The sequence below is a fragment of the Lolium perenne genome, chromosome 4 (genome assembly GCF_019359855.2).
Source record: "Lolium perenne isolate Kyuss_39 chromosome 4, Kyuss_2.0, whole genome shotgun sequence".
In the NCBI taxonomy this organism is placed as follows: domain Eukaryota; kingdom Viridiplantae; phylum Streptophyta; class Magnoliopsida; order Poales; family Poaceae; genus Lolium; species Lolium perenne.
This window is the reverse complement of record NC_067247.2, coordinates 34,667,794-34,739,882: the sequence shown is the minus strand read 5'-3', so window position 1 is coordinate 34,739,882 and position 72,089 is coordinate 34,667,794. Positions and strand designations below refer to the sequence as shown.

At 40.2% G+C, this 72,089-nt stretch overlaps 1 protein-coding gene and 1 long non-coding RNA gene across 2 annotated transcripts; both read right to left on the bottom strand.

Annotated features, from left to right (window-relative positions):
- Positions 1–55,691: 55,691 nt before the first annotated feature.
- LOC127319680 (uncharacterized) lies at positions 55,692–60,602 on the bottom strand. Its single transcript, XM_071828920.1, has 11 exons — positions 60,514–60,602; positions 59,554–59,748; positions 59,185–59,450; positions 58,891–59,094; positions 58,703–58,795; positions 58,505–58,609; positions 58,117–58,424; positions 57,993–58,032; positions 57,828–57,890; positions 55,922–56,158; positions 55,692–55,827 (listed from the first exon to the last, which is right to left on the bottom strand). Exons 2-11 carry the CDS (start codon positions 59,744–59,746, stop codon positions 55,810–55,812), a joined length of 1,527 nt encoding a protein of 508 aa, XP_071685021.1. The 5' UTR covers positions 59,747–59,748; positions 60,514–60,602; the 3' UTR covers positions 55,692–55,809.
- LOC127319636 (uncharacterized) lies at positions 56,259–57,571 on the bottom strand. The gene is made up of 6 exons (XR_007862589.2): positions 57,491–57,571; positions 57,268–57,327; positions 57,128–57,184; positions 56,913–56,978; positions 56,391–56,426; positions 56,259–56,298 (listed from the first exon to the last, which is right to left on the bottom strand). It is a non-coding gene; the product is annotated as an uncharacterized lncRNA (long non-coding RNA).
- Positions 60,603–72,089: the final 11,487 nt, after the last annotated feature.

Below are 72,089 nucleotides of genomic sequence, written 5' to 3'. Positions count from 1 at the left end.
GTTCATGTAAAGACAAAAAATTTAATTTACTGATTGTCCATTATCATCTCTTGGGATGAAAATATTGAGTTTTTATTATCTGAGCTCCATATCCCCTCTCATCCCCAAAACAAAGTAACTAGAGATTGTGGGGAGGATGTGGGGAAATTAGGGGAAATTAGGGGAAAAATGGGGATTGGGTGAAAGGAGGGGTTTCACCCAATCCCCTCTCATCCCCAAACCCCTAGGGGATGAAAATACCTGAGGAGTAAACAAGGCCTAAACCTTAAACCCTAAACCCTAACCCTAGACCCTAAACCCTAATTAAACAATAAACCCCAAACCCCAAACCCTAAACCATAAACCCTAGACCCTAAACCCTAATTAATTAACCTTAACCCTAACCCTAATCCTAAAACCCTAGCTAGCTAATCCTAAACCCTAAACCCTAATTAAACTCTGAAACCCTAATCCCTAATTATACCCTAAACTTACACCCTAAACACCCTAAACACTAAACCCTAAACCCTAAACCCTAAACCCTAAACCCTAACCCTATACCCTAAACCCTAATTAAACACTAAACCCCAAACCCCAAACCCTAAACCCTAAACCCTAGACCCTAAACCCTAATTAATTAACCTTAACCCTAACCCTAACCCTAAAACCCTAGCTAGCTAATCCTAAACCCTAAACCCTAATTAAACCCTACATATATATAGGCCAACGACAGTAAATTGCGCATCAACCAGGCGACCAACTAATTAGCGCTAATAAATTAATTAACTTGTTGAATCTTGACAAGTTCTCTCGAATGAAAACACATTTGATTAAGTTGCCTCATAATATATATACAATTAGTGTGCATGCGCGCATGGCATACCTTGCACATATGATCATTCGTGCATATACTTCAATATATATCTGAACATATTCTTGGGGATAAATATATATATTTCAATCTTTCTCTCTCGATCTATATATATATCGTAGGTGGCCAAAAAACACACTTATATAAACGCATGCACTTTATGCTCAAAGGCACGGGTGCCTCTAATAATGTGTGTGTGTGGACTCGATCGATGATCCCTAAACCTTAAACCCTAAAACCATAATCCCTAAACCTTAAACCCTAAACCTTAAACCCTAAACCCTAACCCTAGACCCTAAACCCTAATTAAACACTAAACCCCAAACCCAAAACCCTAAACCATAAACCCTAGACCCTAAACCCTAATTAATTAACCTTAACCCTAACCCTAATCCTAAAACCCTAGCTAGCTAATCCTAAACCCTAAACCCTAATTAAACTCAACATATATATAGGCCAACGACACTAAATTGCGCATCAAGCAGGCGACCAACTAATTAGAGCTAATAAATTAATTAACTTGTTGAATCTTGACAAGTTCTCGCGAATGAAAACACATTTGATTAAGTTGCCTCGTAATATATATACAATTAGTGTGCATGCGCGCATGGCATACCTTGCACATATGATCATTCGTGCATATATTTCAATATATATCTGAACATATTCTTGGGGATAAATATATATATTTCAATCTTTCTCTCTCGATCTATATATATATATATCGTTGGTGGCCAAAAAACACACTTATATATACGCATGCACTTTATGCGCAAAGGCGCGGGTGCCTCTAATAATGTGTGTGTGCACTCGGTCGATGATCCCTAAACCTTAAACCCTAAAACCCTAATCCCTAATTATACCCTAAACGTACACCCTAAACACCCTAAACACTAGACCCTAAACCCTAAACACTACACCCTAAACCCTAAACCCTAAACCCTAAACCCTAACCCTATACCCTAAACCCTAATTAAACACTAAACCCCAAACCCCAAACCCTAAACCCTAAACCCTAGACCCTAAACCCTAATTAATTAACCTTAACCCTAACCCTAACCCTAAAACCCTAGCTAGCTAATCCTAAACCCTAAACCCTAATTAAACCCTACGTATTGATGACCCACAAGTATAGGGGGTGTATCGTAGTATTTTTGATAAGTAAGAATGTCGATCCCAACGAGGAGCAGAAGGTGTTGACAAGCAGTTTCGATGAAGGATTCAGTGTAAATGCTCACAGACAAGTATTCAGGGGGTTTTGATGTAACAGTTGAATAAAGTACGAGTAAGTAAAGTGCGAGAGTAACAATTGCAGCGAGTGGCCCAATCCTTTTTAGCACAAAGGACAAGCCGGTTTGTTTACTTATAATTACCAAACGTTCTCGAGGACACACGGGATTTTAGTCTAGTGCTTTCGCTTCATACGGCTAAATAATCTTCATTGTTATGATAAGTGTTGTGTGGGTGAACCTATGCTAATGTACCGCCCTTCCTAGGACTAATACATACTTGTGATTATACCCCTTGCAAGCATCCGCAACTACAAGAAAGTAATTAAGAATAAATCTAACCACAGCCTTAAACTCTGAGATCCTGCGATCCCTCCTGCATCGATATACCAACGGGGGTTTAGGTTTCTGTCACTCCGGCAACCCCGCAATTGGCAAACGAATACAAGATGCATTCCCCTAGGCCCATAAATGGTGAAGTGTCATGTAGTCGATGTTCACATGACACCACTAGAAGAATAACACCACAACTTAAATATCACACCATTGAATATTACTCAACCATAGTTCACTACTAACATTTAGACTTCACCCATGTCCTCAAGAACTAAACGAACTACTCACGAGACATCATATGGAACATGATCAGAGGTGATATGATGATGAATAACAATCTGAACATAAACTTGGTTCAATGGTTTCACTCAATAGCATCAACAACAAGTAGAGATCGATACCGGGAGAGTTTCCCCTATCAAACAATCAAGATCAAACCCAAATTGCTACGGCGGTGACGGTGTCCAGCGGTGATGACGGCGGTGATGATGGTGGAGATGATGATGATGGTGATGGCGATGATGTCCAGCTCGATGACGGTGACGATGGCGTCGATTTCCCCCTCCCGGAGGGAGGAATTTCCCCGGATTCCTGCCCGCCGGAGAGCTCTTTCTCTCTGGTGTTCTCCGCCCCGCAGAGGCGGTCAGTAACTCGTCGCGAGGTACCCGCTGTGGCTTAGGTCTTCGGGACGAAGGGTTTGGCGAAGAAAAGGAGGCGAAAGGGGCCGTGGGCCCTCCACACCACATGGCGGCGCGGCCAGGGCCTGGGCCGCGCCGCCCTAGGGTGTGGGCCCACCCTGGCTCCTCCTGGCTCCTCCTTCTGGCTTCCTTCGTCATCTTGAAAAATAGGATTTTTGGTATAATTTCCTCCCACAGTTGATCTTCCGAAATATTGCGTTCTGACGGTGCTTTTTCCAGCAGAATCCTGGCTCCGGTGCTTGATCCTCCAATAATGATGAAACATGCAAAATAGATGAAATAACATAAGTATTGTGTCCCAATATGAAATATATCAATGAATAACAGCAAATTATGATATAAAATAGTGATGCAAATTGGACGTATCAACTCCCCCCAAGCTTAGACTTCGCTTGTCCCCAAGCGAAACTGAACTTGATAGACATGACCACATGTTTATGGAGTGAAGAGTCGATAAATAAAATACGGACAAGAAGCATCATATTCATTCACACAGGACATTATAGTAGACAACCTCTTATAACTCACATTGAAACAAGTATAAGGTAACCACAAGTAAAGGTGCATGAGAAATCAAGATTGGTGATGGCAAACTTCGCTCTTGGTCAGAAAACAATTAACAGATTATATTTATCTCATTGAGCAGCGCTCCCATGTTAAAGTTTATAAGGCACAACTTGCATACTCAATCATAATGGTTTTCTCATGATCATTGATAACTTGCAAAGCTATATTCATTCAGATAAAACTTGTACTAAACAAAGAAGAATAAAAGTCATGATGTAGCAAATCACAATATAATGGTTTGATCACAACTACTCAAATGCTTGCTTGAGATGGAGGGAAATAGGTTTACTGACTCAACATAAAGTAAAAGACAGGCCCTTCGCAGAGGGAAGCAGGGATTAAATCATGTGCTAGAGCTTTTTCAGTTTTGCAATCATATAAAGAGAATAAAAGTAACATTTTGAGAGGTGTTTGTTGTTGTCAATGACTGGTAGCGGGTACTCTAACCCCCTTGCCAGACAACCTCCTAAGAGCGGCTCCCATATTATTTTCATTTTGCGTGGCACTCCTTCCAACCTTTCTTTCACAAACCATGGCTAACCGAATCCTCGGGTGCCTGCCAACAATCTCATGCCATGAAGGAGTGCCTTTTTATTTTAGCTTTATTATGATGATGACACTCCCCCCAACCTTTGCTTACACAAGCCATGGCTAACCGAATCCTTCGGGTGCCGTCCATCAATCACATACCATGGGGGAGTGTCTATTTAGTTTAATTAATTTGGGACTGGGAATCCCATTGCCAGCTCTTTTTGCAAAATTATTGGATAAGCGGATGAAGCCACTAGTCCATTGGTGGAAGTTGCCCAACAAGATTGAAAGATAAAACACCACATACTTCCTCATGAGCTATGAAACATTGACACAAATATGAGATACTAAGTTTTGAATTGTTTAAAGGTAGCACATGAAGTATTTACTTGGAATGGCAGAAAAATACCATGTAGTAGGTAGGTATGGTGGACACAAATGGCATAGGTTTGGGTTAAGGTTTGGATGCACGAGAAGTATTCCCTCTCAGTACAGGTCTTTGGCTAGCAAGGTTAATTAGCAAGCATAAGAGTCGAGAGAAACAAACAAATATACATATGATAGAAACAATCATGCATCTTCCTTGTAAGCACAAACAATTTTAACTTCAGAATAATAAGCTATGAGCTAACAAGAAAGACAATGAAACATCTACATGTATTTCTCTTTTCTATTTAAACCTCAAAGTGTTGTTGCTATTGACCAATGCTAAGTTTGCCAAAACCAAATAGATTTATTCAATGCTCCCAAAGTGATACCAATACTAACAACAAGGTGAATCATATAGTAGAGATTGCAAACTAAATAAGATGTGCAATATGTAAATGATAAGACTTCTCATTAATATTCCATAACGATAACTCACACCAAGGGATACATAGATAACCAACTAAAGGAGAGATACTTCCAAACGCAACCCATCTTATATGATAACTTCCCTACTCATGATATGACACTACTTGACAATAAAAGTAAAAGGTAGTGATGATGTGATACCGCGGCACTCCCCCAAGCTTGGAACAAACCAAGGGGATGCCAATACCGATGATGAATTACTCCTTTGGTGATGGTGGTGATGAATTCCTGACAAGCTTCTCAATAAGCTCCTGAAGCTCGTCAATCCTGTATATGATATTGCGAATCATCTCTGAATTGTGCTCGACGCGGTTAAAGAGTCTGTCTGACGGCGAGTCCCAGCTCTTGGAGTTATTTCTCCACTCTTCAGTCTCAGGCTCCTTCTCTCCTGCAGTGTTAGAGCGATCTATATCCCACGGGCTAGGCAATGCTGCCTTGGGAGTCCCTTCAATTTGATTATTGAAAATTAGATTGTGGAAGGGGTGATGAGTGCCTGATGGAGATGTTTTCGGAGCTAGGTAATGACGTGGAACCCCTCCTCCAGTGCGAATTCTTGCGCTCTTGTTTGCACTAAAAGGGTTGTCCACCACCTTGATGCTTGCGATAGTAGCACGCGGGTGTGCGCGCGAATCTTCTTCCACCTCTTCTTCATCCTCTTCCTTGACGTCCTTGTCTTCCTCTTTCCACCCAAGATCTCGATCATCTTCATCCGGAAACTCCTTGCCCTTGTTCTTGGAAACCATGGTGCTTCTAAACTGAAAACAGATCCTGGCAGAAACAGCTCGAAACAAAACACGTCGAGAAAACGATATACAGACCTCCAGGGGTCCGGGGGATTATATAGCAAAATTTTTCACGACAAACGGAAAGTACCAGATCAAACCAGAGTCGGAAAGGGGCGACGAGGCGGCCAAACCATAGGCCAGCGCGGGCCCAGGTCAGGCCGCGCCGCCCTATGGTGGCACCCCCTCGTGCGTCCTTTCCACTCCGTTTCGAACTCGTAATTTCTCATATTTTCCAAAAACAGTAAAAATATTGTTCGAAAAGTAAATTGCGTACTTTTCATTACCAGTACTGTTACCTATTCAAAGTCGAATTCTGGCGGGCTGTCAATTTGCCCTTTGATGAAAGCCTCCGGTGTTTCCACTTGAATAATATCAACATCAACATTATAGGAATCACCCGAGATATAATGCTTGAGTCTTTGTCCATTCACCACTTGCGTAGCATTGCCTTGGAGAGAGCTAATTTTGATTGCTCCTGAACGATACACCTCCTCGACAACATATGGTCCTTCCCATTTCGAGAGTAATTTCCACAAAGAATGCGAGACGAGACCGATACAATAGGACTTTATCCCCAATATTAAATTCTCTTTTGATAATCCTCCTATCATGCCATTTTTTAACTTTCTCTTTAAAGAGTTTAGCATTTTCATAAGCTTCACTTCTCCACTCATCTAGAGAACTCAATTGCAACAACCTCTTATCACCGGCAAGTTTAGGATCTTTATTTAATTCTCTAACAGCCCAATAAGCTTTGTGCTCTAGTTCTAAAGGTAAATGACAAGCTTTCCCATAAACCATTTTATAAGGTGACATTCCCATGGGATTTTTATAAGCAGTTCTATAAGCCCAAAGTGCATCCTTCAATTTACTAGCCCAATTCTTTCTTGTTTTATTAACAGTCTTTCCCAAAATAGATTTAATCTCTCTATTTGATAATTCTACTTGACCACTAGTTTGAGGATGATAAGCGGAAGCAATTCTATGATTAATACCATACTTAGCAAGAGTTTTTCTAAAACCTCCATGAATAAAGTGAGAACCTCCATCAGTCATAATATATCTAAGTACTCCAAATCTAGGAAAAATAATATCTAAAAGCATTCTTAAGGAGGTCTCACCATCAGCACTTTTTGTAGGTATAGCTTCCACCCATTTAGTAACATAATCAACAGCAACAAGTATATGAGTGTTACCTTCCGAAGACGGAAAAGGTCCCATGAAGTCAAATCCCCAACAATCAAACGGTTCAATAACAAGAGTATAATTCATTGGCATTTCATTGCGTCTGGAGATATTACCAACCCTTTGGCATTCATCACAAGATAAAATAAACTTTCTCGCATCCTTGAAGAGAGTTGGCCAATAAAAACCTGATTGTAGAACTTTTTGCGCGGTTCTTTCTCCGGCGTGATGTCCTCCATAAGCACTACCATGACATTTACTCAATATCTCCTGTTGTTCATATTCGGGGACACATCTTCGCATAATACCATCCACTCCTTCTTTATATAAGTGTGGGTCATCCCAGAAATAATGCCTCAAATCATAAAAGAATTTCCTCCTTTGCTGAGCTGAAAAGGTTGGAGGCAAGTACTTGGAAACAATAAAGTTAGCATAATCAGCATACCAAGGACTGTCTCGCGAGCTCACCTTTATTACAGCCAATTGTTCATTTGGAAAACTATCATTAACAGGAACAGGATCATAAGCAATATTTTCCAATCTAGACAAATTATCAGCAACAGGATTATCAGCACCTTTCCTATCTACAATATGTAAATCAAATTCTTGCAAAAGAAGTACCCATCTAATAAGCCTCGGCTTAGCATCTTTCTTTGTCATAAGGTATCTAATTGCAGCATGATCAGTATGAATAGTAACTTTTGAATCAACAATATAAGATCTAAATTTATCACAAGCAAAGACTACAGCTAATAATTCTTTTTCAGTTGTAGCATAATTTCTTTGAGCAGCATCAAGAGTTTTACTAGCATAATGAATAACATTCAGTTTTTTATCTACTCGCTGTCCAAGAACAGCGCCTACAGCAAAATCACGAGCATCTCACATAATTTCACTGGGTACGTTCCAATCAGGAGGTTCAACTATAGGAGCAGTTGTTAAGGCTTTCTTAAGAGTTTCAAAAGCTTCCTTACAATCATCATCAAAAACAAATGGTACATCTTTTTGAAGAAGATTAGTAAGAGGCTTTGAAATCTTGGAGAAATCTTTAATAAATCTCCTATAAAATCCAGCATGACCAAGAACACTACGAATACCTTTTACATCCCTCGGATAGGGCATCTTCTCAATTGCTTCAACTTTAGCTCTATCAACTTCAATACCTCTCTCAGAAATTTTATGTCCCAATACAATTCCTTCATTAACCATAAAGTGGCATTTCTCCCAATTAAGAACAAGGTTAGTTTCTTCACATCTCTGCAAAACTTTATCAAGATTTCGCAAGCAACTATCAAAAGAATTCCCATAGACGGAAAAATCATCCATGAATACCTCTACAATACTTTCACAAAAACCATGAAAAATAGCAGACATGCATCTTTGAAAAGTAGCAGGAGCATTACATAAACCAAAAGGCATGCGTCTATAAGCATAAGTTCCATAGGGACAAGTAAAAGTGGTTTTCTCTTGATCTTTAGCTTTAACAGCAATTTGTGAAAACCCAGAATAACCATCAAGAAAACAAAAATGAGTATTTTTAGACAATCTTTCTAGCATTTGGTCAATAAATGGTAAAGGGTAATGATCTTTCTTAGTAACTTTATTAACTTTTCGAAAATCAATGCACATTCTATACCCTACAACTACTCTTTGAGGGATGAGCTCATCATTATCATTAGGCACAACAGTCATTCCTCCTTTCTTGGGAACACAATGCACATGACTAACCCATCTACTATCAGCAATAGGATATTTAATACCAGCAAGAAGTCTTAATACCTCATTCCTTACCACTTCCTTCATCTTCGGAATTAGACGACGCTGATGTTCAACAACAGGCTTTGCATCATCTTCCATATTAATAGCATGTTGGCAAATAGAAGGAGAAATCCCTTTCAAATCATCAAGAGTGTAACCAATAGCTCCTCGGTGCTTCTTCAATATTTCCAATAACCTTTCTTCCTCAATCTCTGAAAGCTTAGAGCTAATAATAACAGGATACATTTTCTTATCATCAATATGAGCATATTTAAGATTATCAGGCAAAGGCTTTAAATCAAAAACAGGATCTTCCTTTGGTGGCGGTGTTGTACCCAAGTCTTCCACCGGTAAATCATGCTTGAGAATAGGTTGGCGAAGAAAAATTTTCTCGAGCTCATCTCTTTCTTTCCTAAAAACTTCACTCTCGCTATCCTCCAAATGTTGCTGCAAAGGATTATTAGGAACAAGAACAATAGATGCACACTGTTCCATTTTAAAATCATTACTAGGAAAATCAGCTTTATAAGGAGTTTTGGTAAATTTAGAGAAGTTAAACTCATAAGATTCACCAGCAAATTTAGTCAAAATTTTCTCTTTCTTGCAATCTATAATAGCTCCACAAGTATTTAGAAAAGGTCTACCAAAAATAATAGGACAATAATCACTAGCAGCAGAACCAAGTACCAAAAAGTCAGCAGGATATTTAATCTTACCGCATAAAACTTCCACATCTCGAACAATACCAATTGGAGAAATAGTTTCTCTATTAGCCAGCTGAATAACCACATCAATATCTTCAAGTTCACAAGAATCAATTTCGTGCATAATCTCCGTGTAAAGCTCATACGGAATAGCACTAACACTTGCACCAATATCACATAATCCATAATAGCAATGATCACCAATTTTAACAGATAGCATAGGAACACTAGCTTGTTTGGGTTTATTAGGATGTGAAACAATATTAGAAGCATCTTCACAGAAAATAATATGACCATCCTCCACATTTTCAGTCACAAGATCTTTAACTATTGCAACAGCAGGTTCAACTTTTATTTGTTCTTCAGGTTCTACAGGTTTCTTTTCACTTTTATGAACCGCACTATTTATAACAGAGTACTCTTTCATTTTAGCAGGGAAAGGAGTTTTTTCAATATAAGCTTCAGGAATAACATGATCAGCAGTTTCAACTACAATGCATTTATTAATAGATGAATCAATTTTATCTTTATACGGTTCATGATACTTATCAAAATTCTTCTTTGGCAATTCATAATGAGAGGCAAAAGCTTTATAAAGATTTACAGCAACTTGAGAATCAAGACCATATGTAGCACTCATATTACGAAATTTATCAGTATCCATAAAAGCTTCAATGCATTTATAATCATAAATTATACCTGATTCTCGATCTTTGTCGTTCTCCCAACCTTCAGTATTTTCTTGGATCCGATCAAGAAGGTCCCTTTTAAACTCTTCTTTGTTGCGTGTAAATGATCCAGAACAAGAAGTATCCAGCAAGGTCTTGTCTTGAAAAGAAAGTCTTGCATAGAAATTATCAATAATAACATTACCAGAAGCTCATGAATGGGGCATTTGAGCATTAAAGACTTCAATCTCCCCCAAGCTTGGGCAATACTCTCTCCATCATGAGGCCAAAAATTATATATGCGATTCGATCCTTATGAATTTCACTTGGAGGATAGAACTTAGAATAAAACCGGGGCACAATATCATTCCATTCAAGAGAATCCCCATTATCCAGTAATTTATACCAATGCGCCGCCTTACCGGACAGCGATAAAGAGAATAGTTTCTTCCTCACTTCATCCATAGCAATACCTGCACATTTAAATAACCCGCATAATTCATGCAAAAACAGTAAATGATCACCGGGATGGACAGTTCCATCCCCTTCATAGCGGTTATCCATAACACGTTCAATAATTTTCATAGGTATTTTATATGGTATTACTTCCTCACCTGGCGCTTCATCCACTACCGTTGCAGTAGTAGTAGATTTCCCAAATAGAAATTGAAGAGAAGATCTCTCCATAATGACTTATAGCAGCAGGCAGAAATAAAATCAGAACAACAGTAAAGGTTTTCCTTACCAATTCCACTTACCAATAGAGCTTCACTCGCCGGCAACGGCGCGGAAAATAGTCTTGATGACCCACAAGTATAGGGGGTGTATCGTAGTATTTTCGATAAGTAAGAATGTCGATCCCAACGAGGAGCGAAGGTGTTGACAAGCAGTTTCGATGAAGGATTCACTTTGTAAATGCTCACGGACAAGTATTCAGGGGGTTTTGATGTAACAGTTGAATAAAGTACGAGTAAGTAAAGTGCGAGAGTAACAATTGCAGCGAGTGGCCCAATCCTTTTTAGCACAAAGGACAAGCCGGTTTGTTTACTTATAATTACCAAACGTTCTCGAGGACACACGGGATTTTAGTCTAGTGCTTTCGCTTCATACGGCTAAATAATCTTCATTGTTATGATAAGTGTTGTGTGGGTGAACCTATGCTAATGTACCGCCCTTCCTAGGACTAATACATACTTGTGATTATACCCCTTGCAAGCATCCGCAACTACAAGAAAGTAATTAAGAATAAATCTAACCACAGCCTTAAACTCTGAGATCCTGCGATCCCTCCTGCATCGATATACCAACGGGGGTTTAGGTTTCTGTCACTCCGGCAACCCCGCAATTGGCAAACGAATACAAGATGCATTCCCCTAGGCCCATAAATGGTGAAGTGTCATGTAGTCGACGTTCACATGACACCACTAGAAGAATAACACCACAACTTAAATATCACACCATTGAATATTACTCAACCATAGTTCACTACTAACATTTAGACTTCACCCATGTCCTCAAGAACTAAACGAACTACTCACGAGACATCATATGGAACATGATCAGATGTGATATGATGATGAATAACAATCTGAACATAAACTTGGTTCAATGGTTTCACTCAATAGCATCAACAACAAGTAGAGATCGATACCGGGAGAGTTTCCCCTATCAAACAATCAAGATCAAACCCAAATTGCTATGGCGGTGACGGTGTCCAGCGGTGATGACGGCAGTGATGATGGTGGAGATGATGATGATGGTGATGGCGATAATGTCCAGCTCGATGACGGTGACGATGGCGTCGATTTCCCCCTCCCGGAGGGAATTTCCCCGGCGGATTCCTGCCCGCCGGAGAGCTCTTTTCTCTCTGGTGTTCTCCGCCCCGCAGAGGCGGCTGTAACTCTTCGCGAGGTACCCTCTGTGGCTTAGGTCTTCGGGACGAAGGGTTTGGCGAAGAAAAGGAGGCGAAAGGGGCCGTGGGCCCTCCACACCACATGGCGGCGCGGCCAGGGCCTGGGCCGCGCCACCCTAGGGTGTGGGCCCACCCTGGCTCCTCCTGGCTCCTCCTTCTGGCTTCCTTCGTCATCTTGAAAAATAGGATTTTTGGTATAATTTCCTCCCACAGTTGATCTTCCGAAATATTGCGTTCTGACGGTGCTTTTTCCAGCAGAATCCTGGCTCCGGTGCTTGATCCTCCAATAATGATGAAACACGCAAAATAGATGAAATAACATAAGTATTGTGTCCCAATATGAAATATATCAATGAACAACAGCAAATTATGATATAAAATAGTGATGCAAATTGGACGTATCACGTATATATAGGCCAACGACACTAAATTGCGCATCAACCAGGCGACCAACTAATTAGCGCTAATAAATTAATTAACTTGTTGAATCTTGACAAGTTCTCTCGAATGAAAACACATTTGATTAAGTTGCCTCATAATATATATACAATTAGTGTGCATGCGCGCATGGCATACCTTGCACATATCATTTGTGCATATATTTCAATATATATCTGAACATATTCTTGGGGATAAATATATATATTTCAATCTTTCTCTCTCGATCTATATATATATCGTTGGTGGCCAAAAAACACACTTATATATACGCATGCACTTTATGCGCAAAGGCGCGGGTGCCTCTAATAATGTGTGTGTGCACTCGATCGATGATCCCTAAACCTTAAACCCCGAAACCCTAATCCCTAATTATACCCTAAACATACACCCTAAACACCCTAAACACTAAACCCTAAACCCTAGACCCTAAACCCTAAACACTACACCCTAAACCCTAAACCCTAACCCTAGACCCTAAACCCTAATTAAACACTAAACCCCAAACCCCAAACCCTAAACCCTAAACCCTAGACCCTAAACCCTAATTAATTAACCTTAACCCTAACCCTAACCCTAAAACCCTAGCTAGTTAATCCTAAACCCTAAACCCTAATTAAACCCTACATATATATATAGGCCAACGACACTAAATTGCGCATCAAGCAGGCGACCAACTAATTAGCGCTAATAAATTAATTAACTTTGTTGAATCTTGACAAGTTCTCTCGAATGAAAACACATTTGATTAAGTTGCCTCGTAATATATATACAATTAGTGTGCATGCGCGCATGGCATACCTTGCACATATCATTCGTGCATATATTTCAATATATATCTGAACGTATTCTTGGGGATAAATATATATATTTCAATCTTTCTCTCTCGATCTATATATATATCGTTGGTGGCCAAAAAACACACTTATATATACGCATGCACTTTATGCGCAAAGGCGCGGGTGCCTCTAATAATGTGTGTGTGCACTCGATCGATGATCCCTAAACCCTAAACCCTAAAACCCTAATCCCTAATTATACCCTAAACGTACACCCTAAACCCTAAATGCTACACCCTAAACCCTAGACCCTAAACCCTAAACACTACACCCTAAACCCTAAACCCTAACCCTAGACCCTAAACCCTAATTAAAGACTAAACCCCAAACCCCAAACCCTAAACCCTAAACCCTAGACCCTAAACCCTAATTAATTAACCTTAACCCTAACCCTAACCCTAAAACCCTAGCTAGCTAATCCTAAACCCTAAACCCTAATTAAACCCTATATATATATAGGCCAACGACACTAAATTGCGCATCAAGCAGGCGACCAACTAATTAGCGCTAATAAATTAATTAACTTGTTGAATCTTGACAAGTTCTCTCGAATGAAAACACATTTGATTAAGTTGCCTCATAATATATATACAATTAGTGTGCATGCGCGCATGGCATACCTTGCACATATCATTCGTGCATATATTTCAATATATATCTGAACATATTCTTGGGGATAAATATATATATTTCAATCTTTCTCTCTCGATCTATATATATATCGTTGGTGGCCAAAAAACACACTTATATATACGCATGCACTTTATGCGCAAAGGCGCGGGTGCCTCTAATAATGTGTGTGTGCACTCGATCGATGATCCCTAAACCTTAAACCCTAAAACCCTAATTCCTAATTATACCCTAAACGTACACCCTAAACACCCTAAACACTAGACCCTAAACCCTAAACACTACACCCTAAACCCTAAACCCTAACCCTATACCCTAAACCCTAATTAAACACTAAACCCCAAACCCCAAACCCTAAACCCTAAACCCTAGACCCTAAACCCTAATTAATTAACCTTAACCCTAACCCTAACCCTAAAACCCTAGCTAGCTAATCCTAAACCCTAAACCCTAATTAAACCCTACATATATATAGGCCAACGACACTAAATTGCGCATCAACCAGGCGACCAACTAATTAGCGCTAATAAATTAATTAACTTGTTGAATCTTGACAAGTTCTCTCGAATGAAAACACATTTGATTAAGTTGCCTCATAATATATATACAATTAGTGTGCATGCGCGCATGGCATACCTTGCACATATGATCATTCGTGCATATACTTCAATATATATCTGAACATATTCTTGGGGATAAATATATATATTTCAATCTTTCTCTCTCGATCTATATATATATCGTAGGTGGCCAAAAAACACACTTAATAATGTGTGTGTGGACTCGATCGATGATCCCTAAACCTTAAACCCTAAAACCCTAATCCCTAAACCTTAAACCCTAAACCTTAAACCCTAAACCCTAACCCTAGACCCTAAACCCTAATTAAACACTAAACCCCAAACCCCAAACCATAAACCATAAACCCTAGACCCTAAACCCTAATTAATTAACCTTAACCCGAACCCTAACCCTAAAACGCTAGCTAGCTAATCCTAAACCCTAAACCCTAATTAAACTCTACATATATATATAGGCCAACGACACTAAATTGCGCATCAAGCAGGCGACCAACTAATTAGCGCTAATAAATTAATTAACTTGTTGAATCTTGACAAGTTCTCGCGAATGAAAACACATTTGATTAAGTTGCCTCGTAATATATATACAATTAGTGTGCATGCGCGCATGGCATACCTTGCACATATGATCATTCGTGCATATATTTCAATATATATCTGAACATATTCTTGGGGATAAATATATATATTTCAAACTTTCTCTCTCGATCTATATATATATCGTTGGTGGCCAAAAAACACACTTATATATACGCATGCACTTTATGCGCAAAGGCGCGGGTGCCTCTAATAATGTGTGTGTGCACTCGGTCGATGATCCCTAAACCTTAAACCCTAAAACCCTAATCCCTAATTATACCCTAAACGTACACCCTAAACACCCTAAACACTAGACCCTAAACCCTAAACACTACACCCTAAACCCTAAACCCTAACCCTATACCCTAAACCCTAATTAAACACTAAACCCCAAACCCCAAACCCTAAACCCTAAACCCTAGACCCTAAACCCTAATTAATTAACCTTAACCCTAACACTAACCCTAAAACCCTAGCTAGCTAATCCTAAACCCTAAACCCTAATTAAACCCTACATATATATAGGCCAACGACACTAAATTGCGCATCAACCAGGCGACCAACTAATTAGCGCTAATAAATTAATTAACTTGTTGAATCTTGACAAGTTCTCTCGAATGAAAACACATTTGATTAAGTTGCCTCATAATATATATACAATTAGTGTGCATGCGCGCATGGCATACCTTGCACATATGATCATTCGTGCATATATTTCAATATATATCTGAACATATTCTTGGGGATAAATATATATATTTCAATCTTTCTCTCTCGATCTATATATATATCGTAGGTGGCCAAAAAACACACTTATATATACGCATGCACTTTATGCGCAAAGGCGCGGGTGCCTCTAATAATGTGTGTGTGCACTCGATCGATGATCCCTAATCCTTAAACTCTGAAACCCTAATCCCTAATTATACCCTAAACTTACACCCTAAACACCCTAAACACTAAACCCTAAACCCTAGACCCTAAACCCTAAACACTACACCCTAAACCCTAAACCCTAACCCTAGACCCTAAACCCTAATTAAACAATAAACCCCAAACCCCAAACCCTAAACCCTAAACCCTAGACCCTAAACCCTAATTAATTAACCTTAACCCTAACCCTAACCCTAAAACCCTAGCTAGTTAATCCTAAACCCTAAACCCTAATTAAACCCTACATATATATAGGCCAACGACACTAAATTGCCCATCAAGCAGGCGACCAACTAATTAGCGCTAATAAATTAATTAACTTTGTTGAATCTTGACAAGTTCTCTCGAATGAAAACACATTTGATTAAGTTGCCTCGTAATATATATACAATTAGTGTGCATGCGCGCATGGCATACCTTGCACATATCATTTGTGCATATATTTCAATATATATCTGAACATATTATTGGGGATAAATATATATATTTCAATCTTTCTCTCTCGATCTATATATATATCGTTGGTGGCCAAAAACACACTTATATATACGCATGCACTTTATGCGCAAAGGCGCGGGTGCCTCTAATAATGTGTGTGTGCACTCGATCGATGATCCCTAAACCTTAAACCCTAAAACCCTAATCCCTAATCCCTAATCCCTAATCCCTAATTATACCCTAAACGTACACCCTAAACACCCTAAACCCTAAACACTACACCCTAAACCCTAGACCCTAAACCCTAAACACTACACCCTAAACCCTAAACCCTAACCCTAGACCCTAAACCCTAATTAAACACTAAACCCCAAACCCTAGACCCTAAACCCTAATTAATTAACCTTAACCCTAACCCTAACCCTAAAACCCTAGCTAGCTAATCCTAAACCCTAAACCGTAATTAAAGCCTATATATATATAGGCCAACGACACTAAATTGCGCATCAAGCAGGCAACCAACTAATTAGCGCTAATAAATTAATTAACTTGTTGAATCTTGACAAGTTCTCTCGAATGAAAACACATTTGATTAAGTTGCCTCATAATATATATATACAATTAGTGTGCATGCGCGCATGGCATACCTTGCACATATCATTCGTGCATATATTTCAATATATATCTGAACATATTCTTGGGGATAAATATATATACTTCAATCTTTCTCTCTCGATCTATATATATATCGTTGGTGGCCAAAAAACACACTTATATATACGCATGCACTTTATGCGCAAAGGCGCGGGTGCCTCTAATAATGTGTGTGTGCACTCGATCGATGATCCCTAAACCTTAAACCCTAAAACCCTAATTCCTAATTATACCCTAAACGTACACCCTAAACACCCTAAACACTAGACCCTAAACCCTAAACACTACACCCTAAACCCTAAACCCTAACCCTATACCCTAAACCCTAATTAAACACTAAACCCCAAACCCCAAACCCTAAACCCTAAACCCTAAACCCTAAACCCTAACCCTATACCCTAAACCCTAATTAAACACTAAACCCCAAACCCCAAACCCTAAACCCTAAACCCTAGAATCTAAACCCTAATTAATTAACCTTAACCCTAACCCTAACCCTAAAACCCTGGCTAGCTAATCCTAAACCCTAAACCCTAATTAAACCCTGCATATATATAGGCCAACGACACTAAATTGCGCATCAACCAGGCGACCAACTAATTAGCGCTAATAAATTAATTAACTTGTTGAATCTTGACAAGTTCTCTCGAATGAAAACACATGTGATTAAGTTGCCTCATAATATATATACAATTAGTGTGCATGCGCGCATGGCATACCTTGCACATATGATCATTCGTGCATATATTTCAATATATATCTGAACATATTCTTGGGGATAAATATATATATTTCAATCTTTCTCTCTCGATCTATATATATATCGTAGGTGGCCAAAAAACACACTTATATAAACGCATGCACTTTATGCTCAAAGGCACGGGTGCCTCTAATAATGTGTGTGTGGACTCGATCGATGATCCCTAAACCTTAAACCCTAAACCTTAAACCCTAAACCCTAACCCTAGACCCTAAACCCTAATTAAACACTAAACCCCAAACCCCAAACCCTAAACCATAAACCCTAGACCCTAAACCTAATTAATTAACCTTAACCCTAACCCTAAAACCCTAGCTAGCTAATCCTAAACCCTAAACCCTAATTAAACTCTACATATATATAGGCCAACGACACTAAATTGCGCATCAAGCAGGCGACCAACTAATTAGCGCTAATAAATTAATTAACTTGTTGAATCTTGACAAGTTCTCGCGAATGAAAACACATTTGATTAAGTTGCCTCGTAATATATATACAATTACTATGCATGCGCGCATGGCATACCTTGCACATATGATCATTCTTGCATATATTTCAATATATATCTGAACATATTCTTGGGGATAAATATATATTTCAATCTTTCTCTCTCGATCTATATATATATCGTTGGTGGCCAAAAAACACACTTATATATACGCATGCACTTTATGCGCAAAGGCGCGGGTGCCTCTAATAATGTGTGTGTCCACTCGATCGATGATCCCTAAACCTTAAACACTAAAACCCTAATCCCTAATCCCTAATTATACCCTAAACGTACACCCTAAATTAACACCCTAAACACTAAACCCTAAACCTAGACCCTAAACCCTAAACACTACACCCTAAACCCTAAACCCTAAACCCTAACCCTAAACCCCAACCCCAAACCCTGCTAAACCCTAAACCCTAGGCCCTAAACCCTAATTAATTAACCTTAACCCTAACCCTAAAACCCTATGTAGCTAACCCTAAATCCTAAACCCTAATTAAACCCTACATATATATATATAGGCCAACGACACTTAATTAATTGCGCCTCAAGCAGGCGACCAACTAATTAGCTAGTGCGCTGATAAATTAATTAACTTGAATCTTGACAAGTTCTCTCGAATGAAAACACATTTGATTAAGTTGCCTCATAATATATATACAATTAGTGTGCATACGCGCATGGCATACGTACCTTGCACATATCATTTGTGCATATATTTCAATATATATCTGAACATCTTTCTTTGGGATAAATATATATATTTCAATCTTTCTCTCTCGATCTATATATATATCGTTGGTGGCCAAAAAACACACTTATATATATACGCATGCACTTTATGCGCAAAGGCGCGGGTGCCTCTAATAATGTGTGTGTGCACTCGATCGATGATCCCTAAACCTTAAACCCTAAAACCCTAATCCCTAATCCCTAATTATACCCTAAACGTACACCCTAAATTAACACCCTAAACACTAAACCCTAAACCCTAAACCCTAAACCCTACACCCTAAACCCTAAACCCTAAACCCTAACCCTAGACCCTAAAACCTAAACACTAAACCCCAAACCCTAAACCCTAAACCCTAGACCCTAAACCCTAATTAATTAACCTTAACCCTAACCCTAACCCTAACCCTAAAACCCTAGCTAGCTAATCCGAAACCCTAAACCCTAATTAAACCGTACATATATATATAGGCCAACGACACTTAATTGCGCATCAAGCAAGCGACCAACTAATTAGTGCTGATAAATTAATTAACTTGAATCTTGATAAGTTCTCTCGAATGAAAATACATTTGATTAAGTTGCCTCATAATATATATATAATTAGTGTGCATGAGCGCATGGCATACCTTGCACATATCATTCGTGCATATATTTCAATATATATCTGAACAAATTCTTGGGGATAAATATATATAGTTCAATCTCTTTCTCTCTCGATCTATATATATATCATTGGTGGCCAAAAAACACACTTATATATACGCATGCACTTTATGCACAAAGGCGCGGGTGCCTCCCTAATAATGTGTGTGTGCACTCGATCGATGATCCCTAAATCTTAAACCCTAAAACCCTAATCCCTAATCCCTAATTATACCCTAAACATACACCCCCTAAACAACCTAAACACTAAACCCTAAACCCTAAAGCCCTAAACCCTAAACCCTAAACACTAAACCCTAAACCCTAAACCCTTACCCTAACCCTAACCCTAACCCCTAGCTAACCCTAAACCCTAAACCCTACATATATAGGCCAACGACACTTAATTGCGCATCAAGCAGGCGACCAACTAATTAGCGCTGATAAATTAATTAACTTGATTCATGCATATATTTCAATATATTTTTGAACATATTCTTGGGGATATATATATATATTTAAATCTCTCTGTTATCTCGATCTATATATCGTTGGTGGCCAAGAAACACACTTATATATATACGCATGCACTTTATGCGCAAAGGCGCGGGTGCCTCTAATAATGTGTGTGTGCACTCCATCGTTGATCCCTAAACCTTAAACCCTAAAACCCTAATCCCTAATCCCTAATTATACCCTAAACGTACACCCTAAACACCCTAAACACTAGACCCTAAACCCTAGACCATAAACCCTAAATGTACACCCTAAACACCCTAAACACTAAACCCTAAACCCTAAACCCTAGACCGTAAACCCTAACCCTAAAACCCTAGCTAGCTAACCCTAAACCCTAAACCCTAATTAAACCCTACATATATATATAGGCCAACGACACTTAATTGCTCATCAAGTAGGCGACTAATTAACTAATTAGCACTGATAAATTAATTAACTTGATCTTTGACAAGTTCTCGATCTCCAATGAAAACACATTTGATTAAGTTGTCTCATAATATATATAATTAGTGTGCATGTGCGCATGGCATACCTTGCATATCATTCGTGCATATATTTCAATACATGTTTGAAGATATTCTTGGGGATATATATATTTCAATCTCTCTCTCGATCTATATATCGTTGGTGGCCAAGAAACACACTTATATATATACACATGTACTTTAATTTATTTGCCTCACAATATATATAATAAATATGCATGCATGGCCTAACCATGTATGCTTATATATGTGTTTAATTTGGAGATTTCAATCGCTCTCTCACCGCTCTCTCGTTGGTGGCCAACAACACACACATGCACTTTGTGCGCAAAGGCATGTGCCTCTAATAATGTGTGCGCAGTCGATCGGTCTAGTTTTGATTAATCATAGCACACAAATATAGAAGTTGTATTTGAATCCACACAACCCTAATCTAAAACACATAGCCCCTAACATGGCCTAATTAACTGACCCCTTCTCTCTAGCTAATTAGTGGAAATTGCACAAAATCAAAAGGGGTCCCTCACTAATTATACATATATATCTAGATTGTGATAAACTTTTGCCCCATATTTGGTGGATGGGTGCATCTTGGCATGTAAAACAATTAATGTTTGCAAATGGCGTTGTCAAAATTTATGTACAAATGATTTCTTTCCATCCAAAGTGCATAAAATGGGAGTTTTAATGAAGAAGGTACAAATAAAACAGCTCAACATGCCTCCACACCCCGATTTTCACAGGAAGTAGAGCATATTTAAAGGATAATTCCAGAGTTTTACTATTTTTCAAGCAACTTTGCTAATTTCCACCCACTCACATGACTTTATGTCGATTTAATGAAAATAGGGCGAATTTAAAGTACATGGGCGGGATAGTTTGAATTGTGCGCGCGGCAAAGGGAACCGCCTATTCCTCAACCTTGTGCACGGCAAATTACACACGCAACTCCATTAAACACCACCTACCGGGCGGCCCGGCCGCATGACCCCCCACCCACCGCTACACAACTTATCCCCGTCCGTGCGAAGAGCTTCCCCTCCCTGTCCCGTCCGTGCGAAGAAGAAGCTTCCCCTCCCCGTCGTTCTTCTCGAGACGCACCGGCGGTCAAGTTGATCCACGGTAGGGTTGCTATCTCTAGCTCAATCATGCATCGGGCAAGACGGCCTAACGATTTATATTTTCTTGATGCTGCTAAAAAAATCGTCAGTATGCTCGAACTAATTGGCACTTTATAGTTTTCCGCTCGATTTGTCCTCGATCAATTTGTTCATTTGCGTGGGCATATAGAGTCAGTTTTGCACTCGATCCGTTAATTTGCTGAAATGCCATGGCAGAGATTTGTACACGATATGTTTGCTAAAATGTCGATGGGCATTTTTTGTTTTGTACTCGACATGATTGCTGAAATGCATAATCATGTACTAGTATAGTTTTGTACTCGATGGATATACATTTCCTACTTCGCCTTAAATTAATCACCAACCATTGTATCTCATAATTAAACAGATGGACAGAACTTGGATACTGCATGGACACTTATGTTCCCCTTCATATATAAATGGTGTTCAACCCTTTATGGGGTTTATTAGAGCTCATGAAGGTCACGACCTGGACGTGTATTGCCCGCGCTGCACATGTATGAATGGTGAGAAGAGGCCTCACCATGTAGTGGAAGATCATTTACACATTTTTGGGATGGACCGCACATATGTTAGGTGGGTTTATCATGGTGAACCACATAATGATCCTTCAGCGGGAGAAGCAGATCTTGCTCACACTGTATGTGTCTTGGCATATGTAGTTAATTATTTATATTGATCTGCCGCGTTTCAATCAATAGTTTGCATTGCTGTGCAAGTTACGTACTCAAATTTAACTTGTTGCAGATGGATGGACGGGAAGGAGAGAAAAAGCGCTTGCTTCGGGAACGGGTTTCAGCTACGGGACATGTCTTGTGCCAGATGAGAAGGTAAATATGTAAAACGGCATTTGTTCAGGTTGCATCCCTTAGATGTTTGTCTAATCTGTTGATGTACTAATTGCAGAAGCATAGAGTTGAAGAGGTCTCTCAGTTTGATGGGAGATTTGAAGATGAATCTCAGTTTGATGCACTGTGGATGGTGCGATGACGGGCCTTTCATAGACGAAGGTCCTGCACCTGAGATTATCCAGCCTACAGAAGGAGGCCGTGGACCGAGTACACAGCTTTGCGTTGAAGTGGATGCACGTCCAGAGATCATCAGTTGCGTCCGGGTAGTCTCAAGACCACCCAGCCCTGATGCACCTGTGGATGGTACTGATGACGAGCCTTTCATAGACGAAGGTCCTGCACCTGAGATTATCCAGCCTACAGAAGGAGGTCGTGGACCGAGTACACAAATTTGCGTTGAAGCGGATGCACGCCCGGAGATCATCAGGGGCGTCCCGGTAGTCTCAGGACCACCTAGCCCTGATGCAAAATGTTGAGCTACTTTATGATTCGTACTCTTATGTTCTGGTGTTGTAGTATGTACTATCTTTGTTATGATTTGTACGCCATTGGCGCTAGAACTATAATTAAGCATTCAGTGGATGATCGCGTTGCAAAATTTGACACCCACACAATCAGTTCATCGTATGAGTAGTAGCACAATTACTTCTACGGCCGATCTGCCCGGCGCATTAATTGGTAGCATGAAACACTTTCAGGCACTCCCCTCTGATTCATATTAATTGACTCAATTTTGTCTAGATATGGATGTATCTAGATGCATTTGTTAACTAGACTAACAAACTTGAGTCAGTTAATATGAATCGGTGTAATCCGCCCAAGTCCTCCAGCAGCTAGTTTATTGACTCTGGACTCCAAGCCTCTCGCGGCAAGCCATCGACGAAGCTTTGACCAGATCTTGGCCCGCTTTTTTTTTTGCGAATAGCAAAGCTTTGACCAGTTCCTCTCGGGATACAGCACGCCGGTGAGCTTGCACGGTTGCCATGAGCACTTTCCGGCGGAACTTCCTCTGCAGCGTCCTCAAGCCGCCGCTGCGAAGACAAAGACGCAGGTGCCTCGAGGTGGACGGAGCAGACGAACTCGGGATCTCGGGGCGGGGGTCCGCCTCGTCCGGGAACGATCTCCAGCGGGTTAACGAGGACATGCATGGCGGCCAGGGGATTTGGTTTTTTTTGTTGTTGTTTGAGCTTGGGATTTGGGGTTTTTTCGGATAGGGGAGGAGGAACCGAGGAAGAGGAAGGAACAGCCCGTGTGCTTGGCGTGTGGCAGTGTGCTTGAATTTCGAATTTTTGTGAAATGTTTCATTTCCCCGCTACAATTCGGGGGTTTTCTTGACGCGCCAATGCGTCCCGCCGTGCAGGTTCAAGTGAATTTGGGGTGCCACACTATGGGCCCCAGTTTCAGTGAGACATGTAATGACTAGTCACATCGGTAAGTTCTCTGGGTAATAAAATATGTTACCCCTCCCCTTTATGTAGCCCCCTTTGTCTCTCCCGATCGAGTGCCGACAAACTCGACGGATGCAAGCCGCTAGCTCGATCCCCTCCTTTCGCCTCCATCGTCCAGGCATCCAGCTTGGAGGGGCAAGCTGCATCTAGACCAAGCGGATTAGGTAGTACTAGTAATGCTCTTTCCTTTCTCGAGATCGGTTCTTTTTTCCTCACCTCGATATCTTGCGCATCTACTATTTCCTATTCTGGGCGAAGGGGTGTCTTTCTGGTCACCCTCGCGCTGGGAGTGATTGATGGGGGTGGGGGCGGGGGCTACCTTTGCTTGGATTGGGGTGTCCTTCCTTTATTTGTCGACATTTGCAACCTTTGTAGTTTCTGCAGATCCTCAATGTATCTTTTGTCAGCTTGTACAGGAAAGGAAATACCTCGGTGGTGGTGGTGGGGGGGCAATGGAGCGTAAGGCCACCACGCATGTGGGCAGTTGGCTGAGCCTGAGCTGCGTCCCCAGCCCCGCAAAGCAGGTACTCCGTTTACTTATCCACTCTGTCTGCATCCTCAATCTGTTCCTGTTCTGGAAGATGCTTAAAGTAGCACATGTCTTCAGCTGTTTGTGCATAAAGCCTCTGTGACACCATGCTCTATATTCTCTGTATCAGGTTGGTACCTCTAGGTTCCATGATGAGGCTATGGGGAACGAGAATAGCGCCCCACCTGCTGCAGGAGCATGGCCCGATCTGCAGCACAAGAAGCGAAATGCCACTGCCGAGCTGGGCAGGGACCGCCGAGGGGTAATTTTTTTAACCAACTTACCATGATGTAGTCTGAATCTGATACTCCCTCAGATCCAAATTAATTGACTCAACTATCTGTAGATACGGATGTATCTAGATGTGTTTTTAGCTCTAGATACTACTACCTCCATCCCAAAGCTTAGGGATTATATTATTTTTAGAAAGTCAAACTATACCATGTTTGACTAAGCTTTTACCAAAAATCATTAACATGCAAAATACAAAATTAATATCATTAAATAGGTTGTGAAATATATTTTCCTACGGTATCTACACAATATTATATTTGTTGATAGAATGTTCTAAAATTTTGGTCAAACTTTACTTGTTTTGATTTCTCAAAAATAAATAAGCCTTAAGCTTTGGGATGGAGGTATCTAGACAAAGCTGAGTCAACTGGAGTAGTTTTTTTTGTCTGTCCATAGCTAGTGTTCATCGTGCAAAAGGCTAAGAGCATCCACTATTTGCATCAGTCTATCTCATACAGTAATTCAATATCACTGCTGAGGTCTGCCTTTTATTTTGCTATTCATATGCAGACTGAAACTTTAGGGCCTTTACTCAAAAGGAAGATCAAAACTGCGGCTGATCAGGCTGCCAGTATGTTGATGCCGCCCCCATCTTCTAAATGCCTCTACAAGCACAAGGCCACGCGCCCGCTGGGTGGTGATCTTTTAATGAATATGGTATATTTTCTTAATCCACAAAACATGCCTTGATATTTGTTTGTTTATTGTCGGTTTTTTCTAATGCTTGCCAAAAGTTTACAACAACAACAACAACAACCAAGCCTTTCAGTCCCAAACAAGTTGGGGTAGGCTATAGTTGAAGCCCATAAGATCTCGAAGCCAAAAGTTTAGAAACACCAAATTCGTTTGCTTACAATCATCATACAGTAATGTTCATCTACTCTCCAGTTCCCCTAACCCAACAAAAAATGATGTTAATTACGATTTTTAGATTAAAAGAGCACCATTAGGTGCTGTTAATTACGATTTTGAGATTAAATGTCATTTGCAATTGCTAATTACAATTTTGAGGCAAATGATTAGTTTAACCTTGATCTGTTCCGCTCTCCATTTTTCCCAACCGAAAAAATGTAACCATTCCATTCCTCTGAAATGGAACCATTCCATTCCACGCTGTTTCAGAACCAAACACACCCTTGCATTGTTGTGAACTGTTGTCCATACACAGCCATACCCTTCCACTTACATCCAGCACTATATGCATCAGTCTGTCTCAGAGTCATTCAATATCACTGCTGAGATCTGTTCCCATTCTTATGCAGGCTGAAACTGCTGCGCCTTTACTCAAGTGGATGCAAAATGAGGCTGATTAGGCTGCTGTGAGGACGATGGTGCCGGCACCATCATCCGAAAACCTCTACAAGCACGAGGCCATGGGCCAGCTGGGTGGTGACCTTTTAATGAATCTGGTATATTTTCTTAATCCACATACATGATTTTATTATTATCTATTTAATTACTGTTGGCTTTGCCTAATGCTTACCAAAAGTTCAGAAACACTGCATTTGCTTACAATCATCATACACTAATTTTTCACTTTTCAGTCTATCTCATCCAGTATATAAACTGTTGAGTTCCGTTGGCTTCTTTTGTAATCATTGGCATTGTTGTCAACTGCTATCTATGCACAACCCTATTCTTCCACTTACATCCCGCACTTTTTGCATCAGTCCATCTCATAGATTTATTAAATATCAATGATGAGTTCTGTTGCTATTCATATGCAGGATGAAGCTTCTGTGCCTCTACTCAAATGGATAAAAAATGATCCTGATGAGGCTGCTGTGAAGATGATGGTGCCGCCACCATCTTCTGAAAACCTCCTCAAGCACAAGGCCACGGGCCAGCTGGGTGGTATCCTTTTTAAGCAGGTATATTTTCTTAATCCTCATACATGATTTGATTTGTCTGTTTATTGCCGGCTTTGTCTAATTATGCTTACCAATAGTTCAGAAACACACACAACCCTATTCTTCCACTTACATCCAGCACTATATGCATCAGTGTCTCATAGATTCATTTTATATATCACTGCTGATGTCTGTTGCTCATCAATTTTCATATGCGAGAAACTGCTAAGCCTTCATTGGTCAAAAGGATTGCAAGCTGCTGCGATGAGGCATCTGCAGAGGCTGCCACCAAGTTCTTGTCGGCCCCACCTTACGGATGCTTATATAAGCTCAAGTCCAAGGACCAGCCGGGCCGTAACCATCCAAGGGTTCGGGTATATTTTCTTAAGCCACATATACATGCCATGATTTATTTCTGATATTATCACCGGCTCTGTCTACTGCTTCTTGGAATTCGGAAACGCCAAATTAGCATGCTTATATTCATCATACACTAAATTTTGACTGTTCAGTTTGTAACATAGTGTTATGCACTCGCTTGTCAACATTTGCATTGCTCTGAACTATGCACTTTACACAACCTAATTCTTCCACTTACATTCAACACTACGCACCAGTAGTACCTCCCATGTTTCCTTCACCATCCCGATGCCGAGCTTGCGGGAATATGGCGGGCCCATGTACATACCCCGCATATAACACCTCCTATGGCTCTATCTACCTTTCTAATAACTCCTTCATAGAGTTACAGGTATGTATTCTCAGTGGTTTAGCATGAATTGGCATATAGTAAAGTCTTGTTTTTAGTCTTCCTGCTTCTTACATTAGTATCAATTTTCACCTGTAGACTGTACCTTGTGAACTTCGTCCAATGATTAACCAGATGTGTCCGCATGAAGGGTCTTTCACTATGCATGGCAATGGCAAATTGATGAACACCTACACGGTTTATGAGGTGTATGTCTACAAGACGCAGGCCATCACATATTTGTATGGACATGATTGGAGAAAGTTTGCTTTTGACTTCGGTCTGAAGAAGGGCGACGAGCTGAGGATCAGAAACTCAAACGGGCAGATATACGTAGCGCTTACGAGTTGGAGACACTTCCAAATATATAATATGTAACTTTTTTGTACTCATATCCTTTGATTACTGCATTCTGAGCAGTTGTTCTAAATCATTCCCTCTGTTCTAGCTTGCTGGGTTTAACATGATCAAAGCTGCAGATCCCCTGATGGAACAGGAGCGGATGTCACAAAGGGCACCCACACTAGCACCGGCACCGGCTTCCCACTCTCCTGCATCAGCACCGGTTCCTGTACCAGCACCGTTTATTGCATCTACCCAGCAGGCCCCTACATCAGCATTGGTTCCTGTAGAGGCCCCATATACTACACCTGCCAGCGGGCCTCTGCATCAAGATCGGTTCCTCTAGCTGCACCGTTTACTGCACCTGCCCAACAGTCTCTTGCATCAGCACCGGTTCCTCTAGAGGCACCGTTTATTGCACCTGCCCAGCAGTCTCCTGCATCAGCACCAGCTCGTGTATCAGCCCAGGCTCCTGCACCTGCCCCAGCCAGATCACCGAGGTCTCAGCTCATTGTTGTGGCCACCCGTGTGGTGACCAGGACGCATCTGAAGGCTATGTTCGTGAGTATATGACAACATAACTGCTCTTATCTTGATGTCTTCTCTGCTCAAAGTCTCAAATGGTTCAGTCTTCAGTGCATTGGTGCCATTGACTAATTTTTGTTGGTATCTCTTGCTTTGAATCAGAAATTGCCTAAAAGTATCGCCAAGGATCTCAATGCTGGCCGAAGGGGCAAGATTTCCCTCGCCATGGAGAGTGAAGGTCTCACCGTGGAGGGACGGTACTCCGTCAGTCCCACAGATGGCCGCTTGGCTGTTACTTCCAGGTGGAAAAAGTTCATTGACGGTGCCAAACTTCGCATTGGATCAAAGTTGAAGGTCAAGATCTTTCGATGCCACTGTGACATGCTGGTCATCAAGTTTGCGGTTGTCTAGTTCTATTGTCCCATGAGCCCTTAGCAAATGCATTTGTAGTTATACTTATATAAGGTTATCTTATCTGAACTGCTAATTAATTGTATGGGTGGTAAAACTCTGGCAAGCTTTTGCTCTTAGCAAGTATGTATGTATGATCAGCTATTATGATAACTAATGTTTGTGTTCATCTTAATTTTCATTTCCGTTTTAGAAAAAAACTTAATTTCTATTTTGGCTGACCTGTTAGAGAACTATCAGATTGAATCCACAACATGATTCAAATAGATTCATTACACCAAGCCACATGTCTTGACCTTGCTATACACTAGTTCCATTAATCAGTGCAAGAAGGCTTACCTGAGCTGCCTGAACCACGGCAGATTCGAATCCACCTTAGCTATCTAGCTAGAAATACAACCTTTGCAGAAAGAGGATTTGCAGTACGGGGAGGCTGACATTGGGGACCCATGAGCCAGCAGCGTCGTCAACGTTTTAAAGGCGGCAGGAGATCGAAACAAAAAAAAAGCCAAAAATCAGTTGGTAAACAAAATCCAAGAAATGAAACTTTTACCTTTCTGAGAGGATGACATGCGGGACCCATGAGGCAGCAGCATCCTCAACTATTCCAAGGCGGCAGGGGATCAAAATAAAAATAGGAAATAGCCAGAAATTAATTAGGGTAAAAAATAAATCTATCAAAGGAAACCTTTATTGTTCATAGAGGATGACATGTGGGACCGACCTGCCAGCTGCGTCATCATGGTTTCAAAGGGGGGAGGGGATCAAAAGAAAAAGGCAAATAACCAGAAATTAGGGGTAAAAAATAAATCCAACAAAGGAAACTTTTATTGTTCATAGAGGATGACATGCGGGACCCATGAGCCAGCAGCTTCCTCAACGTTTCAAAGTCGGCATGAGATTGAAAGAAAAAGGGAAGTGGCCAAATATCAGGAGCCAAAAATAATCCAAGAAAAGAAATTTTATTGTACATAGAGGATGACATGCGGGTCGCATTTTGCAGCAGCGGTCTCAACATTTCCAAGGCGGCACAGGACCAAAAGAAAAATGAAGTAGCCAGAAATCAGGGGGTGAAAAAAATCCAAGAAAAGAAAGATTTCAATTGGGCTGCATCTGGACATCTGGGCCTTCGAACTATCCTGCTGGGCCTTTTAACTCGTACAATTGCAGCCCACTCCAAAACAAGAAAGTTCAGATTTTTCTAAAAAAAAGGAAAGTCCTATGCTTCGCAAAAACACAAAACAAGGAGATTCAACATATAAGTTTGTTTATGTAAAAATAAAGATTTAATTTATCCGTTTGCAATAGTTCAGAGCGAAATACAATGTTTATTGTCTGCAAAATAATCAAGATATCACATGTTTCTTGTACGGGGAGGCTGACATCGGGGACCCATGAGCCAGCAGCGTCGTCAACGTTTTAAAGGCGGTAGGGGATGGAAAGAAAAAATAAACCAAAAATCTGTTGGTAAAAAATACAAGAAAAGAAACATTTTCGTTCTGAGAGGATGACATGCGAGACCCATGAGGCAGCAGCATCCTCAGCGTTTATTGTTCATAGAGGTTGACATGTGGGACCGTGAGCTGACGGCGCCCTGAACGTTTTAAAGGCTGCAAGAGATCGAAAGAAAAAATAAGCCAAAAATCGTTTGGTCAACAAAATCCAAGAAAAGAAACATTTACCGTTCTGAGAGGATGACATGCGGGACCCATGAGGCAGCAGCATCCTCAACGATTCCAAGGCGGCAGGGGATCAAAGGAAAAAAGGAAATATCCCGAAATTAATTAGGGGTTCAAAATAAATCCATCAAAGGAAACTTTTATTGTTCACAGAGGATGACATGTGGGACCGACCTGCCAGCTGCATCGTCATCGTTTCAAAGGGGGCAGGAGATAAAAAGAAAAAGGCAGATAGCCAGAAATTAGGGGTCAAAATAACTCCAAGAAAGGAAACTTTTATTGTTCGTAGAGGATGACATGCGGGACCCATGAGCCAGCAGCTTACTCAACATTTCAAAGGCGGCATGAGATTGAAAGAAAAAGGCAAGTGGCAAAATATCAGGAGCCAAAGATAATCCAAGAAAAGAAACTTTATAGTACATAGAGGATGACATGCGGGTCCCAATTAGCAGCAGCGGTCTCAACGTTTCAAATGCGACTTGAGATCAAAAGAAAAAGAAAGTTGATTGTACATAGAGGATGACATGCGGGTCCCACGAGTCAGCAGCTTACTCAACGTTTCCAAGGCGGCAGGGGATCAAAAGAAAAAGGAAATAGCAAAAAATCAGAGGGTGAAAAAAACCCAAGAAAATAAACTTTTATAGCACATAGAGGATGACATGCGGGTCCCATGAGCCAGCAGGTTCCTCAACGTTTCAAACGTGGCATGAGATCGAAAGAAAAATGCAAGTGACCAAATATCAGGAGCCAAAAATAATTCAAGAAAAGAAACTTGAGTGTACATAGAGGATGACATGCGGGTCCCATTTAGCAGCAGCGGTATCACCGTTTTGAGAAGCCCCAGGGGATCGAAAGAAAAAGGCAAGTGACCAAATATGAGGTGCCAAAAAAATCCAAGAAAAGAAAGTTTTATAGTACATAGAGGATGGCATGCGGGTCCCATGAGCCTGCAGGGTCCTCAACGTGGCATGAGATCGAAAGAAAAATGCAAGTGACCAAATAGCTCGTGCGAAAAATACTAAACCAAAAGAAACTTGATTGTACATAGAGGATGACATGCGGGTCCCATTTAGCAGCAGCGGTATCACCGTTTGAGAGGCTGCACGGGATTGAAAGAAAAAGGCAAGTGACCAAATATGAGGTTCCAAAAAAAATCGTAGAAAGGAAAGTTTTATAGTACATAGAGGATGACATGCGGATCCCATTTAGCAGCAGCGGTCTCACCGTTTGAGAGGCGGCAGGGGATCGAAAGAAAAAGGTAAGTGACCAAATATGAGGTGCCAAAAAAATCCAAGAAAAAAAGTTTTATAGTACATAGAGGATGACATGCGGGTCCCATTTAGCAGCAGCGGTATCACCGTTTGAGAGGCGGCAGGGGATCGAAAGAAAAAGGCAAGTGACCAAATATGAGGTGCCAAAAAAAATCCAAGAAAAGAAAGTTTTATAGTACATAGAGGATGACATGCGGGTCCCATTTAGCAGCAGCGGTATCACCGTTTGAGAGGCGGCAGGGGATCGAAAGAAAAAGGCAAGTGACCAAATTTGAGGTGCCAAAAAACACTCCAAGAAAAGAAAGTTGATTGCTCATAGAGGATGACATGCGGGTCCCAATTAGCAGCAGCGGTGTCAACGTTTCCAAGGCGGCAAGGGATCAAAAGAAAAAGGAAGTAGCCAGAAATCAGGGGGTAAAAAAAATCCAAGAATAGAAAGAATTTTGGTTCATAGAGGATGACATGCGGGACCCATGATCCTGCATCGTAAACGGCTCGATCGGAGAGCGTTGAACGAGATGGCGCGATCGAGAAAAAAAAATGCCAGAGAGGCTGCCATCTGGGCCCTACATCCCTCGGCGGTGCGGATTTGCGTTGACTCGGCCGGCGAACCCGAGAATTCGAGATGCACCACGTCCCGGGCCACCATACGCAACGTTTTGGCCGGTTTCGTCGGGCTAGGTGGCCTCAAAAACGAGAAAAAAACGTTTTGACATGCACAACGGACAGACCCAAAATCGTCGGCCATGGTACACCAGCAACCACGGCGCGACTTCAACTTCGTCGGCCATGGCAACTTTTCTTGTAGTGATAACTTCTTTGTTTGTAGTTGGTTTATCATTGTTCAAAATCAATCCTTTGTCCACAAATCATTTATTTGATCACAAAGTAAACCATACCTACAAGGTTCAATATGTACTTCGATATCCATGGCTAAAACACTTTGTAGTCATGGGAGCCATGATAAATCGTGGCCGCTTCCGAAACCAATTACGATGCTGCGCTACTCTGATCATTATGCTCAGGTTCATAAACCTTATCAAATTATATTGTCCTCCCACTCAAATACTTCACTAGAAACAATTTCTCGGAAATAAGAAACATTGACAAACACTTTTGTCTTTGTCTCGTGGGAAGAATTCCCAATTAAATCTCTGGGATAACCAACAAAGACATTCATCCGATTTTTGTTGTAAACTCTTAGACCAAAATTTAAAGAAAAGACTATTAGGGTTTATACCCATACCATAACTTGTATGGTGTCATTTCAACGGATCATGATGATGCTCTATTCAGTGTAAAAATGGTAGTCTCTAAAGCATAATCCACAAAAATATAATGGCATTAATATTTTATCTTATCATTGACCCAACAAGGTTTGGATACATCTCTCGGATACTTCATCATCACTATGATACTCCAAGAAACGTGAGTTGTAGAACAATTTCATAACTCGCTTAGATGTTCGCTAAAACTAGTAATTCAAATATTTCCACTATGATCCAATCATAGATATTTGACTTTTCTATTACGATGATTTCCACTTCATGCTGAAATTTATTTGAATCTATTCAAATGTTTCAAACTTCTTCCTTATCGAATATATCCACATATATATACTCAATTCATTGTTTGAAGTTTTCATGAAGTAGAAGAATCTCCCGCACACAACTATGTCCAGTGAACCACATACATCATCATGTATGTTTTTACTAAGTTAGTTGTCCGTTCAACTCTTGGCCTATGAACGGTATTTTAGTCATTACTTTTAGAAAAGTTTTTGCAAGCGCCAAATGATTCAAAAATCAAATGACTCCAAAAATCTATTTGCATGGAGTTCCTTCATGCGTTCCTTTCTAACATGACCTAAATGGCGGTTCCACAAATAAGTGGAATTCAAATCATTTGCCTTATGGCATTTTACCGTCAGTGTTATGTATGTGTGTTTCACCATTAAGACTTATAATAACTTATCCATCGTACATGGAGTAATGTCATAATTTGAACAACTCATTGTTTTCATTTGACCAGAGCAAAATAACAATTATTAAGTTCTTTATTATAAATTCTAAGGGCTAGATAGAATGCTAACGATGAACATAATAACACTTTATTTTGTTCTAGACGTGCATTCCTATCATATTAATTGTCAGTCACTTGGCCATTGTATTCTTGTATTGCGTTGTTTTGTATGACACTTCATACCAACCAATATAGTACTAATACCCAAGAATTTCATAGTGTGACTTAACTAGTGAAGGAGATATGCCCTAGAGGCAATAATAAAGTGGTTATTATTTATATCTTTATGTTTATGATAAATGTTTATATATCATGCTATAATTGTATTAACCGAAACATTAGTACATGTGTGATATGTAGACAAACAAAGAGTCCCTAGTATGCCTCTTAACTAGCTTGTTGATTAATGGATGATTAGTTTCATAATCATGAACATTGGATGTTATTAATAACAAGGTTATATCATTGTATGAATGATGTAATGGACACACCCAATTAAGCGTAGCATAAGATCTTGTCATTAAGTTATTTGCTATAAGCTTTCGATACATAGTTACCTAGTCCTTATGACCATGAGATCATGTAAATCACTTATACCGGAAAGGTACTTTGATTACACCAAACGCCACTGCGTAAATGGGTGGTTATAAAGGTGGGATTAAGTATCCGGAAAGTATGAGTTGAGGCATATGGATCAACAGTGGGATTTGTCCATCCCGATGACGGATAAATATACTCTGGGCCCTCTCGGTGAAATGTCGTCTAATGTCTTGCAAGCATATGAATAATTTCATAAGAGACCACATATCACGGTACGAGTAAAGAGTACTTGTCAGGAGACGAGGTTGAACAAGGTATAGACTGATACCGAAGATCAAACCTCGGACAAGTAAAATATCGCGTGACAAAGGGAATTGGTATCGTATGTGAATGGTTCATTCGATCACTAAAGTCATCGTTGAATATGTGGGAGCCATTATGGATCTCCAGATCCCGCTATTGGTTATTGGTCGGAGTGAGTACTCAACCATGTCCGCATAGTTCACGAACCGTAGGGTGACACACTTAAAGTTGGATGTTGAAATGGTAGAACTTGAATATGGAATGGAGTTCGAATATTTGTTCGGAGTCCCGGATGAGATCCCGGACATCACGAGGAGTTCCGGAATGGTCCGGAGAATAAGATTCATATATAGGATGTCATTTTATGTGATTTAAAATGATTCGGAAGGTTTTATGGAAGGTTCTAGAAGGTTCTAGAAAAGTCCGGAAGAAACCACCAAGGAAGGTGGAGTCCCGGAGGGACTCCACCTCCATGGCCGGCCAACCCTAGAGGGGGAGGAGTCCCAAGTGGACTCCCCCTATGGGGGCCGGCCACCCCCCCACATGGAAGTGGGGAATCCCACTCCAAGTGGGATTCCCACTTTGGGTAGGTTTCCCTATCACATGGAAGGTTTTGGGTTCGGGTCTTATTCGGAGACTTGTAGTCCAACACTTGGGGCTTCCACCTATATAATGAGGGGCCAAGGGGAGGGGGCCGGCCACCCCAAGACCACCACCTGGCCGCACCCCCCAAGTGGCCGGCCACCCCCTCTCAAACCCTAGCCGCCCCCCTCTCCTCCATAAGCTCCCGCACGCTTAGCGAAGCTCCGCCGGAGTTCTCCACCGCCACCGACACCACGCCGTCGTGCTGTCGGATTCAAGAGGAGCTACTACTTCCGCTGCCCGCTCGAACGGGAGGTGGACGTCGTCTTCATCAACAACCGAACGTGTGACCGAGTACGGAGGTGCTGCCCGTTCGTGGCGCCGGTGATCAAGATCTTCTACGCGCTTTTGCAAGCGGCAAGTGAACGTCTACCGCAGCAACAAGAGCCTCATCTTGTAGGCTTTGGAATCTCTTCAAGGGTGAGACTCGATAATCCCCTCGTTGCTACCGTCTTCTAGATTGCATCTTGGCTTGGATTGCGTGTTCGCGGTAGGAAATTTTTTGTTTTCTATGCAACGAATCCCTACAGTGGTATCAGAGCCGTGTCTATGCATAGATGGTTGCACGAGTAGAACACAATAGTTTTGTGGGCGTTGATGCTCTTGTTATCTTTAGTTTGAGTACTTTGCATCTTTGTGGCATAGTGGGATGAAGCGGCTCGGACTAACTTTACATGACCGCGTTCATGAGACTTGTTCCTCGTTCGACATGCAACTTGTATTGCATAAGAGGCTTTGCGGGTGTCTGTCTCTCCTAATATAGTGAAGATTCAATTTACTCTTCTATTGACAACAATAGTATCACCGTTGTGGTTCATGTTCGTAGGTAGATTAGATCTCTCTCGAAAACCCTAAACCACGTAAAATATGCAAACCAAATTAGAGACGTCTAACTTGTTTTTGCAGGGTTTGGTGATGTGATATGGCCATAATGTGATGATGAATATGTATGAGATGATCATTATTGTATTGTGGCAACTGGCAGGAGCCTTATGGTTGTCTTTAAATTTCATGTTGAGTAGTATTCAAAGTAGTTGTAATAGTTGCTACATGAGGTGAACAACCATGAAGACGGCGCCATGGACCTTGACGCTACGCCGACGATGATGGAGATCATGCCCCGTTGATGATGGAGATCACGTCCGTGCTTTGGAGATGAAGATCGAAGGCGCAAAGACTAAAGGGCCATATCATTTCACATATGAATTGCATGTGATGTTAATCCTTTATGCATCTTATTTAGCTTAGAACGCGACGGTAGCATTATAAGATGATCTCTCACATTAATATTAAGATAATAAAGTGTTCTCCCCTCGTATGCACCGTTGCCAAAGTTCGTCGTTTCAAAGCATCTCGTGATGATCGGATGTGATAGATTCAACGTTCATATACAACGGGTGTAAGCCATGTTGCACACGCGGAATACTTGGGTTTGCTTGACGAGCCTATCATGTACAGACATGGCCTCGGGACAACGGAAACCGAAAGGTTGAACACGAGTCATATGGATGATATGATCAATATGTTGATGTTCATCATTGAAGCTACATCATCTCACGTGATGATCGGTTTTGGTGTAGTGGATTTGGATCGTGTACCACTTAACAACTATGAGGGATGTTGTATTAAGTGGGAGTTCATTAGTAATTAGATTAAAACATGAACTAATTATCATAAACATAGTCTGAGTAGTATTTTGAATTAATTTTGTAGTATTGGCATCCGTTTTCTACCATGCGCTAGTCTTGTAATTGAGATAGAAATACTGTTAAGTCTGATAAAAAAACTTTACGGACTGGTACCGTATTGTTAAAGAATCAAGAAATGATTAAGTCCTATTGCAAACTTTTAGTAAACCTCACATTGTTGATTCAAAGAGTTGTGGTTTCAATTAGTACCTAAAGTTATCTTGTCTCCGTAAAACTTGAAGTTCAAATCTGTTTGAAAAATAAGGAGCTGGAAATTTAGTTTTCAGAAATAATCAAGGTATGAGATATATGTGATATCTAAGACCTTATTGCAAGATGATAGAATATAATTTGGTGAGACTACATAAACTCATAAGTTTTATGGTAATGTACGAAGGTTGAAGACGCAAGGCGTCCCAATCCTCCAACTATTGGGGCACTAACGATATTCGCATATCCATGAAGTGATTGTCCTTAGTATGCACCGTTGCTAAGACTCGTCGTTTCGAAGCATCACGTGATGATCGGGTGTTATAGATTCTACGTGTGCTTACAACGGGTGCAAGCCAGATTTGCACATGCGAATACTGAGGTTAAACTTTATGAGCCTAGCATGTACAGATATGGTCTCAGAAAGTCATCATGATACAATGGATAAAATTATGAGTGAAATTGTTCATCATATTACAAAGTTACTAATAGTGAAATCTGAAACACTTGTCATATGATGATCAACTTAAAGTAAGAACCTCAAGGTTATTGGTATTTGACCAACAAACCTAGAAGTTAATAATGTTAAAGTGTTTCTCTGAATAATGAGGAAAGCTAAAAGAGAAACTGCAAAAGATATTTTGGCAAAAGAAAAGAAAAGACTAGAAAGTCTAGCTCAGGTGTATATAAATGATATACATGTTATGGATGTATTCCTCGTTTGGTCACACAATGAAATTTTGGGTATTTGTACCATATTGGTTGGTATGAAGTGTCATACATAACAACGCAATACAAGAATACAATGGCCTAAGTGACTAACAAGGAATATGATAGGAATGCACATCTGGAACAAAAATAAAGTGTTATTATGTTCATCGTTGGCATTCTATCTAGCCCTTAGAATTTATAATAAAGAACTTGATAATTGTTATTTTGCTCTGGTCAAATTAAAACAATGAGTTGTTCATATTATGACAATACTCCATGTACGATGGATAAGTTATTATAAATCTTAATGGTGAAACACACATACATAACACTGACGCTAAAATGCCATAAGGCAAATGATTTGAATTCCACTTATATGTGGAACCGCCATTTAGGTCATTTTAGAGAAGAACGCATGAAGGAACTCCATGCAAATGGATTTTTGGAGTCATTTGATTTTTGAATCGTTTGGCGCTTGCAAATCTTTTCTAAAAGAGAATGACTAAAATACCGTTCATAGGCCAAGAGTTGAACGGGAAACTAACTTAGTGAAAACATACATGATGATATATGTGGTTCACTGGGCATAGTTGTGTGCGGGAGATTCTTCTACTTCATGAAAACTTTCAATAATGAATTGAGTATATATGTGGATATATTCAATAAGGAAGAAGTTTGAAACATTTGAATGGATTCAAATAAATTTCAGCATTAAGTGGAAATCATCGTAATAGAAAAGTCAAATATCTATGATTGGATCATGGTGAAAATATTTGAATTACGAGTTTTAGCGAACATCTAAGAGAGTTATGAAATTGTTCTACAACTTACGTTTCTTGGAGTATCATAGTGATGATGAAGTATCCAAGAGATGTATCCAAACTTTGTTGGATCAATGATGAGATAAAATATTGATGCAATTATATTTTTGTGGATTATGCTTTAGTGACTACCGCTTTTACACTGAATAGAGCATCATCATGATCTGTTGAAATGACACCATACGAGTTATGGCATGGGTATGAAACCTTATAGTCTTTTCTTAAATTTTGGTATGCATACCATAAGTAAATAAGTTTACAACCAAAATCGGATGAATGTCTTTGTTGGTTATCCCAGAGATTTGATTGGGAATTCTTCCCACGAGACAAAGACAAAAGTGTTTGTCAATGTTTCTTATTTCCAAGAAATTGTTTCTAGCGAAGTATTTGAGTGGGAGGACAATAGAACTTGATAAGGTTTATGAACCCTGAGCATAATGATCAGAGTAGCGCAGCATCAGAAATTGGTTCCGGAAGCGACCGCGACGATCATGGCTCCCATGACTACAAAGTGTTTTAGCCATGGAGATCGAAGTACATATTGAACCTTGTAGGTATGGTTTACTTTGTGATCAAATAAATGATTTGTGGACAAAGGATTGATTTTGAACAATGATAAACCAACTACAAACAAAGAAGTTATGATGGGCCCTGACTCCGTTAAAATGGTTATACGCCATGAAATCCAAGATAGATGAATACTTTTTGAAAGTAAATGGATCTATGAAATTGATGGACTTGGATGAAATATCCTTGAAGAAGCTTGACTTGTCGAAAAGTTGTTTACGACAAAAGTTCAAAGAGTTGACTACGACAAGATTAGATCTTCCGTAGCAATGCTTATATTCTATATGAATTATTCTAGTAATCACTACATATTTCTTTTATGAGAAATGTTAGTAGGATGGCAAAATACATTACTTATCAGAAGTGTGTATTAAAGGTGTATACAAGATACAACCAAGAGTTTTGCTGATCCGTGGAATACTAGATAGGTATACGAACTTCAATTGGATGAAGTAAGTATCATGAGTTGGAATCTTCACCAGATGAAATAATCAAAGAGTTTTTGATTTCATCAGAGACGATGAAGAGGCTTGCATTTGCAAGAAATTAAGTGGGAGCGCTAAGACATATTTATAATACTTTATGTAGGTGACATATAGTTGGTTATAAATGATGTAATTATATACTTGATTAAAAGTTTTCATTGAGAAATTAATTTCAATGAAAGGATATGGACTGAAACATATCTAGTGTCAAGATCTATGAAGATAGATTGAAACACAAAATAAGTTTAAGTCAAAGTACATAGAATGGATATTGAAATAGTTCAGTATAGAAATATTAAGAAAATGTTCTTGTCATTTGAAGTTTTAACAAGACTTGAGTGTATCTGATACTCAATGAGTAAAAACACATGAGTGATTATGGATCACGAATAATATGTACACAATCAGATGTCATGTGCTCTAAAATGTTATGAGCATATACCAGAATGATTCATGAGATGATCATTGGACGACAGTAAGAGTATCCTTGAGTACTTTAGAAGAACCAAGGATATATATATAGTTTTGTATGGAGAAATGACAAACAAATCGCTGTAAGGTGATTACATCGATATTGGTTTTGTCACATATAAAATACACATTCAATCTCAAATTTGACTAAGTGTTGTTTAAAAAGGTAGCACAATAAGCTAGAAGTTGTCTATGCTAGATTTAGAAGAGTTCTAAATATTGTGACGGATTCTACAAATGAAGGCAGAGTATGTCATTGTTCTGACAATGACTGAGGATGTTAAGTCAAGAGGTTCTTTGAGAACTTGGTGTAGTTCCAATAGTGTCAGAACTTTGAAGCTATATTGTGTGTGACAATATTAGTGACTTATTTCAGACCAAGGAATTAAGGTTCCACCAGAAGACCAAACATATTTAATGCCGACTCATTTGGAAATGAGTGATGCGTTGAGACGCAAATGAATTACAAAATACATACGTTTCTGAGCGTGTCAGACCCGTTGACTAAAACCTCTCCCGTGAGCAAAACATGATAAAGCACCAGAAGGCCAAGGTGTTATATCTTTACAAATGTAAACTAGATTATTGACTCTAGTGCAAGTGGGAGACTGAAGGAGATATGCCCTAGAGGCAATAATAAAGTGGTTATTATTTATATCTTTATGTTTATGATAAATGTTTATATATCATGCTATAATTGTATTAACCGAAACATTAGTACATGTGTGATATGTAGACAAACAAAGAGTCCCTAGTATGCCTCTTAACTAGCTTGTTGATTAATGGATGATTAGTTTCATAATCATGAACATTGGATGTTATTAATAACAAGGTTATATCATTGTATGAATGATGTAATGGACACACCCAATTAAGCGTAGCATAAGATCTCGTCATTAAGTTATTTGCTATAAGCTTTCGATACATAGTTACCTAGTCCTTATGACCATGAGATCATGTCAATCCTAAACCCTAAACCCTAATTAAACTCTACATATATATATAGGCCAACGACACTAAATTGCGCATCAAGCAGGCGACCAACTAATTAGAGCTAATAAATTAATTAACTTGTTGAATCTTGACAAGTTCTCGCGAATGAAAACACATTTGATTAAGTTGCCTCGTAATATATATACAATTAGTGTGCATGCGCGCATGGCATACCTTGCACATATGATCATTCGTGCATATATTTCAATATATATCTGAACATATTCTTGGGGATAAATATATATATTTCAATCTTTCTCTCTCGATCTATATATATATATCGTTGGTGGCCAAAAAACACACTTATATATACGCATGCACTTTATGCGCAAAGGCGCGGGTGCCTCTAATAATGTGTGTGTGCACTCGGTCGATGATCCCTAAACCTTAAACCCTAAAACCCTAATCCCTAATTATACCCTAAACGTACACCCTAAACACCCTAAACACTAGACCCTAAACCCTAAACACTACACCCTAAACCCTAAACCCTAAACCCTAAACCCTAACCCTAACCCTATACCCTAAACCCTAATTAAACACTAAACCCGAACCCCAAACCCTAAACCCTAAACCCTAGACCCTAAACCCTAATTAATTAACCTTAACCCTAACCCTAACCCTAAAACCCTAGCTAGCTAATCCTAAACCCTAAACCCTAATTAAACCCTACGTATATATAGGCCAACGACACTAAATTGCGCATCAACCAGGCGACCAACTAATTAGCGCTAATAAATTAATTAACTTGTTGAATCTTGACAAGTTCTCTCGAATGAAAACACATTTGATTAAGTTGCCTCATAATATATATACAATTAGTGTGCATGCGCGCATGGCATACCTTGCACATATGATCATTCGTGCATATATTTCAATATATATCTGAACATATTCTTGGGGATAAATATATATATTTCAATCTTTCTCTCTCGATCTATATATATATATCGTAGGTGGCCAAAAAACACACTTATATATACGCATGCACTTTATGCGCAAAGGCGCGGGTGCCTCTAATAATGTGTGTGTGCACTCGATCGATGATCCCTAAACCTTAAACCTCGAAACCCTAATCCCTAATTATACCCTAAACATACACCCTAAACACCCTAAACACTAAACCCTAAACCCTAGACCCTAAACCCTAAACACTACACCCTAAACCCTAAACCCTAACCCTAGACCCTAAACCCTAATTAAACACTAAACCCCAAACCCCAAACCCTAAACCCTAAACCCTAGACCCTAAACCCTAATTAATTAACCTTAACCCTAACCCTAACCCTAAAACCCTAGCTAGTTAATCCTAAACCCTAAACCCTAATTAAACCCTACATATATATAGGCCAACGACACTAAATTGCGCATCAAGCAGGCGGCCAACTAATTAGCGCTAATAAATTAATTAACTTTGTTGAATCTTGACAAGTTCTCTCGAATGAAAACACATTTGATTAAGTTGCCTCGTAATATATATACAATTAGTGTGCATGCGCGCATGGCATACCTTGCACATATCATTCGTGCATATATTTCAATATATATCTGAACATATTCTTGGGGATAAATATATATATTTCAATCTTTCTCTCTCGATCTATATATATATCGTTGGTGGCCAAAAAACACACTTATATATACGCATGCACTTTATGCGCAAAGGCGCGGGTGCCTCTAATAATGTGTGTGTGCACTCGATCGATGATCCCTAAACCTTAAACCCTAAAACCCTAATCCCTAATTATACCCTAAACGTACACCCTAAACCCTAAACGCTACACCCTAAACCCTAGACCCTAAACCCTAAACACTACACCCTAAACCCTAAACCCTAACCCTAGACCCTAAACCCTAATTAAACACTAAACCCCAAACCCCAAACCCTAAACCCTAAACCCTAGACCCTAAACCCTAATTAATTAACCTTAACCCTAACCCTAACCCTAAAACCCTAGCTAGCTAATCCTAAACCCTAAACCCTAATTAAACCTAAATATATATAGGCCAACGACACTAAATTGCACATCAAGCAGGCGACCAACTAATTAGCGCTAATAAATTAATTAACTTGTTGAATCTTGACAAGTTCTCTCGAATGAAAACACATTTGATTAAGTTGCCTCATAATATATATACAATTAGTGTGCATGCGCGCATGGCATACCTTGCACATATCATTCGTGCATATATTTCAATATATATCTGAACATATTCTTGGGGATAAATATATATATTTCAATCTTTCTCTCTCGATCTATATATATATCGTTGGTGGCCAAAAAACACACTTATATATACGCATGCACTTTATCCGCAAAGGCGCGGGTGCCTCTAATAATGTGTGTGTGCACTCGATCGATGATCCCTAAACCTTAAACCCTAAAACCCTAATTCCTAATTATACCCTAAACGTACACCCTAAACACCCTAAACACTAGACCCTAAACCCTAAACACTACACCCTAAACCCTAAACCCTAAACCCTAACCCTATACCCTAAACCCTAATTAAACACTAAACCCCAAACCCCAAACCCTAAACCCTAAACCCTAGACCCTAAACCCTAATTAATTAACCTTAACCCTAACCCTAACCCTAAAACCCTAGCTAGCTAATCCTAAACCCTAAACCCTAATTAAACCCTACATATATATAGGCCAACGACACTAAATTGCGCATCAACCAGGCGACCAACTAATTAGCGCTAATAAATTAATTAACTTGTTGAATCTTGACAAGTTCTCTCGAATGAAAACACATTTGATTAAGTTGCCTCATAATATATATACAATTAGTGTGCATGCGCGCATGGCATACCTTGCACATATGATCATTCGTGCATATACTTCAATATATATCTGAACATATTCTTGGGGATAAATATATATATTTCAATCTTTCTCTCTCGATCTATATATATATCGTAGGTGGCCAAAAAACACACTTATATAAACGCATGCACTTTATGCTCAAAGGCACGGGTGCCTCTAATAATGTGTGTGTGGACTCGATCGATGATCCCTAAACCTTAAACCCTAAAACCATAATCCCTAAACCTTAAACCCTAAACCATAAACCCTAAACCCTAACCCTAGACCCTAAACCCTAATTAAACACTAAACCCCAAACCCCAAACCCTAAACCATAAACCCTAGACCCTAAACCCTAATTAATTAACCTTAACCCTAACCCTAATCCTAAAACCCTAGCTAGCTAATCCTAAACCCTAAACCCTAATTAAACTCTACATATATATATAGGCCAACGACACTAAATTGCGCATCAAGCAGGCGACCAATTAATTAGCGCTAATAAATTAATTAACTTGTTGAATCTTGACAAGTTCTCGCGAATGAAAACACATTTGATTAAGTTGCCTCGTAATATATATACAATTAGTGTGCATGCGCGCATGGCATACCTTGCACATATGATCATTCGTGCATATATTTCAGTATATATCTGAACATATTCTTGGGGATAAATATATATATTTCAATCTTTCTCTCTCGATCTATATATATATATCGTTGGTGGCCAAAAAACACACTTATATATACGCATGCACTTTATGCGCAAAGGCGCGGGTGCCTCTAATAATGTGTGTGTGCACTCGGTCGATGATCCCTAAACCTTAAACCCTAAAACCCTAATCCCTAATTATACCCTAAACGTACACCCTAAACACCCTAAACACTAGACCCTAAACCCTAAACACTACACCCTAAACCCTAAACCCTAAACCCTAACCCTATACCCTAAACCCTAATTAAACACTAAACCCCAAACCCCAAACCCTAAACCCTAAACCCTAGACCCTAAACCCTAATTAATTAACCTTAACCCTAACCCAAAAACCCTAGCTAGTTAATCCTAAACCCTAAACCCTAATTAAACCCTACATATATATATAGGCCAACGACACTAAATTGCGCATCAAGCAGGCGACCAACTAATTAGCGCTAATAAATTAATTAACTTTGTTGAATCTTGACAAGTTCTCTCGAATGAAAACACATTTGATTAAGTTGCCTCGTAATATATATACAATTAGTGTGCATGCGCGCATGGCATACCTTGCACATATCATTCGTGCATATATTTCAATATATATCTGAACATATTCTTGGGGATAAATATATATATTTCAATCTTTCTCTCTCGATCTATATATATATATCGTTGGTGGCCAAAAAAGACACTTATATATACGCATGCACTTTATGCGCAAAGGCGCGGGTGCCTCTAATAATGTGTGTGTGCACTCGATCGATGATCCCTAAACCTTAAACCCTAAAACCCTAATCCCTAATCCCTAATTATACCCTAAACGTACACCCTAAACACCCTAAACCCTAAACACTACACCCTAAACCCTAGACCCTAAACCCTAAACACTACACCCTAAACCCTAAACCCTAACCCTAGACCCTAAACCCTAATTAAACACTAAACCCCAAACCCCAAACCCTAAACCCTAAACCCTAGACCCTAAACCCTAATTAATTAACCTTAACCCTAACCCTAACCCTAAAACCCTAGCTAGCTAATCCTAAACCCTAAACCCTAATTAAACCCTATATATATAGGCCAACGACACTAAATTGTGCATCAAGCAGGCGACCAACTAATTAGCGCTAATAAATTAATTAACTTGTCGAATCTTGACAAGTTCTCTCGAATGAAAACACATTTGATTAAGTTGCCTCATAATATATATACAATTAGTGTGCATGCGCGCATGGCATACCTTGCACATATCATTCGTGCATATATTTCAATATATATCTGAACATATTCTTGGAGATAAATATATATATTTCAATCTTTCTCTCTCGATCTATATATATATCGTTGGTGGCCAAAAAACACACTTATATATACGCATGCACTTTATGCGCAAAGGCGCGGGTGCCTCTAATAATGTGTGTGTGCACTCGATCGATGATCCCTAAACCTTAAACCCTAAAACCCTAATTCCTAATTATACCCTAAACGTACACCCTAAACACCCTAAACACTAGACCCTAAACCCTAAACACTACACCCTAAACCCTAAACCCTAACCCTATACCCTAAACCCTAATTAAACACTAAACCCCAAACCCCAAACCCTAAACCCTAAACCCTAGACCCTAAACCCTAATTAATTAACCTTAACCCTAACCCTAACCCTAAAACCCTAGCTAGCTAATCCTAAACCCTAAACCCTAATTAAACCCTACATATATATAGGCCAACGACACTAAATTGCGCATCAACCAGGCGACCAACTAATTAGCGCTAATAAATTAATTAACTTGTTGAATCTTGACAAGTTCTCTCGAATGAAAACACATTTGATTAAGTTGCCTCATAATATATATACAATTAGTGTGCATGCGCGCATGGCATAACTTGCACATATGATCATTCGTGCATATACTTCAATATATATCTGAACATATTCTTGGGGATAAATATATATATTTCAATCTTTCTCTCTCGATCTATATATATATCGTAGGTGGCCAAAAAACACACTTATATAAACGCATGCACTTTATGCTCAAAGGCACGGGTGCCTCTAATAATGTGTGTGTGGACTCGATCGATGATCCCTAAACCTTAAACCCTAAAACCCTAATCCCTAAACCTTAAACCCTAAACCTTAAACCCTAAACCCTAACCCTAGACCCTAAACCCTAATTAAACACTAAACCCCAAACCCCAAACCATAAACCATAAACCCTAGACCCTAAACCCTAACCCTAGACCATAAACCCTAAACCATAAACCCTAAACCCTAACCCTAGACCCTAAACCCTAATTAAACACTAAACCCCAAACCCCAAACCCTAAACCATAAACCCTAGACCCTAAACCCTAATTAATTAACCTTAACCCTAACCCTAACCCTAAAACCCTAGCTAGCTAATCCTAAACCCTAAACCCTAATTAAACTCTACATATATATATAGGCCAACGACACTAAATTGCGCATCAAGCAGGCGACCAACTAATTAGCGCTAATAAATTAATTAACTTGTTGAATCTTGACAAGTTCTCGCGAATGAAAACACATTTGATTAAGTTGCCTCGTAATATATATACAATTAGTGTGCATGCGCGCATGGCATACCTTGCACATATGATCATTCGAGCATATATTTCAATATATATCTGAACATATTCTTGGGGATAAATATATATATTTCAATCTTTCTCTCTCGATCTATATATATGTCGTTGGTGGCCAAAAAACACACTTATATATACGCATGCACTTTATGCGCAAAGGCGCGGGTGCCTCTAATAATGTGTGTGTGCACTCGGTCGATGATCCCTAAACCTTAAACCCTAAAACCCTAATCTCTAATTATACCCTAAACGTACACCCTAAACACCCTAAACACTAGACCCTAAACCCTAAACACTACACCCTAAACCCTAAACCCTAACCCTATACCCTAAACCCTAATTAAACACTAAACCCCAAACCCCAAACCCTAAACCCTAAACCCTAGACCCTAAACCCTAATTAATTAACCTTAACCCTAACCCTAACCCTAAAACCCTAGCTAGCTAATCCTAAACCCTAAACCCTAATTAAACCCTACATATATATAGGCCAACGACACTAAATTGCGCATCAACCAGGCGACCAACTAATTAGCGCTAATAAATTAATTAACTTGTTGAATCTTGACAAGTTCTCTCGAATGAAAACACATTTGATTAAGTTGCCTCATAATATATATACAATTAGTGTGCATGCGCGCATGGCATACCTTGCACATATGATCATTCGTGCATATATTTCAATATATATCTGAACAGATTATTGGGGATAAATATATATATTTCAATCTTTCTCTATCGATCTATATATATATCGTAGGTGGCCAAAAAACACACTTATATATACGCATGCACTTTATGCGCAAAGGCGCGGGTGCCTCTAATAATGTGTGTGTGCACTCGATCGATGATCCCTAATCCTTAAACTCTGAAACCCTAATCCCTAATTATACCCTAAACGTACACCCTAAACACCCTAAACACTAAACCCTAAACCCTAGACCCTAAACCCTAAACACTACACCCTAAACCCTAAACCCTAACCCTAGACCCTAATCCCTAATTAAACAATAAACCCCAAACCCCAAACCCTAAACCCTAAACCCTAGACCCTAAACCCTAATTAATTAACCTTAACCCTAACCCTAACCCTAAAACCCTAGCTAGTTAATCCTAAACCCTAAACCCTAATTAAACCCTACATATATATAGGCCAACGACACTAAATTGCGCATCAAGCAGGCGACCAACTAATTAGCGCTAATAAATTAATTAACTTTGTTGAATCTTGACAAGTTCTCTCGAATGAAAACACATTTGATTAAGTTGCCTCGTAATATATATACAATTAGTGTGCATGCGCGCATGGCATACCTTGCACATATCATTCGTGCATATATTTCAATATATATCTGAACATATTCTTGGGGATAAATATATATATTTCAATCTTTCTCTCTCGATCTATATATATATCGTTGGTGGCCAAAAACACACTTATATATACGCATGCACTTTATGCGCAAAGGCGCGGGTGCCTCTAATAATGTGTGTGTGCACTCGATCGATGATCCCCAAACCTTAAACCCTAAAACCCTAATCCCTAATCCCTAATCCCTAATTATACCCTAAACGTACACCCTAAACACCCTAAACCCTAAACACTACACCCTAAACCCTAGACCCTAAACCCTAAACACTACACCCTAAACCCTAAACCCTAACCCTAGACCCTAAACCCTAATTAAACACTAAACCCCAAACCCTAGACCCTAAACCCTAATTAATTAACCTTAACCCTAACCCTAACCCTAAAACCCTAGCTAGCTAATCCTAAACCCTAAACCGTAATTAAACCCTATATATATATATAGGCCAACGACACTAAATTGCGCATCAAGCAGGCAACCAACTATATAGCGCTAATAAATTAATTAACTTGTTGAATCTTGACAAGTTCTCTCGAATGAAAACACATTTGATTAAGTTGCCTCATAATATATATATACAATTAGTGTGCATGCGCGCATGGCATACCTTGCACATATCATTCGTGCATATATTTCAATATATATCTTAACATATTCTTGGGGATAAATATATATATTTCAATCTTTCTCTCACGATCTATATATATATCGTTGGTGGCCAAAAAACACACTTATATATACGCATGCACTTTATGCGCAAAGGCGCGGGTGCCTCTAATAATGTGTGTGTGCACTCGATCGATGATCCCTAAACCTTAAACCCTAAAACCCTAATTCCTAATTATACCCTAAACGTACACCCTAAACACCCTAAACACTAGACCCTAAACCCTAAACACTACACCCTAAACCCTAAACCCTAAACCCTAACCCTATACCCTAAACCCTAATTTTATACCTAATAATAATGGGAAAAGTGTTTCCGTGGTTTGGTCCGTTCGTCCGTAGTCAGCCTCGCAAAAATTTCGTCCGTGTTACCGATACAGAGTCCTCATACCGCACGTAGCGCCTCCATCGAGTACACCCAGCAGAGTCTGTACGAACCACGCTCTCAGAAATTATGACCGGGTGGGACGATTCAAACAAAGTATCCTGGCTAGATTGGATCGTTCTCTTCCTACCTTCTCTGTATATATGTGTGACAGGGATTGATCTCCGTGCATCCAATGGATCCAAGTTAAGATCCAAATCGAGCTTTCAAAGCTACGAGATACGAGCTAGCGATTCGACGAGTTATTAGGCGAAAACCACGGTGGACAGAAGCAAAGTTGACGAGAAGGTCTTGGGCGAGGAGAGCGATCTGAGCGCGGGCTGTTTCCAGATTATGCAGAGGCGGTCCGATACAGCCGCCGCAGTGGCCACCCTCCGTGACGCTCGTGCCACAATCAACAGTTCCCTCTCACGCTCCCGCCCCTGTCTCGCCCGACAACGAACGGCCTACGCGCGATGACAGCGCGGCGGGCGGTGATAGGTGGAGGATCAGTTCCGAGAGTGCGCCTTGAAGAGGAACAAGCGGGGAGAAGACAAGTCGATCGCTGAGAGAGCCAGAGAGGATTAGGCTTCCCGGCGTGGAGGACCAGTTTCGAGAGTGCGCCTTGCAGAGGAACAAGCGGGGAGAAGATCAGTCGATCGCTGAGAGAGGATTAGGCTTCCCGGCGTTATTGCTGTCCACGAGTCTGAACGTTCGGCCCGCCGGTCATCCTCCGTCAAACAGTAGCAAGATCAATTGATTGATTTTCCTCCAAGTCCGGGATAGAGAACCACCATGGGCTGGCAGAGGGGAGAGGAAGAAACAGACTTTGCCTTGCGGATTTTCCATTGATCGATCATGGAAGAGTGGCTTACGTAGAATCGCTCATTGCTGCAGCCCACAACCAGGGCAGCGTCTCCAATCCAACTGCGCTGTTAGAAACTCACCCACATGCCTGGAAGTGCTCGCCGGACCTCGCGCCCGGAGAGGTATCCACAGCTGCCACCAAGGCCGAGAACCTCCGGCAGGAGGCCTCCAGGCCGCTCCTAGCTACTGGGCGCGTGCGTGTGTCGTTCAGTGCGGCTACAACACGTCCCGTGTAAATTAGACAATGAGTAGCTTATGGATGGAGATCTATCTACTGGTATGTGCTCTGAAGATTCCGTTCCCCATTTAAATCAGCATGTTGGTATGATCTTTAGCGGAACTGCTCGCATAATTTATTGGCCCAGTTCCACAAGACAATGAAAGAGGAGACATGGCGAGCGGATGTGATGCTGCTCGTGAGCATCATCAGCTGGTTCAGGGTTCGACCACAACTTCCGAATTGGGTGCTGAAGGAGCTCCTCCAAGGCTACAACGCGCGCCGACTGAAAAGCTCCTATGCTCCCACCGTTCTTCCTGGTACTCAACATGAAAGTATAGTTCAGAATAAAGCGGACATCCCAAAGTAACTTCATTCTTGAAATAATAAGTCTGTCTGAACCTGACTCAGCTCTTACATTTAAAAAAATAGATGTCAAAAATTAATGAACACATCATGGTTCACCCAGCTGTTTCTTACACCATGCCAAACAAGCTTACATGTTCAGTTCTATCCTGACTAACATTAAGTTCATATATGGTGCCAGGTCCATAACCACATAGTAGTAGTAAGATTCAGCCAGAAGTTCCTTCACCATTAGAGAAATCATCTACAATGTTAAAAAATTTAAATATGATAGAATTCATATCTTCCATCAGCATCTAGAAGTTTTGAATTGGCAAATCATATTTTGGCGTTATTACTTGGTTCTTCCACTCATGTTTATACTGCTGAAAATAAGAAAAATAAGGACGGCGTATATGCAATCAATTTTATTTTGCGGATATGTGAGCTATTGTTCTCGAGTTTATATTTGGCGACCTATTTCTCAAATCTAGCACGTACACATGGGCAAATTTTTTTTAGTTCGGCATTCATATATTTTATTCAGGTTTTTTCTAATCACTCATGCCGCAGTCTGCCGTAGCAACGCACGGGCAAATTTCCTAGTAAACACTAAACCCCAAACCCCAAACCCTAAACCCTAAACCCTAAACCCTAAACCCTAACCCTATACCCTAAACCCTAATTAAACACTAAACCCCAAACCCCAAACCCTAAACCCTAATTAATTAACCTTAACCCTAACCCTAACCCTAAAACCCTAGCTAGCTAATCCTAAACCCTAAACCCTAATTAAACCCTGCATATATATAGGCCAACGACACTAAATTGCGCATCAACCAGGCGACCAACTAATTAGCGCTAATAAATTAATTAACTTGTTGAATCTTGACAAGTTCTCTCGAATGAAAACACATTTGATTAAGTTGCCTCATAATATATATACAATTAGTGTGCATGCGCGCATGGCATACCTTGCACATATGATCATTCGTGCATATATTTCAATATATATCTGAACATATTCTTGGGGATAAATATATATATTTCAATCTTTCTCTCTCGATCTATATATATATCGTAGGTGGCCAAAAAACACAATTATAAACGCATGCACTTTATGCTCAAAGGCACGGGTGCCTCAATAATGTGTGTGTGGACTCGATCGATGATCCCTAAACCTTAAACCCTAAACCTTAAACCCTAAACCCTAACCCTAGACCCTAAACCCTAATTAAACACTAAACCCCAAACCCCAAACCCTAAACCATAAACCCTAGACCCTAAACCCTAATTAATTAACCTTAACCCTAACCCTAAAACCCTAGCTAGCTAATCCTAAACCCTAAACCCTAATTAAACTCTACATATATATATAGGCCAACGACACTAAATTGTGCATCAAGCAGGCGACCAACTAATTAGCGCTAATAAATTAATTAACTTGTTGAATCTTGACAAGTTCTCGCGAATGAAAACACATTTGATTAAGTTGCCTCGTAATATATATACAATTACTATGCATGCGCGCATGGCATACCTTGCACATATGATCATTCGTGCATATATTTCAATATATATCTGAACATATTCTTGGGGATAAATATATATTTCAATCTTTCTCTCTCGATCTATATATATATCGTTGGTGGCCAAAAAACACACTTATATATACGCATTCACTTTATGCGCAAAGGCGCGGGTGCCTCTAATAATGTGTGTGTCCACTCGATCGATGATCCCTAAACCTTAAACCCTAAAACACTAATCCCTAATCCCTAATTATACCCTAAACGTACACCCTAAATTAACACCCTAAACACTAAACCCTAAACCTAGACCCTAAACCCTAAACACTACACCCTAAACCCTAAACCCTAAACCCTAACCCTAAACCCCAACCCCAAACCCTGCTAAACCCTAAACCCTAGGCCCTAAACCCTAATTAATTAACCTTAACCCTAACCCTAAAACCCTATGTAGCTAACCCTAAATCCTAAACCCTAATTAAACCCTACATATATATATATAGGCCAACGACACTTAATTAATTGCGCCTCAAGCAGGCGACCAACTAATTAGCTAGCGCGCTGATAAATTAATTAACTTGAATCTTGACAAGTTCTCTCGAATGAAAACACATTTGATTAAGTTGCCTCATAATATATATACAATTAGTGTGCATACGCGCATGGCATACGTACCTTGCACATATCATTTGTGCATATATTTCAATATATATCTGAACTTATTTCTTTGGGATAAATATATATATTTCAATCTTTCTCTCTCGATCTATATATATATCGTTGGTGGCCAAAAAACACACTTATATATATACGCATGCACTTTATGCGCAAAGGCGCGGGTGCCTCTAATAATGTGTGTGTGCACTCGATCGATGATCCCTAAACCTTAAACCCTAAAACCCTAATCCCTAATCCCTAATTATACCCTAAACGTACACCCTAAATTAACACCCTAAACACTAAACCCTAAACCCTAAACCCTAAACCCTACACCCTAAACCCTAAACCCTAAACCCTAACCCTAGACCCTAAAACCTAAACACTAAACCCCAAACCCTAAACCCTAAACCCTAAACCCTAAACCCTAGACCCTAATTAATTAACCTTAACCCTAACCCTAACCCTAAAACCCTAGCTAGCTAATCCGAAACCCTAAACCCCAATTAAACCGTACATATATATAGGCCAACGACACTTAATTGCGCATCAAGCAAGCGACCAACTAATTAGTGCTGATAAATTAATTAACTTGAATCTTGATAAGTTCTCTCGAATGAAAACACATTTGATTAAGTTGCCTCATAATATATATATAATTAGTGTGCATGAGCGCATGGCATACCTTGCACATATCATTCGTGCATATATTTCAATATATATCTGAACAAATTCTTGGGGATAAATATATATAGTTCAATCTCTTTCTCTCTCGATCTATATATATATCATTGGTGGCCAAAAAACACACTTATATATACGCATGCACTTTATGCACAAAGGCGCGGGTGCCTCCCTAATAATGTGTGTGTGCACTCGATCGATGATCCCTAAATCTTAAACCCTAAAACCCTAATCCCTAATCCCTAATTATACCCTAAACATACACCCCCTAAACAACCTAAACACTAAACCCTAAACCCTGAAGCCCTAAACCCTAAACCCTAAACACTAAACCCTAAACCCTAAACCCTAACCCTAACCCTAACCCCTAGCTAACCCTAAACCCTAAACCCTACATATATAGGCCAACGACACTTAATTGCGCATCAAGCAGGCGACCAACTAATTAGCGCTGATAAATTAATTAACTTGATTCATGCATATATTTCAATATATTTTTGAACATATTCTTGGGGATATATATATATATTTAAATCTCTCTGTTATCTCGATCTATATATCGTTGGTGGCCAAAAAACACACTTATATATATACGCATGCACTTTATGCGCAAAGGCGCGGGTGCCTCTAATAATGTGTGCGTGCACTCGATCGTTGATCCCTAAACCTTAAACCCTAAAACCCTAATCCCTAATCCCTAATTATACCCTAAACGTACACCCTAAACACCCTAAACACTAGACCCTAAACCCTAGACCATAAACCCTAAATGTACACCCTAAACACCCTAAACCCTAGACCCTAAACCCTAGACCGTAAACCCTAACCCTAAAACCCTAGCTAGCTAACCCTAAACCCTAAACCCTAATTAAACCCTACATATATATATAGGCCAACGACACTTAATTGCTCATCAAGTAGGCGACCAATTAACTAATTAGCGCTGATAAATTAATTAACTTGATTTTTGACAAGTTCTCGATCTCCAATGAAAACACATTTGATTAAGTTGTCTCATAATATATATAATTAGTGTGCATGCACTACAACAGGACCCCCCCCTGTAGCAACACATATATGCGTTGCCAAATGTTCATATAAGCGTTGTTATGGTCTACACCAACGGATTTATATGTGTTGCCGTTGGTGCCGTTGCAAGGTTCTACAACAACACAAAAACATCCGTTGGTAATCAGCGTGCATAAGCGTTGTAAGATAGCAACGTATATAAGGATAGGCTAACAACACCTCGTATGCGTTGGTGGTATCATGCAGGAATGAGTTTTGAGACTCATATGCGTTGGTGGTATCACCGTAGGAATGAGTTTTGAGACTGACATCACACTACATAACATGATCAATAAATAATATGTTGTCCATATCTATTAGTAGTCACAAAGTCAATGCGCATAGTGCAGAGGAGCCACGATATAGGAAAAAACATTTCATATAATATATTGACTATGTTCAATAACAAAGAACAACATTCAAAGAACACAAATTATCAGGTACTTGCACCATTACAAATATATTCTCTTTCAAAATAGAAAATTAAAATGACATTCTAAAACTAATTTAAACTATCCAGTAGTAGCATCCATCATCATCTTGCAATGAACACCTCAAACCATGCATCATCAATTTATCTTGGAAATCTACAAGAAAAAATTGAGATCAGTAAAGAAAAAGCATCAGGTTTATAAAGTAGTAAAAGTTTAGAGGGGTAAACTTTACAAGAGGGTAACATACAAAGGTTGAAGGCCATGCGATAGTTAATGTTGCTGCATGACCAATAATCTTGACCTTTTTGAGTGGTCGTATCAACTCATCGGATTTTTCTAATGTAGCATCAACACGCACTGCCCAGAACTGATTTCCAAGTTTAACGCCTTCAACTGCATATTCTGGGTCGCTACTTTGGAGTGTAGCAAGAGCAACATTCTTGTTCTGATTTTCCAAACGCTTCAAAAATACTATAGCGCCAACCTTTTACATAAACAAAAGTGCATGAGAAAACAATATTCAATGCAATTTAAACCTGCAAAGAATCTTGAATAAAAGAAGCATAGTGCACATACGTCTATGGAGTTGGCATCTAATCCAGTCACCGTACTGCCTTGTTGTTTCTAAGATGATAGTGCTACCTCAATAGGCAATAAAGTGAAATCATAAGAATACTAAAAGGGAAAGTAAAAGGTTCAGAAATTTCATCTCATACATTAGCTTGCTTTGTTGAACTAGCCACTTTTGATATCTTCATGTTTTGGCCACCATGATAGCAAAAGTGCAATATAATCAGATATTAGAAACAAAAAAAGTTGATCAGAAGCTGTAGTGATAAAAAAAATACAAATTGTTCTATCCATATAATACCGATGTATAGTATTGTTCTTTTTCTACTTGGGAAGGGATTTTCTCCTTTGTTTCGTATAGGTGTGCATTAGAATTATTCAGATGACTTATGTATGTTGGTCAACACATGGAACAAGAAAGGTATTAACAATCCAGGGAGCTCGACTTCACATGCCGAAGGACTGTGCATGCATGTAGAAGCTACTTTATTAGTAATCTGACTAATACTATCAGCTACCTAGTAAGAACAAATGTGCTCTACAGATTGTCAAGGCCACTGAAATGATTTCTACATGCACATAATAATAAACAAAGAGAAAACTACAAAATAAATAGGGGCAGTATAAATTTCAACAAAAGATAACTGCAAGAAATAAAGTGCACTAACCTTTTCTGCACTAGCACTTTCCTTCCTTGGTCGGACATTTTCTTCATGGACCCAAGTTTCTTTGTTCTATGACAAAGAAACTGTCATGGACTATAATAAAAACTCATGTTGCAAGAAGTGCAAGCAGTGATAAATGTTTTGCTGCAAGGATACAATATACAATAATAAGAAAATTTAAAAGGAGAAGAGAAGTATTTAGTAATTCGATGTCATACATTCACATGCTTTGTTGCAGTAGCCCGTTTTGGGATGTTCGTGTTACGGCCACCAGGCTAATGAGAAGGTAAATAATAGTCAGAGGTAATACAAGCAGAAAAACTGAATTTAAATGTATGCATGATGAATGAGAAGTTACCATGTGTGCAGATGAAACTTTAAAACGTGTGTCGTTGTGTCGGGGATCAATGTCTATGTCCTAAAATATAAGGTAATTCATTAGATAACCAATAAATTTATGAACCATGTCGTCCTTAAAATGGATTCAGTGCTACAAAGAAACCATGGATGGGATAAACAAGCTTGGAAAGGAGATGCCTTGAATAATAGTTAACTCAAAAAAAGTAAAGAAGTGCACTAACCTTTTCTACGCTAGCAGTTTCTTTCGTAGGTAGCACATTTTCATCTTGCAGCAAAGTTTCTTTGTTCTATGATAGTAGATATATTGTAAGATTGGCAAAAAAATATAGTAAACACTGATATTGCAAGAACTACGAGGAAGAAGGAACTTGTTGCTCAACCATTTTGGGTTGCAAACAATATACATATGCGCAAACCTTATGTGTAGCAGGACATTTGTTTGGTGGTTGCATCTCCTAATCATTTAGAAAGTTTTCCTTTCTCTGTAGTGAAAGGCAAGAGATTACTAATTTCTATAAAAGAAAGAAACAAGAATGTACCAATGCATCTGTACAGTACCATCATATTGTTCTCCTTTCCAACTGTACCAAGTTGTTGTCTATGAAGATCACCATATACTCTCTGCCGATCAAAAAACAAATTAGAATAAGATCATATTTATTTAAATGACTTTGACCTTTTTAACGATACATACTTTCCTTTTTGATTTTGTGTGAGCAATACCAAGAGGATCTCGGGATGTAGATATCTGACCCAAAGAACCCTATAATCACCAATACAAAGTTAGTACATGTCTTGAACAATGGCAAAGTTCCTTAAATTTACCTGTCTTTCAGAGTTTCATGACTTCTCAGTTAGTTCTAGAATTTTAGCATCTTGGTTTTTCATGTGTTGCTCAATCTTTTCCATCTGAAGTCTAAGGTACATAACATCTTCATTGTGTGTATCTTCCACTGAAGTTAGGTGTATATCCTGAAAGTGACCTGAAGATGATACACCAAAGACTTGATTAGGATTTGGGACTAGTCCCAATCCGTGTACATGTCCACGCTTGTCTACTCCTAGTATTGTATTCAAGGCATCTCCTTTCCAAGCTGTTCCTTTACTCGTGTCTGCTAAATCTGGCCTCTTGGCTAAAGTCTTCTTCAATTCAACCTAAATATATTAATAGTGTAATCAATAACAATGTACAAAACAACAATATAATTTTTCATAATAGAGAGTAGATATTATACCACGTGTTCGTTAATCATCTGGTCGTTTTTGTCGATTTTATGTTGGTGTGTATGAATGTACAAGACAGCTCGGTGTGGATTCTTCTTTTCTGGATCCTTTTGCCGCTATTGGTTACATGGTAAAATTATTTAACAGTTAGTGATGAAAACATACAGTGCAAATGGTAGATGCATATATTTGAGTTCTAAAAAACTGACCAGCTCTTCTCTATTCCGAGCAAAACTCTTAGTTCCAGCCGTGTGTATCGACTTCTTCATTGTAGAGTTTTGCCTATTTTTCTCACTTATATCCTGTCATGCGTTTTGTAAATAATGCACATGCATTTACATATCCGTATAAAGACTATGCATCATGTAAATGGTAAATCTAACAAGTATATATGTACCTGTGCCTTTTGGCTCATCCAATTAGTAACAAGAGAAATCCACTGGTCTTTAATCACACCCTTTGGAACATTGGTGTTGTTGGCTTCCATGCTCTTGGTTGCATCAAAAAAGAGGGCTTTTAGATTTGACTTATGTTGCCTCCATCTTTCTCCAATTGTTTTTAATATATACTTCTCCAATCGAGGGGGATAAAGAAACCTCATCTACATATCCAGCAACAGTAACATTAGCATAACACGGAATCTTAAGCATAAAAATGTTAGCAAAATATTGAAAATGAGCACTGGATCGACCTTTACTTGCCCCAATATATCCTTTTTATTGTTTTGTTCATTTTTCTTATCTCTCTCTCCTATTAGTTTTCTCCAGTCCGTGTAGCTTAAGCTACACAATTTCCCGTTCCTAGCAACTGTGCCCAGAAAGTAACCTAGACGCCCAGCTTCTTTTCCAATTGGCTGATTCAGATCATTGCACTTGACCACAATTCTCTGCCCTTTTGGAAGATTCCATGTTTTTTTCAGCTTTGTCTTTCCACGCTTGTTTGTTTCTCCATTTTCTTCTGATCATGCATAAATTTCCATAACAATTATGTTCTAGTAATCGTTAGAGATAAAGATGAATGTCTTTGGTTTATCATCAATACTGAAGATCTGATCAATTACCTTCGGCATTATCAGCAGTGTCATCATGGTCGTCTTCATCCTCTTCATCATCACTTTCTGGAAAGCCTTCTTTCCCATTGCAAGATAAAGGTTCGGAAGCAGATGATTCAGCATCAACGTGCATAGTATTTTCATGTTCCTCAGTCATGTATTCATCATTGGATTGAACAACACGCAATTTACTTCGTGTCATATCTGCTCTAGGAGAAAAACAATATCATTAAGTGAACGAACAGAAAAATTAAGATATACATAGGCTTGCAAAAAAATCAGTAATGTCAAGGATAAGACCTTATAAATAAACTAATCGTTAATCATCAAGTATTTTCTTTTCCTCTAGGCATTAATTTGCAATTGATCGAACAAATAACTAACAGTATACTATGTATAGCGACAATATATATGGTTTAATAGATCGGTAGTTACAACCTAGAGGATACAGGACCATGAGCGCTAGCGGCTGCTGAAAGGGAATGCATGGTTCATCTTTCTCTGGTCACGTACATGGGCCTGAAGTTTTTTCAGTACATCGATTGTTACAGCCTAGAGGAGCTGACAGAAGAGAACTTTTGATTGATTGAGGTCGACGCACCGGCCGCCAAAACAGAGAGTAGGCAGACTACTAGCAGACAGAAGAGAACTTAGAGAGAAGAAAGCCTGATCGGAGGAGCTACCGAGCTGCAATGTCTGGGTGCCTGCCTGTGTCCGCGCGTCCGGGGTCGCCGAGGGCCTCTGCTGGCTGCTGCTTGCACCGTTGCAGACCTTGCCCCTGCGTGGTGCCGCTGGAATTATGGTGCTGGTCAGCACTCGCCCTGCGTGCGGCAATGTCATTGCTGCCTCGCAGATCGGCCTGAGATGCCGCTGGCAGCATAACGCGCTTTGCGAGACACTCAGACGCGGAAGCCGGATGGATCAGATAGAGAGAGAGGAGAGAATACCCAGGGGAGAGGAGGCACTGACCTGCAATCAAAGAGAATACACCGAATCGGCCGCCGGCCGCCACCACCAGTCGGCAGATATTCACTGGAGTTTTTGTTGGAGAAGATGAGACCCACGATTTGGGATAGGGAAGTGCGGGGATGGGAGGTGCGGAGATTTAGAGGAAGTTACAATAATCTTTTCTATTTACATTTTAAGTAATCCATTTCACGATTTAGTTTCTATGAACCGTGGGGTCAATAAACTAATACCATGCCATCCGGAAGTTCTTAGCATTAATATGTAGAAAAAACGCGCGGGTAATCAGTAAGCCCCGAAAATAATCGGAGGGAACGAAAACATTGAAGGGCAGAAATGGAGGGAAACGGGGAATCAAGAAAAAAGCGCCATAAATAAAGAAAAAACAAAAGTTATGCTATATGTTCGTCTCCTCCCAACGCGACAGCCTAAAAAATCTACTGATTCTGTCCTGATTCGGTTGAGTTACTCTATTTTATTTTTTATTTTTCACTTGACCAAGCGCCAGTCTCTAGTCAAACTGATCAACCATAATTTTTTCGCTAGAGCGCCCAGGATGCCGAGATAGACCATGAATTAGACGAAATAGTCGGAAATAAGATCCTAGCGCTAAGCGCCATGTTGTACTTTATTTTGGTGTGTCCCAACGTATAGACTGCAACGCATGAAATTCGTTGTCACTCGTATAGTCCGTAACGGATGGACTTACCAACGCAAATATCCGTAGCTATGTCGGTATTTTGCAGCGCATTTTTAAAGCGTTGCAGAGCATACGATGCTATATGGGGGGGCTTATTGTAGTGATGTGCGCATGGCATACCTTGCATATCATTCGTGCATATATTTCAATACATGTTTGAAGATATTCTTGGGGATATATATATTTCAATCTCTCTCTCTCGATCTATATATCGTTGGTGGCCAAGAAACACACTTATATATATACACATGTACTTTAATTTATTTGCCTCACAATATATATAATAAATATGCATGCATGGCCTAACCATGTATGCTTATATATGTGTTTAATTTGGAGATTTCAATCGCTCTCTCGCCGCTCTCTCGTTGGTGGCCAATAACACACACATGCACTTTGTGCGCAAAGGCATGTGCCTCTAATAATAATGTGTCTTGTGATCGATCGGTCTAGTTTTGATTAATCATAGCACACAAATATAGAAGTTGTATTTGAATCCACACAACCCTAATCTAAAACACATAGCCCCTAACATGGCCTAATTAACTGACCCCTTCTCTCTAGCTAATTAGTGGAAATTGCACAAAATCAAAAGGGGTCCCTCACTAATTATACATATATATCTAGATTGTGATAAACTTTTGCCCCATATTTGGTGGATGGGTGCATCTTGGCATGTAAAACAATTAATGTTTGCAAATGGCGTTGTCAAAATTTATGTACAAATGATTTCTTTCCATCCAAAGTGCATAAAATGGGAGTTTTAATGAAGAAGGTACAAATAAAACAGCTCAACATGCCTCCACACCCCGATTTTCACAGGAAGTAGAGCATATTTAAAGGATAATTCCAGAGTTTTACTATTTTTCAAGCAACTTTGCTAATTTCCACCCACTCACATGACTTTATGTCGATTTAACGAAAATAGGGCGAATTTAAAGTACATGGGCGGGATAGTTTGAATTGTGCGCGCGGCAAAGGGAACCGCCTATTCCTCAACCTTGTGCACGGCAAATTACACACGCAACTCCATTAAACACCACCTACCGGGCGGCCCGGCCGCATGACCCCCACCCACCGCTACACAACTTATCCCCGTCCGTGCGAAGAGCTTCCCCTCCCTGTCCCGTCCGTGCGAAGAAGAAGCTTCCCCTCCCCGTCGTTCTTCTCGAGACGCACCGGCGGTCAAGTTGATCCACGGTAGGGTTGCTATCTCTAGCTCAATCATGCATCGGGCAAGACGGCCTAACGATTTATATTTTCTTGATGCTGCTAAAAAAATCGTCAGTATGCTCGAACTAATTGGCACTTTATAGTTTTCCGCTCGATTTGTCCTCGATCAATTTGTTCATTTGCGTGGGCATATAGAGTCAGTTTTGCACTCGATCCGTTAATTTGCTGAAATGCCATGGCAGAGATTTGTACACGATATGTTTGCTAAAATATCGATGGGCATTTTTTGTTTTGTACTCGACATGATTGCTGAAATGCATAATCATGTACTAGTATAGTTTTGTACTCGATGGATATACATTTCCTACTTCGCCTTAAATTAATCACCAACCATTGTATCTCATAATTAAACAGATGGACAGAACTTGGATACTGCATGGACACTTATGTTCCCCTTCATATATAAATGGTGTTCAACCCTTTATGGGGTTTATTAGAGCTCATGAAGGTCACGACCTGGACGTGTATTGCCCGCGCTGCACATGTATGAATGGTGAGAAGAGGCCTCACCATGTAGTGGAAGATCATTTACACATTTTTGGGATGGACCGCACATATGTTAGGTGGGTTTATCATGGTGAACCACATAATGATCCTTCAGCGGGAGAAGCAGATCTTGCTCACACTGTATGTGTGCTGGCATATGTAGTTAATTATTTATATTGATGCTGCCGGTGTTTCAATCAATAGTTTGCATTGCTATGCAAGTTCTGTACTCAAATTTAACTTGTTGCAGATGGATGGACGGGAAGGAGAGAAAAAGCGCTTGCTTCAGGAACCGGGTTTCAGCTCTGGGACATGTGCTGTGCCAGATGAGAAGGTAAATATGTAAAACGGCATTTGTTCAGGTTGCATCCCTTAGATGTTTGTCTAATCTGTTGATGTACTAATTGCAGAAGCATAGAGTTGAAGAGGTCTCTCAGTTTGATGGGAGATTTGAAGATGAATCTCAGTTTGATGCACTGTGGATGGTGCGATGACGGGCCTTTCATAGACGAAGGTCCTGCACCTGAGATTATCCAGCCTACAGAAGGAGGCCGTGGACCGAGTACACAGCTTTGCGTTGAAGTGGATGCACGCCCAGAGATCATCAGTTGCGTCCGGGTAGTCTCAAGACCACCCAGCCCTGATGCACCTATGGATGGTACTGACGACGAGCCTTTCATAGACGAAGGTCCTGCACCTGAGATTATCCAGCCTACAGAAGGAGGTCGTGGACCGAGTACACAACTTTGCGTTGAAGCGGATGCACGCCCGGAGATCATCAGGGGCGTCCCGGTAGTCTCAGGACCACCTAGCCCTGATGCAAAATGTTGAGCTACTTTATGATTCGTACTCTTATGTTCTGGTGTTGTAGTATGTACTATCTTTGTTATGATTTGTACGCCATTGGCGCTAGAACTATAATTAAGCATTCAGTGGATGATCGCGTTGCAAAATTTGACACCCACACAATCAGTTCATCGTATGAGTAGTAGCACAATTACTTCTACAGCCAGTCCTGCCAACGCATTAATTGGTAGCATGAAACACTTTCAGGCACTCCCCTCTGATTCATATTAATTGACTCAATTTTGTCTAGATATGGATGTATCTAGATGCATTTGTTAACTAGACTAACAAACTTGAGTCAGTTAATATGAATCGGTGTAAACCGCCCAAGTCCTCCAGCAGCTAGTTTATTGACTCTGGACTCCAAGCCTCTCGCGGCAAGCTATCGATGAAGCTTTGACCAGATCTTGGCCCGCTTTTTTTTTGCGAATAGCAAAGCTTTGACCAGTTCCTCTCGGGATACAGCACGCCGGTGAGCTTGCACGGTTGCCATGAGCACTTTCCGGAGGAACTTCCTCTGCAGCGCCCTCAAGCCGCCGCTGCGAGACAGCATGCAGTGCCTCGAGGTGGACGGAACGGACGAACTCGGGATCTCAGGGCGGGGGGTCCGCCTCGTCCGGGAACGATCTCCAGCGGGTTAACGAGGACATGCATGGCGGCCAGGGGATTTGGTTTTTTTGTTGTTGTTTGAGCTTGGGATTTGGGGTTTTTTCGGATAGGGGAGGAGGAACCGAGGAAGAGGAAGGAACAGCCCGTGTGCTTGGCGTGTGGCAGTGTGCTTGAATTTCGAATTTTTGTGAAATGTTTCATTTCCCCGCTACAATTCGGGGGTTTTCTTGACGCGCCAATGCGTCCCGCCGTGCAGGTTCAAGTGAATTTGGGGTGCCACACTATGGGCCCCAGTTTCAGTGAGACATGTAATGACTAGTCACATCAGTAAGTTCACTGTGTAATAAAATATGTTACCCCTCCCCTTTATGTAGCCCCCTTTGTCTCTCCCGATCGAGTGCCGACAGCCGACGGATGCAAGCCGCTAGCTCGATCCCCTCCTTTCGCCTCCACCGTCCAGGCATCCAGCTTGGAGGGGCAAGCTGCATCTAGACCAAGCGGATTAGGTAGTACTAGTAATGCTCTTTCCTTTCTCGAGATCGGTTCTTTTTTCCTCACCTCGATATCTTGCGCATCTACTATTTCCTATTACGGGCGAAGGGGTGTCTTTACGGTCACCCTCGCGCTGGGAGTGATTGATGGGGGTGGGGGGGCGGGGGCTACCTTTGCTTGGATTGGGGTGTTCTTCCTTTATTTGTCGACATTTGCAACCTTTGTAGTTTCTGCAGATCCTCAATGTATCTTTTGTCAGCTTGTACAGGAAAGGAAATACCTCGGTGGTGGTGGTGGGGGGGCAATGGAGCGTAAGGCCACCACGCATGTGGGCAGTTGGCTGAGCCTGAGCTGCGTCCCCAGCCCATAAAGCGGGTACTCCGTTTACTTATCCACTCTGTCTGCATCCTCAATCTGTTCCTGTTCAGGAAGATGCTTAAAGTAGCACATGTCTTCAGCTGTTTGTGCATAAAGCCTCTGTGACACCATGCTCTATATTCTCTGTATTAGGTTGGTACCTCCAGGTTCCGTGCTGAGGCTATGGGGAACGAGAATAGCGCCCCACCTGCTGCAGGAGCATGGCCCGATCTGCAGCACAAGAAGCGAAATGCCACTGCCGAGCTGGGCAGGGACCGCCGAGGGGTAATTTTTTTTAACCAACTTACCATGATGTAGTCTGAATCTGATACTCCCTTAGATCCAAATTAATTGACTCAACTATCTGTAGATACGGATGTATCTAGATGTGTTTTTAGCTCTAGATACTACTACCTCCATCCCAAAGCTTAGGGATTATATTATTTTTAGAAAGTCAAACTATACCATGTTTGACTAAGCTTTTACCAAAAATCATTAACATGCAAAATACAAAATTAATATCATTAAATAGGTTGTGAAATATATTTTCCTACGGTATCTACACAATATTATATTTGTTGATAGAATGTTCTAAAATTTTGGTCAAACTTTACTTGTTTTGATTTCTCAAAAATAAATAAGCCTTAAGCTTTGGGATGGATGTATCTAGACAAAGCTGAGTCAACTGGAGTAGTTTTTTTTGTCTGTCCATAGCTAGTGTTCATCGTGCAAAAGGCTAAGAGCATCCACTATTTGCATCAGTCTATCTCATACAGTAATTCAATATCACTGCTGAGGTCTGCCTTTTGTTTTGCTATTCATATGCAGACTGAAACTTTAGGGCCTTTACTCAAAAGGAAGATCAAAACTGCGGCTGATCAAAGCTGCCGGTATGTTGATGCCGCCCACATCTTCTAAATGCCTCTTCAAGCACATGGCCACGCGCGCGCTGGGTGTTGATATTTTAATGAATATGGTATATTTTCTTAATCCACAAAACATGCCTTGATATTTGTCTGTTTATTGTCGGTTTTTTCTAATGCTTGCCAAAAGTTTACAACAACAACAACAACAACCAAGCCTTTCAGTCCCAAACAAGTTGGGGTAGGCTATAGTTGAAGCCCATAAGATCTCGACGCCAAAAGTTTAGAAACACCAAATTCGTTTGCTTACAATCATCATACAGTAATGTTCATCTACTCTCCAGTTCCCCTAACCCAACAAAAAATGATGTTAATTACGATTTTTAGATTAAAAGAGCACCATTAGGTGCTATTAATTACGATTTTGAGATTAAATGTCATTTGCAATTGCTAATTACAATTTTGAGGCAAATGATTAGTTTAACCTTGATCTGTTCCGCTCTCCATTTTTCCCAACCGAAAAAATGTAACCATTCCATTCCTCTGAAATGGAACCATTCCATTCCATTCCACGCTGTTTCAGAACCGAACACACCCTTGCATTGTTGTGAACTGTTGTCCATACACAGCCATACCCTTCCACTTACATCCAGCACTATATGCATCGATCTGTCTCGAGTCGTTCAATATCCTTTCGAGAACTGTTCCCATTCTTATGCAGGCTGAAACTGCTGCGCCTTTACTCAAGTGGATGCAAAATGAGGCTGATTAGGCTGCTGTGAGGACGATGGTGCCGGCACCATCATCCGAAAACCTCTACAAGCACGAGGCCATGTGCCAGCTGGGTGGTGACCTTTTAATGAATCTGGTATATTTTCTTAATCCACATACATGATTTTATTATTACCTGTTTAATTACTGTTGGCTTTGCCTAATGCTTACCAAAAGTTCAGAAACACTGCATTTGCTTACAATCATCATACACTAATTTTTCACTTTTCAGTCTGTCTCATCCAGTATATAAACTGTTGAGTTCCGTTGGCTTCTTTTGTAACCATTGGCATTGTTGTCAACTGTTGTCTATGCACAACCCTATTCTTCCACTTACATCCCGCACTTTTTGCATCAGTCCATCTCATAGATTTATTAAATATCAATGATGAGTTCTGTTGCTATTCATATGCAGGATGAAGCTTCTGTGCCTCTACTCAAATGGATAAAAAATGATCCCGATGAGGCTGCTGTGAGGACGATGGTGCCGGCACCATCATCCGAAAACCTCTACAAGCACAAGGCCACGGGCCAGCTGGGTGGTATCCTTTTTAAGCAGGTATATTTTCTTAATCCTCATACATGATTTGATTTGTCTGTTTATTGCCGGCTTTGTCTAATTATGCTTACCAATAGTTCAGAAACACACACAACCCTATTCTTCCACTTACATCCAGCACTATATGCATCAGTGTCTCATAGATTCATTTTATATATCACTGCTGATGTCTGTTGCTCATCAATTTTCATATGCAGACTGAAAGCGCTAAGCCTTCATTGGTCAAAAGGATTGCAAGCTGCTGTGATGAGGCATCTGCAGAGGCTGCCACCAAGTTCTTGTCGGCCCCACCTTACGGATGCTTATATAAGCTCAAGTCCAAGGACCAGCCGGGCCGTAACCATCCAAGGGTTCGGGTATATTTTCTTAAGCCACATATACATGCCATGATTTATTTACGATATTATCACCGGCTCATCTCTTGCTTCTTGGAATTCAGAAACGCCAAATTAGCATGCTTATATTCATCATACACTATATTTTGACTGTTAAGTTTGTAACATTGTGTTATGCACTCGATTGTAAACATTTGCATTGCTCTGAACTATGCACTTTTCACAACCTAATTCTTCCACTTACATTCAGCGCTACGCACCAGTAGTACCTCCCATGTTTCCTTCACCATCCCGATGCCGAGCTTGCGAGAATATGGCGGGCCCATGTACATACCCCGCATATAACACCTCCTATGGCTCTATCTACCTTTCTAATAACTCCTTCACGAGTTACGGGTATGTATTCTCGGTGGTTTAGCATGAATTGGCATATAGTAAAGTCTTGTTTTTAGTCTTCCTGCTTCTTACATTAGTATCAATTTTCACCTGTAGACTGTACCTTGTGAACTTCGTCCAATGATTAACCAGATGTGTCCGCATGAAGGGTCTTTCACTATGCATGGCAATGGCAAATTGATGAACACCTACACGGTCTATGAGGTGTATGTCTACAAGACGCAGGCCATCACATATTTGTATGGACATGATTGGAGAAAGTTTGCTTTTGACTTTGGTCTGAAGAAGGGCGACGAGCTGAGGATCAGAAACTCAAACGGGCAGATATACGTAACTGCTTACAGAGTTGGAGACACTTCCAAATATATAATATGTAACTTTTTTGTACTCATATCCTTTGATTACTTGCATTACGAGCAGTTGTTCTAAATCATTCCCTCTGTTCTAGCTTCTTTGGGTTTAACATGATCAAAGCTGCAGATCCACGATGGAACAGGAGCGGATGTCACAAAGGGCACCCACACCGGCACCGGCACCGGCTTCCCACTCTCTGCATCAGCACCGGTTCTGTACCGGCACCGTTTATTGCATCTACCTGAGGCTCCTACATCAGCATTGGTTCCTGTAGAGGCCCCATATACTACACCTGCCCAGCAGGCTCCTGCATCAGCACTGGTTCCTCTAGCTGCACCGTTTACTGCACCTGCCCAACAGTCTCTTGCATCAGCACCGGTTCCTCTAGAGGCACCGTTTATTGCACCTGCCCAGCAGTTTCCTGCATCAACACTAGCTCGTGTACCAGCCCAGGCTCCTGCACCTGCCCCAGCCAGATCACCGAGGTCTCAGCTCATTGCTGTGGCCACCCGTGTGGTGACCAGGACGCATCTGAAGGCTATGTTCGTGAGTATATGACAAGATATTGCTCTTATCTTGATGTCTTCTCTGCTCAAAGTCTCAAATGGTTCAGTCTTCAGTGCATTGGTGCCATTGACTAATTTTTGTTGGTATCTCTTGCTTTGAATCAGAAATTGCCTAAAAGTATCGCCAAGGATCTCAATGCTGGCCGAAGGGGCAAGATTTCCCTCGCCATGGAGAGTGAAGGTCTCACCGTGGAGGGACGGTACTCCGTCAGTCCCACAGATGGCCGCTTGGCTGTTACTTCCAGGTGGAAAAAGTTCATTGACGGTGCCAAACTTCGCATTGGATCAAAGTTGAAGGTCAAGATCTTTCGATGCCACTGTGACATGCTGGTCATCAAGTTTGCGGTTGTCTAGTTCTATTGTCCCATGAGCCCTTAGCAAATGCATTTGTAGTTATACTTATATAAGGTTATCTTATCTGAACTGCTAATTAATTGTATGGGTGGTAAAACTCTGGCAAGCTTTTGCTCTTAGCAAGTATGTATGTATGATCAGCTATTATGATAACTAATGTTTGTGTTCATCTTAATTTTCATTTCCGTTTTAGAAAAAAACTTAATTTCTATTTTGGCTGACCTGTTAGAGAACTATCAGATTGAATCCACAACATGATTCAAATAGATTCATTACACCAAGCCACATGTCTTGACCTTGCTATACACTAGTTCCATTAATCAGTGCAAGAAGGCTTACCTGAGCTGCCTGAACCACGGCAGATTCGAATCCACCTTAGCTATCTAGCTAGAAATACAACCTTTGCGAGAAGAGGATTTGCAGTACGGGGAGGCTGGCATTGGGGACCCATGAGCCAGCGGCGTCGTCAACATTTTAAAGGCGGCGGGAGATCGAAACAAAAAAAGCCAAAAATCGGTTGGTAAACAAAATCCAAGAAATGAAACTTTTACCTTTCTGAGAGGATGACATGCGGGACCCATGAGGCAGCAGCATCCTCAACTATTCCAAGGCGGCAGGGGATCAAAATAAAAATAGGAAATAGCCAGAAATTAATTAGGGTAAAAAATAAATCTATCAAAGGAAACCTTTATTGTTCATAGAGGATGACATGTGGGACCGACTTGCCAGCTGCGTCGTCATAGTTTCAAAGGGGGGAGGGGATCAAAAGAAAAAGGCAAATAACCAGAAATTAGGGGTAAAAAATAAATCCAACAAAGGAAACTTTTATTGTTCATAGAGGATGACATGCGGGACCCATGAGCCAGCAGCTTCCTCAACGTTTCAAAGTCGGCATGAGATTGAAAGAAAAATGCAAGTGACCAAATATCAGGAGCCAAAAATAATCCAAGAAAAGAAATTTTATTGTACATAGAGGATGACATGCGGGACCCATTTTGCAACGAGCGGTCTCAACATTTCCAAGGCGGCACAGGACCAAAAGAAAAATGAAGTAGCCAGAAATCAGGGGGTGAAAAAAATCCAAGAAAAGAAAGATTTCAATTGGGCTGCATCTGGACATCTGGGCCTTCGAACTATCCTGCTGGGCCTTTTGACTCGTACAATTGCAGCCCACTCCAAAACAAGAAAGTTCGGATTTTTCTAAAAAAAACAGGAAAGTCCTATGCTTCGCAAAAACACAAAACAAGGAGATTCAACATATAAGTTTGTTTATGTAAAAATAAAGATTTAATTTATCCGTTTGCAATAGCTCAGAGCGAAATACAATGTTTATTGTCTGCAAAATAATCAAGATATCACATGTTTCTTGTACGGGGAGGCTGACATCGGGGACCCATGAACCAGCAGCGTCGTCAACGTTTTAAAGGCGGTAGGGGATGGAAAGAAAAAATAAACCAAAAATCTCTTGGTAAAAAATACAAGAAAAGAAACATTTTCGTTCTGAGAGGATGACATGCGAGACCCATGAGGCAGCAGCATCCTCAGCGTTTATTGTTCATAGAGGTTGACATGTGGGACCCGTGAGCCAGCAGCGCCCTGAATGTTTTAAAGGCTGCAAGAGATCGAAAGAAAAAATAAGCCAAAAATCGTTTGGTCAATAAAATCCAAGAAAAGAAACATTTACCATTCTGAGAGGATGACATGCGGGACCCATGAGGCAGCAGCATCCTCAACGATTCCAAGGCGGCAGGGGATCAAAGGAAAAAAGGAAATATCCCGAAATTAATTAGGGGTTCAAAATAAATCCATCAAAGGAAACTTTTATTGTTCACAGAGGATGACATGTGGGACCGACCTGCCAGCTGCGTCGTCATCGTTTCAAAGGGGGCAGGAGATAAAAAGAAAAAGGCAGATAGCCAGAAATTAGGGGTCAAAATAACTCCAAGAAAGGAAACTTTTATTGTTCGTAGAGGCTGACATGCGGGACCCATGAGCCAGCAGCTTACTCAACATTTCAAAGGCGGCATGAGATTGAAAGAAAAAGGCAAGTGGCAAAATATCAGGAGCCAAAGATAATCCAAGAAAAGAAACTTTATAGTACATAGAGGATGACATGCGGGTCCCAATTAGCAGCAGCGGTCTCAACGTTTCAAATGCGGCTTGAGATCAAAAGAAAATGAAAGTTGATTGTACATAGAGGATGACATGTGGGTCCCATGAGTCAGCAGCTTACTCAACGTTTCCAAGGCGGCAGGGGATCAAAAGAAAAAGGAAATAGCCAAAAATCAGAGGGTGAAAAAAACCCAAGAAAATAAACTTTTATAGCACATAGAGGATGACATGTGGGTCCCATGAGCCAGCAGGTTCCTCAACGTTTCAAACGTGGCATGAGATCGAAAGAAAAATGCAAGTGACCAAATATCAGGAGCCAAAAATAATTCAAGAAAAAAAACTTGAGTGTACATAGAGGATGACATGCGGGTCCCATTTAGCAGCAGCGGTATCACCTTTTGAGACGCGGCATGCGATAGAAAGAAAAAGGCAAGTGTCAAAATATCAGGTGCCAAATAAAACCCAGGAAACCAACTTTTATAGTACATAGAGGATGGCATGCGGGTCCCATGAGCTGCAGGGGTCCTCAACGTGGCATGAGATCGA

Excerpts from the sequence above, each read along its gene's own strand:
- LOC127319680 (XM_071828920.1), bottom strand. The coding sequence starts at position 59,746 with ATGACACGAAGTAAATTGCGTGTTGTTCAATCCAATGATGAATACATG. Across the intron at positions 59,451-59,553 it reads CACTGCTGATAATGCCGAAG|AAGAAAATGGAGAAACAAAC; the intron begins GTAATTGATCAG and ends ATGCATGATCAG. Across the intron at positions 58,610-58,702 it reads CTCGGAATAGAGAAGAGCTG|CGGCAAAAGGATCCAGAAAA; the intron begins GTCAGTTTTTTA and ends TGTAACCAATAG.